The sequence below is a fragment of the Ambystoma mexicanum genome, chromosome 7q (genome assembly GCF_040938575.1).
Source record: "Ambystoma mexicanum isolate Mex_15411 chromosome 7q, UKY_AmexF1_1, whole genome shotgun sequence".
NCBI classification, from domain to species: Eukaryota; Metazoa; Chordata; class Amphibia; order Caudata; family Ambystomatidae; genus Ambystoma; species Ambystoma mexicanum.
The window spans coordinates 127,469,343-127,541,431 of record NC_090941.1 but is presented as its reverse complement, the minus strand read 5'-3'; positions in this window follow the sequence as shown (position 1 = coordinate 127,541,431).

Here is a 72,089-nt window from a genome sequence, read left to right as displayed (position 1 = left end):
TCTCCCACCACCCCCACCCCCCAGCCACCAGGGGCACCCACCACCAGGCCCCCACCCATGTCTCCCAGCACCCCCACCCCCCAGCCACCAGGGGCAGCCTCCACCAGGCCCCCACCCATGTCTCCCATCACCCCCACCCCCCAGCAGTGCAGGGCCAGCCTCCACCAGGCCCCCACCCATGTCTCCCAGCACCCCCACCCCCCAGCAGTGCAGGGGCACCCTCCACCAGGCCCCCACCCATGTCTCCCACCATCCCCACCCCCCAGCACTGTGGGGCACCTGCCAGCAGGCCCCCACCCATGTCCAACTCATGTTCCCCACCACCCCCACCCCCAGCAGTGCAGGGGCAGCCTCCAGCAGGCCCCCACCCATGTCTCCCACCACCCCCCAGCCACCAGGGGCACCCACCACCGGGCCCCCACCCATGTCTCCCACCACCCCCACCCCCCAGCCACAAGGGGCAGCCTCCACCAGGCCCCCACCCATGTCTCCCACCACCCCCACCCCCCAGCCACCAGGGGCACCCACCACCAGGCCCCCACCCGTGTCCCCCAGCACCCCCACCCACCAGCCACCAGGGACAGCCTCCACCAGGCCCCCACCCATGTCTCCCACCACCCCCACCCCCCAGTAGTTCAGGGGCAGCCTCCACCAGGCCCCCACCCATGTCTCCCAGCACCCCCAACCCCCAGCAGCACAGGGGCACCCACCACCAGGCCCCCACCCATGTCTCCCAGCACCCCCACCCCACAGCCACCAGGGGCACCCACCACCGGGCCCCCACCCATGTCTCCCACCACCCCCACCCCCCAGACACCAGGGGCAGCCTCCACCAGGCCCTCACCCATGTCTCCCACCACCCCCACCCCCCAGCCACCAGGGGCACCCACCACCAGGCCCCCACCCGTGTCTCCCAGCACCCCCACCCACCAGCCACCAGGGACAGCCTCCACCAGGCCCCCACCCATGTCTCCCACCACCCCCACCCCCCAGTAGTTCAGGGGCAGCCTCCACCAGGCCCCCACCAATGTCTCCCAGCACCCCCAACCCCCAGCAGCACAGGGGCACCCACCACCAGGCCCCCACCCATGTCTCCCAGCACCCCCACCCCACAGCAGTGCAGGGGCAGCCTCCACCAGGCCCCCACCCATGTCTACCACCACCCCCCAGCCCCCAGCCACCAGGGGCACCCACCACCAGGCCCCCACCCATGTCTCAGCACCCCCACCCCCCCAGCCACCAGGGGCAGCCTCCACCAGGCCCCCACCCATGTCTCCCAGCACCCCCACCCCCCAGCCTCCAGGAGCACCCACCACCAGGCCCCCACCCATGTCTCCCAGCACCCCCACCCCCCAGCCACCAGGGGCAGCCTCCACCAGGCCCCCACCCATGTCTCCCACCACCCCCACCCCCCAGCCACCAGGGGCAGCCTCCACCAGGCCCCCACCCATGTCTCCCACCACCCCCACCCCCCAGCCACCAGGGGAAGCCTCCACCAGGCCCCCACCCATGTCTCCCACCACCCCCACCCCCCAGCAGTGCAGGGGCAGCCTCCACCAGGTCCCCACCCATGTCTCCCACCACCCCCACCCCCCAGCACTGTGGGGCACCTGCCAGCAGGCCCCCACCCATGTCCAACTCATGTTCCCCACCACCCCCACCCCCCAGCAGTGCAGGGGCAGCCTCCAGCAGGCCCCCACCCATGTCTCCCACCACCCCCACCCCCCAGCCACCAGGGGCAGCCTCCACCAGGCCCCCACACATGTCTCCCACCACCCCCACCCCCCAGCAGCACAGGCGCACCCTCCACCAGGCCCCCACCCATGTCTCCCACCACCCCCACCCCCCAGCCACCAGGGGCAGCCTCCACCAGGCCCCCACCCATGTCTCCCACCACCCCCACCCCCCAGCCACCAGGGGCACCCACCACCAGGCCCCCACCCGTGTCTTCCAGCACCCCCACCCACCAGCCACCAGGGACAGCCTCCACCAGGCCCCCACCCATTTCTCCCACAACCCCCACCCCCCAGTAGTTCAGGGGCAGCCTCCACCAGGCCCCCACCCATGTCTCCCAGCACCCCCAACCCCCAGCAGCACAGGGGCACCCACCACCAGGCCCCCACCCATGTCTCCCAGCACCCCCACCCCACAGCAGTGCAGGGGCAGCCTCCACCAGGCCCCCACCCATGTCTACCACCACCCCCCACCCCCCAGCCACCAGGGGCACCCACCACCAGGCCCCCACCCATGTCTCAGCACCCCCACCCCCCAGCCACCAGGGGCAGCCTCCACCAGGCCCCCACCCATGTCTCCCAGCACCCCCACCCCCCAGCCTACAGGGGCACCCACCACCAGGCCCCCACCCATGTCTCCCAGCACCCCCACCCCCCAGCCACCAGGGGCAGCCTCCACCAGGCCCCCACCCATGTCTCCCACCACCCAAACCCCCCAGCCACCAGGGGCAGCCTCCACCAGGCCCCCACCCATGTCTCCCACCACCCCCACCCCCCAGCCACCAGGGGAAGCCTCCACCAAGCCCCCACCCATGTCTCCCACCACCCCACCCCCCAGCAGTGCAGGGGCAGCCTCCACCAGGCCCCCACCCATGTCTCCCACCACCCCCACCCCCCAGCACTGTGGGGCACCTGCCAGCAGGCCCCCACCCATGTCCAACTCATGTTCCCCACCATCCCCACCCCCCAGCAGTGCAGGGGCAGCCCCCAGCAGGCCCCCACCCATGTCTCCCACCACCCCCACCCCCCAGCCACCAGGGGCAGCCTCCACCAGGCCCCCACCCATGTCTCCCACCACCCCCACCCCCCAGCCACAAGGGGCAGCCTCCACCAGGTCCCCACACATGTCTCCCACCACCCCCACCCCCCAGCCACCTGGGGCAGCCTCCACCAGGCCCCCACCCATGTCTCCCACCACCCCCACCCCCCAGCCACCAGGGGCACCCACCACCAGGCCCCCACCCATGTCTCCCACCACCCCCATCCCCCAGCCACCAGGGGCAGCCTCCACCAGGCCCCCACCCATGTCTCCCACCACCCCCACCCCCCAGCCACCAGGGGCACCCACCACCAGGCCCCCACCCATGTCTCCCAGCACCCCCACCCCCCAGCCACCAGGGGCAGCCTCCACCAGGCCCCCACCCATGTCTCCCACCACCCCACCCCCCAGCAGTGCAGGGGCAGCCTCCACCAGGCCCCCACCCATGTCTCCCAGCACCCCCACCCCCCAGCAGTGCAGGGGCACCCTCCACCAGGCCCCCACCCATGTCTCCCAGCACCCCCACCCCCAGCCACCAGGGGCAGCCTCCACCAGGCCCCCACCCATGTCTTCCACCACCCCCACCCCCCAGTCACCAGGGGCAGCCTCCACCAGGCACCCACCCATGTCTCCCACCACCCCCACCCCCCAGCCACCAGGGGAAGCCTCCACCAGGCCCCACCCATGTCTCCCACCACCCCCACCTCCCAGCAGTGCAGGGGCAGTCTTCACGAGGCCCCCACCCATGTCTCACACCACCCCCACCCCCCAGAAGTGCAGGGGCAGCCTCCACAAGGCCCCCACCCATGTCTCCCACCACCCCCACCCCCCAGTCACCAGGGGCAGCCTCCACCAGGCACCCACCCATGTCTCCCACCACCCCCATCCCCCAGCACTGTGGGGCACCTGCCAGCAGGCCCCCACCCATGTCCAACTCATGTTCCCCACCACCCCCACCCCCCAGCAGTGCAGGGGCAGCCTCCAGCAGGCCCCCACCCATGTCTCCCACCACCCCCACCCCCCAGCCACCAGGGGCAGCCTCCACCAGGCCCCCAACCCATGTCTCCCACCACCCCCACCCCCCAGCCACCAGGGGCAGCCTCCACCAGGTCCCCACCCATGTCTCCCACCACCCCCACCTCCCAGCCACCAGGGGCAGCCTCCACCAGGCCCCCACCCATGTCTCCCACCACCCCCACCCCCCAGCCACCAGGGGCACCCACCACCGGGCCCCCACCCATGTCTCCCACCACCCCCACCCCCCAGCCACCAGGGGCACCCACCACCAGGCCCCCACCCATGTTTCCCAGCACCCCCACCCACCAGCCACCAGGGACAGCCTCCACCAGGCCCCCACCCATGTCTCCCACCACCCCCACCCCCCAGTAGTTCAGGGGCAGCCTCCACCAGGCCCCCACCCATGTCTCCCAGCACCCCCAACCCCCAGCTGCACAGGGGCACCCACCACCAGGCCCCCACCCATGTCTCCCAGCACCCCCACCCCACAGCAGTACAGGGGCAGCCTCCACCAGGCCCCCACCCATGTCTACCACCACCCCCACCCCCCGGCCACCAGGGGCACCCACCACCAGGCCCCCACCCATGTCTCAGCACCCCCACCCCCCAGCCACCAGGGGCAGCCTCCACCAGGCCCCCACCCATGTCTCCCAGCTCCCCCACCCCCCAGCCTCCAGGGGCACCCACCACCAGGCCCCCACCCATGTCTCCCAGCACCCCCACCCCCCACCCCCCAGCCACCAGGGGCAGCCTCCACCAGGCCCCCACCCATGGCTCCCACCACCCCCACCTCCCAGCCACCAGGGGCAGCCTCCACCAGGCCCCCACCCATGTCTCCCACCACCCCCACCCCCCAGCCACCAGGGGCAGCCTCCACCAGGCCCCCACCCATGTCTCCCACCACCCCCACCCCCCAGCCACCAGGGGCAGCCTCCACCAGGCCCCCACCCATGTCTCCCACCACCCCCACCCCCCAGCCACCAGGGGCAGCATCCACCAGGCCCCCACCCATGTCTCCCACCACCCCCACCCCCCAGCCACCAGGGGCAGCCTCCACCCGGCCCCCACCCATGTCTCCCACCACCCCCACCCCCCAGCCACCAGGGGCACCCACCACCAGGCCCCCACCCATGTATCCCACCACCCCCACCCCCAGCCACCAGGGGCAGCCTCCACCAGGCCCCCACCCATGTCTCCCACCACCCCACCCCCCAGCCACCAGGGGCACTCACCACCAGGCCCCCACCCATGTCTCCCACCACCCCCACCCCCCAGCCACCAGGGGCAGCCTCCACCAGGCCCCCACCCATGTCTCCCACACCCCACCCCCCAGCAGTGCAGGGGCAGCCTCCACCAGGCCCCCACCCATGTCTCCCAGCACCCCACCCCCCAGCAGTGCAGGGGCACCCACCACCAGGCCCCCACCCATGTCTCCCAGCACCCCCACCCCCCAGCAGTGCAGGGGCAGCCTCCACCAGGCCCCCACCCATGTCTCCCAGCACCCCCACCCCCCAGCCACCACGGGCAGCCTCCACCAGGCCCCCACACATGTCTCCCACCACCCCACCCCCCAGCTACCAGGGGCACCCACCACCAGGCCCCCACCCATGTCTCCCAGCACCCCCACACCCAGCCACCAGGGGCACCCACCACCAGGCCCCCACCCATGTCTCCCAGCAACCCCACCACCCAGCCACCAGGGGTAGCCTCCTCCAGGCCCCCACCCATGTCTCCCACCACCCCCACCCCCCAGCAGTGCAGGGGCAGCCTCCACCAGGCCCCCACCCATGTCTCACACCACCCCCACCCCCCAGCCGTGCAGGGGCACCCACCACCAGGCCCCCACCCATGTCTCCCAGCACCCCCACCACCCAGCACTGTGGGGAACCTGCCAGCAGGCCCCCACCCATGTCCAACTCATGTTCCCCACCACCCCCACCCCCCAGCAGTGCAGGGGCACCTGCCAGCAGGCCCCCACCCATGTCCAACTCATGTTCCACACCACCCCCACCCCCCAGCACTGTGGGGCACCTGCCAGCAGGCCCCCACCCATGTGCAACTCATGTTCCCCAGCCAACATGTCATCACAATCTATATCCCTGATCCCTATGGTCAGCCTCCAAATGCAAAACACCCACCCGAGTATTGCATCCACCCACTCATAATTTGCAATTACATCACAGAACACCAATTGCATGTTCCGAAAACAAACACATTTCCCTCACATACACCCAATGGGTGTCAGTGAATCTCAAAACACATATCATGAAATGCATGAAACCAATGAGATACCACACATTGAAGTTCACCAAAAAAATATGTATTAAAGGAAACATAAATAGAATCAAAAATGAAGAAACAGAAATTGTGAATGTACACAAATTAAAAGAAGCATGTCCGTGAAAAAAAGCAAAACCAAAAATAAAATTCCAAAGTAATGTTGTCCAAAGTCAATGTCCACAAAACAAAATCCAATGGGAAATAAAAAAGAAAGCCATTGCTCCATGGTTAAAATGTGAAAAAATAAATACAATCCAACTGTGAACTATGTACATGGGAACAAGCCAGGGTCCATTATCCCAACAAAAGAAAGGAAACCTATCTAACTACACTAACTAATAAAATAAACTATATAAAAAAATGTGGCCAATGTCCGAAAGGTCCAAATAAAATCAAAACAAAAATGAAACCTAACACTACCTACATAACTATGTACAAGGGCAGCGGGCTAGTTTCACGGCTCACTTGTGGATGTCCCGGGCCAGAGCATCATGGAACTCCTCCTCAATGTCCCGGAGGCGGTCCTCCTCCATGGCCCCGAGGGTCCGCAGGGCCGTCGACGTGTCCACCTCCAAACCCCTGCGGATTGCCTCGAGGCACTCGGCCCGCCTCAAGGCCCTCCGCATTGAGTTCTCCACCCTGACCATTGTGAGCCGTGCCTCTTCCGCCCGCTGCCGCTCCGCATCTATGGCGTGGCCCAACCGCTGCCACACGGAAGACACTCTCTGTCCTGGGTCCTCCTGCCCTCCGGCCGATGCCTGCCCCTCCGATGTTGAAGGCCCCGAGTCTTCATGGCTCCCACCACGTTGCTGCTGCTGCTGTGCCTCTGCCCGTGCACTGCCTCCTGCTGCCTGCACATCCTCCGCCGGCTGGGGTGCAGTCGTAGATGTGGCCACCCCTGCTGGACGTCCGACTCCCGACTGTGGCAGGGATGCCTCCTCCACCAGCCTGGCCGCACCGTCAGAGGCAGCTCCACAGGGCACCCAGGTGACTGATGGGTGGGAAGATGGCACGGAGGACGACTGGCGCGTAGGGGGTCCAGTTGAGGAGGGGGTCATAGCAAGCCCCATCAGACGGAGGAATCCGGCCTGGGTGACCTGTCCCAGCAGGCTGACGTGGTCAACGAGCCATTCGAGATGACGTGCAGTCTCCTCATGAAAAGACTGCAGGTCACCTCGCATGGCCCGTTGACGCAACGCCACACCAGCCAGGACAGGCTCAACCCGGACCCGGATAGCCACGTCCGCAGGCAGAGGAAGGCCAGTTGACGTGAGCTCATCCCCTGCCTGGAAACGGGTCTGGACATAGGCATCCCTGCTGGTGCAAGATGATGCAGGGACAGGATCAGGGACAGGATTGCACACATGCACCTCCGCGGCGGCCTGTGCTGCCTCCTGTCCCTGGTCCTGCACTGCACCACTAGCACCAGTGGGATCCCCACCTCCAGACCCCGTCTCTGGTGCTTGCACGGCCTCCTCCTCCACCAAACCCCCCACCAACCTGGATGACTCCGTGCCATCTTCCCCTGTTGGGCCCTGTGGGGTCCCAGCTGCCCCTTCTGTTGCCGAGGAGCCCAACTCCAACCTCCGCCTCTTGGACCTCCCCCCGGCAGCTGCGGCCTGGGATGCGGCACCGGACTCCTCACTCCCCGACGAGATCACAACATGGGAGGGGAGCCATGCCTTGCGTCTCTGGCTGGCGGTGGGATCCCCGCCGCTGTGCTCCACAGCACCTTCTCCGCCCTCTTCATCAGTTGACGCTGCAGACAGGGAGAAACAAAACACAGGCATCAGGGCACTGTACAATGGACACATACACACATGACAGTTGTACATGAGTGGCATTGGCAAACCTCAGACATGTCATCACAATCCCCAACACACATGTCATTTCAACTCGCACACATGAGCCATACCACATCCATATCGCAACTGCCAGCACCATCCATACACATACAACAGCACGAACAGCCAAAGGTGAGCCAGACATCACATGCAACACAGGAAGTGCACCACACATGTACACACACCACCGCACTTGCATGCATGTCTACACCTCTGCCAAGTGTCGCAGTGTTTAGACGGGCATCCATGTCACATCTGCCAATCAGGCTTCCACATACCGCTGTCACATGCATCCATGTTGCATCACTGTTGCTCCCTTGTCAAATACACACACATGCACATGTACACAGTGCTGATACATGCAGCCGAAAACAACATACATGCGTGACATCACGGACATGTCTACTTACATACACATTCATCCAAACATGTGTGCCCACACAACTGCATTTGGCATGCAAGCCTACACACACAAGCACCATCCATGTCTCACACATACCAGCCCTCGCATGTGCCCTGTACACCCCCACCCATACTCCACCCCATAAAAACAGATGTGCAACCTGCACACTACTGAATAATCACCACACGCACTGCTCACAATCAGGATGCATGTACACTCACCGCTCGACTCCAGACGGGTCTGCCTCTCAAGGACCTGGACGTGGAGCGCTGGGGATATGCATTCCAAAACCCTCATCTGTTCTTCCAACAAGTGGCCCCGGCGCCCCTTGGCATCCGCTGCCTTCAAGAGGCGCCGGGCCTTGTTCAGGGTCCTGGACCTGAAGTCCTCCCAGCGCTTCTTGACATGTTGGAAGTCGCGGACTGCCACCCGCCCTCCGCGTTGATGGCAGTCACGATGTCAGTCCAGATCCGAGTCCGTCCTTCCTTGTCGGCGCGGGAACTTCCGAAGAGGGCATCATACTGCCCCAGGACTTGCTCCACCAGGACACCAACTTCGGTGGCACTGAAGCTGGTGCCCCTCTGCCTCTCTGGCCGGGGGTTGTCAGTGGTCTCAGATGGTGTTTGCCCCGACATGACAACCCCAGAGGCAGGAGTGGGTGGGCAACTGGGTCCTGGGGCTGGGCTGTGGAGCGATGGAATCCCAGTCGGGAGTCTTCGGTTCCAGCAGGGGTGGTCACAGCAACAGCACCCCTGGCTGATGTGCAGGCAGCAAATGGCAGGGCACGTTGGCAGCAGGCAGTCAGGCAGCAGCAGATGGCAGGTGGGAGCATGCTCGGGGCTCTGGGGGGCAGTAGTTCGGCCTTCTGGGCAGGAGCATGGTCTTCCGTGTGCTGACGCGTGGCCAGCTTGATACGGAGTGATTTGGCACGTGAAAAATCTGCACGTCAGCGTGTAATTCGAGGAAAGGCCCTTAGAGCGTATGCACGGCAGCACGCATATGCAATTTCATTGGACCAAAGACCCTTACCGCGTGAGCGCGTCTGTGACGTGACGCGCGCGGGTGTTTCCCTCATTGCACGTGATGACAGACACACGTGGATTTCCACCAATCGCGTGTAAAAGTTCCCGGCACCCTGGAACACACGTACCCAGGCTAATCGCGTGTGGAACTTCCCGCACACCCCGAAACACACGTACCCAGGCCAATCGCGTGTACGCTCACTCCCCTCCGATCGCATGCGATGACACTCGGACCTACAGTCTTACCACGTATCCGAATACGGGAAACCCGCGCATGGCAAAAGACATGCACAGGCGTCAACGCGTCCGCCCACACGAAGGCAGGCGGAGGCATCCCCGCGCACAGCATAAAAGTGCGCGCAAACAACAAACGCGTATATACAGCTACGATGAATACCCCATTTGTCGCTGCACTGACCGTGGGACACCGCAGGAGGAGGAGAATAGCCAGGGAATGCATTTTCGCACCACGGACAAGCCTTTTTGGGATGCCTGATGACCAGGTCTACGGCAGGTATAGGTTTCCACCCCATATCATCCTAGACCTGGTCAGGGAGTGGGAAGATGACCTCACATCCCCCACCCTTTGCTCCCAAGCATTGAGCCCCTTGGAGAAGCTGCTCAATGTCCTGCATTTTTTGGCCACTGGGTCATTTCAGCGGACCACTGCCATAGTGGGGGGGTCTCACAGGCCACGCAGTCACGCTGCCTACACCAGGTACTGGCAATCATGACAGCGCTCCCCTCAGTCCGCAGGCACATATACATGCCCAGAACACCCGCAGAAAGGCAGGCGTTGTCCTGGATTTTTTCAGGGTGGCACACTTCCCCAAAGTGCTCGGTGCCATAGATTGCACCCATGTGGCCCTACGTCCACCTAGGGCCATTGAGCACATCTACCGAAACCGCAAGCACTGGCATTCCATCAATGTACAGGTGGTATGTGATGCAAAGGGAATCATCACTTCTGTCTATGCAAACTACCCTGGCTCCACCCATGACAGTTTCATATACAGAATGTCTGCCCTGAGCCGGGCCCTGGAAGCTGGGCAGCATGGCGACACATGGCTCCTAGGTCAGTACAAATGCTCTTGCACATGCATGCAAGTCACACACAGACAAATATCCAAACCCTAATGATCTCAACTATTATCACCTCCCCAGGGGACAGTGCCTACCGTCTAAGCAACCACATGATGACGCCAATCCGGAACCCCACCACACCACCCCAGGTAAGATACAACGCCGCCCATATTGCAACCAGGGGCATAGTGGAGCGCACATTTGGAGTGCTCAAGTCACGTTTCCGCTCCCTTGACCGCTCTGGTGGGCAACTACTCTATGCACCACCAGTAGTGTGCAGGATCATTGTGGCAGCATGTGTCCTGCACAATGTTGCAACACGGCAGGGTGTCCCGGTGGACATGGTGGTGCCCCCACATCCCCAACCACAGGCACAGGCGCTGCCCATGGGAGGGGACAGGGCACATGGCGAGGAAGCCCGGACCCAGCTTGTGGCCACATTTTTCACCTAAACTCCCACCCCTGCGGAGTGCACACAGGCCTGGCACATACCAGGTGACAATCGATGACGACAAAGAGACAGTCAACTGTCACAACCCTACCACCCTGAGATAGTTGCCATGGAAGTGCCAGATCGTCTGCATCCCCAGCTACTTAAACACAAGCTATCCTGTGTGACCAAAAGGCACACATATGTCATATGACATGATATGGGCCATACACAAGTATTTCAAGGCGCAATGAGGCAGGGAGGGGGGAACAAGGGAAGACAGACAACGGTACTACTAGGCCAGGTGTCATTGAGATTGTGCAAGTGCAGGGGTAGGGGGAAGGGAAAGTGCAAGGGGAAGGGTGGGGGGTAGTCCAGTACAGGGGAAGTAGCCCAAAAAAATAATACATAGGTCGGCTGGTGGCAACTGCAAAGGTAAGTGCAGACAAGTGCTGGGAAGGGAGGGCTGTAGGGATAGAGAGACAGTACTGCAGTGCAGGGGTTGCCAGGGAGGCAGTGCAAGTGGAGAGTGGCTGGGCCAGGGACCGAGGTCGGTGAGAGGGGCCCAGTTGCAGCTCCTGTGCAGTTCCAGTGAAGAATTCTGCAAGGGAGAGGCAGAGAGTAAGCAGAAGCAAAGAGGAAGGTCTTGAGGTGCTTCCAGAACTGGAGATGGTTCCCCTCAAGTTCAAGTCAGGCAGGAATTCTGTTCCAGGGGGAGGGCCCTGCTGTGGAGAGAAATCTACCCCCAGCTAGTTGCTCTGAGAAGCGGATGACCCGGACATGCAAGGTGTGCATCACACACACCTGCAAAACAGGCCATGGCCATCACTGTCATGTCACTCAAACCCTCCCAAACATCAACATGACATGGCAAGCAATACCCATACACCAACACAGTAACGATAAGCTACACATTGCCATGTCCTAAATGTACAGTGGCATCGGACAATGATGCCTGACCCGGAATCAGATGAAATGACAGACCAACAAAATCTCCCACCCAACATAAGTCATTTCCAAATGCATTACAACAGTCGTAGACGTAACATAACAATGAATGCCTGTCTACATGCACATTATGCATTGCAAAATCAACACTGCAGCTCATGTGTGCAGTGTCCTACTCCTGCATCACACTGCTCAGCGCACAGCACAGTGAACAGCCATTGTGTGTGATGCACACCCAGAGCATCACATCTAAGTGACAGACCACATCAAACATCAAATTAGGCATGTACTGGATCCATAATCGGTCACAGAACATGTGCTGCCGGGACACAGTGGGCACCAGAAGGCAAACAGTGTACACGTGGATATGCAAGGGTGGGAGTACATGTAGTGCATCAGAGTGCAAGTGTGTGGTTCACATGAACAGGCATTGATCAGCAGAACACAACATGTACATAGGATACCACCATTACTATGTCAGAGTTCCCATCACACTGCAGGGCAAGGCAACTATCAACAACAACCCCCCCCTCCCTCACAAATGACCATGACCCACTGAACAACTGCACCTGGGTCATGGAGCCCCCAACCCTCAATTCCACCTGGCCACAGGATCACCTTTACCCTTCGTCACCATCTCCCACCTTGTGTGTAAAAAGATGCCTGAACCCTCAGAATCCACACTCATTTCCAAAATCACAAAATCCAAGGCATAAAAACAAACCCGAACACCCTCCAGTAGATGACTTGACGTAGCAGTACCTCACAAAGGCCAAGTACTACCACAATGATGCAACAACCAAGGTAGCACAGCAAAACAATGTCACGACAGCATGTGAGACATGTGTGGTACATGACGTAGGATGATGCACCATGAATGGATGTGAACTGTCACAGGTCCCCTGTACAGGCGCGGGAGTGTCACGAAACAACCACCCCCACCATGTCCTGGGTGCCTGCAAGGTCAAACTCACACAGGCCCCTGAGACCCTGGTGGGGAAGGAGGACAGGGATATGCAGTCGGGACAGGTGTTGACACACTGGATGACTGGAATGAGTGGCAGGAGAGGGGAGGAGGAATGACACATGAAACTAGGGAATGCACGAAAATGTACAACCTGCATGAACACATACACAATCCAAACAAACTTGGACATCATTGTCATGGCCTTCTATAGTCCAGGCTCAGGAGTGGTACGAACCAAACGCCCCCTCTAGGGTTTTGGCGCCTGCAAGTTCGGGGCTTACACAGGCATCCGCAACCCCAGTGGGGAAAGAGGGTCAGGGAATGTTGCTTGGATAGGTACGGGAAGCAGGAACACCGGGTAGAGGGTACAGGTTTCAAAATTGCATAGGATCACGGGTGATTAGGGAGAAAAAACATACCAAATTGAACCACACATACATCCATGCATCAGTACACTCCCCAGCAAGCCTATGCAGAGCAGTTCGAAAGAAAAACAACAAGACACTTAGCTCTGGTTTTGAGTGCTGGCCTCCTGCCTGCGCACTCTCAGGTCCGGTTACAGGAGCACTGCAATGCTGCAAAGAGAGCCACAGTCAACAACCTGTACGTGCCAATTACACAAAAACACAACACCAAACATGCCCCATAGCAACAAACTACTCTACAAACAGACAATCTGTGGTCGATGCTTCGTACCCATATATAACATCACCCCTGTGACGGGTCATACACAGTCAATGCAGTAAGTCAGCCGCTGGTGGGTGCGTGGCAAATGGAACACCAATGTGTCACAATTCACACAACATGCAATGTTCCCTGGGTAAGCAGACAGACCCATATAGCAAGCCATGACTACAGAGCAAGTTGCGTACCACCATGACCGAAACAAAGTTGGCAGTGCATTTATCATGAAGTACGTGGAAAAGACATGCACTGCACCCGAGTATGTCCCTTGCTGTATGTCCCTGTGAGCTGCCCCTTTCCATGTCTCGGAAGGCTACATGGTTGATACAAGTGCCTCAATGGACCTTGGTGTACCGGAGGGTATGTGCCACTGCCCCTGCATGTGTCCCAGACAACCCTACTATCAACAGCCATCAGTCCACAAACACATCTGAGCTGCATTGTGTGCTGCAACACCAATATTCATCTAAGCTCACCCTCAGTGCTGTGACTAAGCCTGCATGTGCAACTCGCCTGGTGCAAGCTTTGCTGTGTCGTGGCCCCCCTGTGATGCTCACCTTGCCTGGAGTTCCTTGGAACATGTCAGCAGTTCTAGGATGTGGGTCTGCAATCACTGTGCCTCTGCTTGTCCACACATGTGCATGTGGGCACCAACAAACGGGTCCAGAATTCCGTCGTCCAATGGGCCATGTCTGCTGGCAAAGGTGCTCTGGAGGCTCATCCCCCTGCAGAAAGGGCATGAAACACATGGTTAATGCTTCAAAGTCATCTGTGTGTGTCTCATCAGGCATCTCATTACTTGACCATGTCAGAGAGTCACATTACAAATCACACCATCAGTCCGTCTTTCACCTCCAAAGTGTGGAACACTATCTACAGCATGAATTGCAACAAGCACGTGTACAGGAAAGATATGAAACATACTACACAATGCATAGCAATCAATGTACACATTAATCATGACACACCCCATATAGCAAAAGCTGAACAGTGGATAATGACACCTAAATCATCCCCACTAGGGGTGTCAACACAAGTCACACAGCACCAGACATGCCACAGATATGACAGTCCAAAGCCCTTGTGTAATATTCTGTAACACCGAACCATCCTTGCGAGCCCATAGATAAGGGAGGCAGGAGTGGCATATGTGAGTCAAGGACCCCAAGCAGCAAACACATACACAAGACAACCATGAAGGGCCCAGCTGGAACAGACAGTGGATGCCTTCAAAAGCCACAAAGCACCACACTGTCACATGAAAGCACAATAGACTAGCAATTTTAAACTAACTCAACTATTAACTAATTACACTAACAATGGAAAACCTACATTACCTATTTAAACTAAATATCAAACAGAAACTTAACTAACTAAACTAAAAGAAAAATCAAAAATGGCCACATACGACCCGGGGGGAGGGGAGGCACCCAGGAGGGGGGAGGTACAGGGTGCTTCTCAACATCCACATGCGATGATGCTGAGCCAAAAAAAAAATCCTCCATGGGCTCAACGCCTGCACAGCCCGACCTATGTGGGAGGTAGATGGTCGTCCGAGTCTGGCTCATCCTGTAAAGGAGGACGTGGCACAGTAGCCTGGCCATGCCTAGCCGCAGCTTGCCCCTCGTCGGCAGCAAGTCTGCCGGACGGGTGAGCCTGGTTCTGTGTGGCGATGTGACATAGGTCTGCATGCAGAACCTCACGTGATACACGTGCTTCCTCTTGCAAGGTAGCACGTGTAACACGGAGTTCCTCCTGCAAGGCCTGGCTGGACAACCGCTGCACCTCCCGGCAAGCCTGTAGCTCAGCCGAGATGGTACGCTCAAGCTGTGAAAACCTCTCCTCAGCCTGCTGCCTCTGGGACATCATTAGGACACCAAGAGTGGATCTGAGGGAAGCACACTCCTCCCTCAGGGCATCCATGTGCGCCTCTGCGTGAGCAGCAATTGCTTGACGCAGAGACGACATTTCAGCCTGGCGTGCCCTGTCTGAGGCCGCCATGCCCAGCCTGAGCGAGCGGGCCGTGGACCGTGCCGCCTGCTGCTGGAGAAGCACCTGCCTAGCAGGGGGGAGCACAGATCGGGCCACACGCTCCATGCTCTCAGCGATGTTCTCCATTGCTGCCCCCTGCCGTTCGGAATTGGCAGTCATGTCTTGCTCCCACTCAGTATACAGCGGTTGCGCGCGGCGACCGCGTTGCCGGGCTTGACCCCTGCGGGACCCAAGGACCAGGGGTCCTCGGTGTGTTGGCACCGCCTGCGGCTGCAGGACTACATGCCCCCGTCGACGTGATGTCCCAGGCACATCAGTGACTGGTTGGAGGGTGACCCTGCGTCCCGATCCACCACGGGCGGAGGAACCAAGACTGTCTGATCCCTCAGTGCAGGTGTCGCAGACAGAGGAGTGTCCACATCAGAATCACTCACCCCTGACACATGGACTTGATGCTCATCCAACTCAACATGGACGTCAGAGTCGTCATCTAGGCTGGACTCATAGGCAGCCAGAGACAAGATGGACTGCAGCACTTGGGGGTTTTCGTGGCCTACCACACCACGACCCCCACTAGTGCCGGGTTGATGTGGTGTTACTAACCCTGTGTCTTGCATGACAACACCATCCTCCGCCTCCATTGCATCATCACCTGAAAAATAGAGAGAAAAAGGTCACTACACATGTCAGAAGCACACGACACACACACACACCGACAGCAAAGGCATCCGGCAGACATGTGACACACAACATATGACCTGGCATGCATGCTGGGTCTACTTTGAATAGCTTCTGTGATCAGACCTGTTGAAAGGTGGCAGTTTCCATGGAAGTGGGTCTATGCAGTGCAGAAAATGTGCACGCCACTCACTACCTACATGTACAAGCACTCCATGGTGTGTGCCAGGAAATGTGAAGGCAGTGCAATGTCAAATTCAGACATCACGTGCATTGTGCATTCAATGTGTACCATGTCTAGAAGCCAAGCACCCCTCCACCCCAGTACCAAAGCAAAGCAGGGATGCCTAGCATGGTATCAAAAGGCTGACCATACACCTGTGTATTGACAGGCAGTGTTGACTGGCATCAACAGCTTAATGTGATTCAAATTACAACACTGCAAATGATGCTGGGACAGTGGTCAGGACACATGATGAAAACTCCGGCGGCCGCCCACGTGTGAAGAAGACACAACAAGAGTTGGACAGAGTCATTGGCCATTGAACAGGCTGAGGCCTGTGAGCCACAGTTGACATGGGGAGGCCGATGAGATGGCAGGCAATGTATGTAACCAAGGACTCATATTACAGTGATCATCCAGTCAAGGACACATAGGGGCATGCGTGCAATGCACATGGAGCATGAATGGGCACTCATGTCCCTGCGGGACATCTAACCCATGCACAGTACAAGTGGGATACCCTGCATCGAGTACTAAGGCTGTACCACACGGCATATGTCTGGCAGTTTCTACGCTGGAAGTTAGCATCTACACAGGACACATGAACAAGAAACTACACATTGGCAAGATTGAAGCAGACCAGTGCAAAGGTGGAACTGGGGTGCAGAGTGGCAGAGGAGGGGCAAGGGAGCATGCCCACATGGAGTCCCGCATGCAGGCAGAGGAGACATGCATGACGGTAGCATTGCATTACTTACACATCAGAACCATGTACACGTCACATGTAGCAGCAATCATGCACAACACATCCCACAAGTGAAACACACACGTCCTCAACAAACACGCATCAACACTCACTGGACTGGGCATCAAAGTCCAGCATCTCTCCCACTCCTTCGACCAATTCAGGTGGTATGAACTCCGCAACGAGAGCCTCAGGCGGAGTGAGTTCTTCCTCCTCTGGTGCAGGCCCACCGCCAGTCACCAGAGTCAAGTTGTAATTTGAGGCACGCTTAGCCTTAGTGCTGCGCTTGATGTCATTCCAACGCTTTTTGCACTCCTGCGCCGTGCGCACCTCATGGCCGAATGAACTGACATTTTCCGCAACATGCTTCCAGTGGGTGTCACGTTGGGCAGATATTTCACGTAGTCTGACTATTGGCACCCACTAGCATGTCACGGCTGTGGCCCCGCACGTAGTCCACGAGGAAGTCCAGTTCCTGCTTACAGAAAGGCTTCTTCCTCGACGTGCAGGAGGTCGTGGCTGTGTGTGGGGTCCCAGCCTGTGCTGCAGGTGCAACCTTCCTCCTCTTGGACTGTGGCGCAGACCCTGGCTGGCTAATGCCGCCCTGACCAGTATGGCCAGTGGGTTCGGTGGATTGAGCCAAGGGCGTGGCAGGTGGAGGGATGACCAAAGGCCTGACTTGTGTCAGTGGCAGCTGGGTGCCCACTAATGGACCCTGCGCAGCAACATCAGCTGTGGCAGGGCCATTGACCGCAACGGTCCTGGTTGGCAGACTCACAACCGGGGTGCTGTTGGATGCATCTGCCCCTGCACTTGCCAACACCCGGCTGTTCGGGGCAGCAGATGACATGACTGCCCCAGGGACAAGTGTCTTGGTCTGAGCAGCCCGGCGTGCCCCTATGGTTTCCCTGCTGGCCTGTTGGAGATCTACCAAGGGCTCTTCAAGTGCCAACGCAGCCTGCGCTGGCAGACCCTGAGCCTGGGTTGCGGTGTCCACAGCTGCACCTGCAGCTACCACTACCCTTGGGCCCGTGGCAGTCGATGGAACGGACTGCCGGGTCATACGGGTGCCAGTGCCAGATGCAGGAGCTGCATCCCCCGGAACCACAGAGGGTGGTGGCATGGCTGCACCGACACATGGCACAACATTGTGCTCAAGTGGTGCACCCCTGCCTCTTCCCCCTCTGTGGCTGCCCTGGACACCCTGGAGTCCCCCTACTTCCTGGTCACCACCGCCACGTCCCCGACCACGCCCGCCACGAGGAGGATGCCCAGCTGAGGCGCCCCTCACCTTTGGTGGCCTCCCAACCATGGCATAGATGTAGTAGTGCTGGCACAGATGGAGAGGTGCCAATGGGAGGTGTACACCACAATTGACCTGGGCAATTGGGGTGAAGGGGGTGGGAAGCAAGATGTTAACAGCCCCCCTGCACCTGCAAGGCTGTATGTGACCCCGGTGATGTGGTGACGGGTCACGCAACGTTCAGGCACCCCAAAACTGCAGTAAAACCGTGCACGCAACCCTGCAGCCTACGTGCGTGGATTCAACCTCCCGCAGTACGCGGTGGCACCCAGTAACACGAATAACGCGTACGCGTGGGACACGCAGGCTACTATGACATCGAAAATGGGTGCGATACACAGGGGCACCCGCAGTGGGAAAAAGAGCATGTGCGACTCACAGTTTGACTAGCGCGATGCAGAAAAACATGCGTAGCCAATACCCCTGCCAAAAGAAGAGATACGACCTTGATAGCTGTGAAGTTGTGATGGCGCGCGAAACAACAGGAAGCAGCAACACACGTCGGTCTCCACGAAAGGCACGTACAGCGAACTGCTGGGCCCGCTCACCTTTAACCCGTGCTGAGGGAAACGCACGTGCGTGTCACGTCACTTACACGCATGGGCCCTTTCCTCGTATTACACGCGGACGTGCAGTTTTCCACGCTCACTTACGCGCATGGGCCCTTTCCTCGTATTGTACGCGGATGTGCAGTTTTCCACGTGCGCTTACGCGCATGGGCCCTTTCCTCATATTACACGCGGACGTGCAGTTTTTCACGCGCGCTGAAATGCCCATGCACGTCTGTACGCGTCACGTCACAGGGGCGCTTGCGCTTGAGGGGCCTTCTGTCCAATGAAAATGCGTATGCGTGCAGACGCGCTTACGCGCTAAGGGCCTTTCCTCGAATTACACGCTGACGTGCAGATATTTCACGTGCCAAATCACTCCGTATCAAGCTAGATACGCGTAAGCACACGGAAGACCACGCTCCTGCCCAGAAGGCCGAACTACTGCCCCCCAGAGCCCCGAGCACGCTCCCACCTGCCATCTGCTGCTGCCTGACTGCCTGCTGCCCACGTGCCCTGCCATTTGCTACCTGCACATCAGCCAGGGGTGCTGTTGCTGTGACCACCCCTGCTGGAACCGAAGACTCCCGACTGGGATTCCATCGCTCCACAGCCCAGCCCCAGGACCCAGTTGCCCACCCACCCCTGCCTCTGGGGTTGTCATGTCGGGGCAAACACCATCTGAGACCACTGACAACCCCCGGCCAGAGAGGCAGAGGGGCACCAGCTTCAGTGCCACCGAAGTTGGTGTCCTGGTGGAGCAAGTCCTGGGGCAGTATGATGCCCTCTTCGGAAGTTCCCACGCCGACAAGGAAGGACGGACTCGGATCTGGGGCCACTTGTCGGAAGAACAGATGAGGGTCCTGGAACGCATATCCCCAGCGCTCCACGTCCAGGTCCTTGAGAGGCAGACCCGTCTGGAGTCGTGCGGTAAGTGTACATGCATCCTGTTAGTGAGCAGTGCGTGTGGTGATTATTCAGTAGTGTGCAGGTTGCACATCTGTTTGTATGGGGTGGAGTATGGGTGGGGGTGTACAAGGCCGTGGGGCTAACACATGCGAAGGCTGGAATGTGTGAGACATGGATGGTGCTTGTGTGTGTAGGCTTGCATGCCAAATGCAGTTGTGTGGGCACACATGTTTGGATGAATGTGTATGTAAGTAGACATGTCCGTGATGTCACGCATGTATGTTGTTTTCGGCTGCATGTATGAGCACTGTGTACATGTGCATGTGTGTGTATTTGACAAGGGTGCAACAGTGATGCAACATGGATGCGTGTGACAGCGGTATGTGGAAGCCTGATTGGCAGATGTGACATGGATGCCCGTCTGAACACTGCAACACTTGGCAGAGGTGTACACATGCATGCAAGTGTGGTGGTGTGTGTACATGTGTGGTGCACTTCCTGTGTTGCATGTGATGTCTGGCTCACCTCTGGCTGCTCATGCTGTTGTATGTGTATGGATGGTGCTGGCAGTTGCGATATGGCTGTGGTATGGCTCATGTGTGCGAGTTGAAATGACATGTGTGTTGGGGATTGTGATGACATGTCTGAGGTTTGCCAATGCCACTCATGTACAACTGTCATGTGTGTTTGTGTCCATTGTACAGTGCCCTGATGCCTGTGTTTTGTTTCTCCCTGTCTGTAGCGTCAACTGATGAAGAGGGCGGAGAAGGTGCTGTGGAGCACAGCGGCGGGGATCCCACCGCCAGCCGGAGACGCAAGGCCCGGCTCCCCTCCCATGTTGTGATCTCGTCGGGGAGTGAGGAGTCCGGTGCCGCGTCCCAGGCCGCAGCTGCCGGGGGGAGGTCCAAGAGGCGGAGGTTGGAGTTGGACTCCTCGGCAGCAGAAGGGGCAGCTGGGACCCCACAGGGCCCAACAGGGGAAGATGGCATGGAGTCATCCAGATTGGTGGGGGGTTTGGTGGAGGAGGAGGCCGTGCAAGCACCAGAGACGGGGTCTGGAGGTGGGGATCCCACTGGTGCTAGTGGTGCAGTGCACAACCAGGGACAGGAGGCAGCACAGGCAGCCGCGGAGGTCCCTGTGTGCAATCCTGTCCCATATCCTGTCCCTGCATCATCTTGCACCAGCAGGGATGCCTACGTCCAGACCCGTTTCCAGGCAGGGGATGAGCTCACGTCAACTGGCCTTCCTCTGCCTGCGGACGTGGCTATCCGGTCCGGGTTGAGCCTGTCCTGGCTGGTGTGGCGTTGCGTCAACGGGCCATGCGAGGTGACCTGCAGTCTTTTCATGAGGAGACTGCACGTCATCTCGAATGGCTCGTTGACCACGTCAGCCTGCTGGGACAGGTCACCCAGGCCGGATTCCTCCGTCTGATGGGGCTTGCTACGACCCCCTCCTCAACTGGACCCCCTACGCGCCAGTCGTCCTCCGTGCCATCTTCCCACCCATCAGTCACCTGGGTGCCCTGTGGAGCTGCCTCTGACGTTGCGGCCAGGCTGGTGGAGGAGGCATCCCTGCCACAGTCGGGAGTCGGACGTCCAGCAGGGGTGGCCACATCTACGACTGCACCCCAGCCGGCGGAGGATGTGCAGGCAGCAGGAGGCAGTGCACGGGTAGAGGCACAGCAGCAGCAGCAACGTGGTGGGAGCCATGAAGGCTCGGGGCCTTCAACATCGGAGGGGCAGGCATCGGCCGGAGGGCAGGAGGACCCAGGACAGAGAGTGTCTTCCGTGTGGCAGTGGTTGGGTCACGCCATAGATGCGGAGCGGCAGCGGGCGGAAGAGGCACGGCTCACAATGGTCAGGGCGGAGAACTCCATGCGGAGGGCCCTGAGGCGGGCGGAGTGCCTCGAGGCAATCCGCAGGGGTTTGGAGGTGGACACGTCGACGGCCCTGTGGACCCTTGGGGCCATGGAGGAGGACCGCCTCCGGGACATTGAGGAGGAGTTCGATGATGCCCTGGCCCGGGACATCCACAAGTGAGCCGTGAAACTAGCCCGCTGCCCTTGTACATAGTTATGTAGGTAGTGTTAGGTTTCATTTTTGTTTTGATTTTATTTGGACCTTTCAGACATTGGCCATATTTTTGTATATAGTTTTTTTTATTAGTTAGTGTAGTTAGATAGGTTTCCTTTCTTTTGTTGGGATAATGGACCCTGGCTTGTTCCCATGTACATAGTTCACTGTTGGATTGTATTTTTTTTCACATTTTAACCATGGAGCAATGGCTTTCATTTTTATTTCCCATTGGATTTTGTTTTGTGTACATTGACTTTGGACAACATTACTTTGGAATTTTATTTTTGGTTTTGCTTTTTTTCACGGAGATGCTTCTTTTAATTTTTGCACATTCACATTTCTGTTTCTTCATTTTTGATTCTATTTATGTTTACTTTAATACATATTTCTTTTTGGTGAACTTCAATGTGTGGTATCTCATTGGTTTCATGCATTTCATGATATGGGTTTTGAGATTCACTGACACCCATTGGGTGTATGTGAGGGAAATGTGTTTGTTTCGGAACTTGCAATTGGTGTTCTGTGATGTAATAGCAAATTATGAGTGGGTGGATGCAATACTCGGGTGGGTGTTTTGCATTTGGAGGCTGACCATAGGGACCAGGGATCTAGATTGTGATGACATGTTGGCTGGGGAACATGAGTTGCACATGGGTGGGGGCCTGCTGGCAGGTGCCCCACAGTGCTGGGGGGTGGGGGTGGTGGGGAACATGATTTGGACATGGGTGGGGGCCTGCTGGCAGGTGCCCCACAGTGCTGGGGGGTGGGGGTGGTGGGGAACATGAGTTGGACATGGGTGGGGGCCTGCTGGCAGGTGGCCCACAGTGCTGGGGGGTGGGGGTGGTGGGGTACATGAGTTGGACATGGGTGGGGGCCTGCTGGCAGGTTCCCCACAGTGCTGGGGGGTGGGGGTGGTGGGAGACATGGGTGGGGGCCTGGTGGAGGCTGCCCCTGGTGGCTGGGTGGTGGGGGTGCTGGGAGACATGGGTGGGGGCCTGGTGGAGGCTGCCCCTGGTGGCTGGGGGGTGGGGGTGGTGGGAGACATGGGTGGGGGCCTGGTGGAGGCTGCCCCTGCACTGCTGGGGGGGTGGGGGTGGTGGGAGACATGGGTGGGGTCCTGGTGGAGGCTGCCCCTGGTGGCTGGGGGGTCGGGGTGCTCGGAGACATGGGTGGGGGCCTGGTGGAGGCTGCCCCTGGTGGCTGGGGGGTGGGGGTGCTGAGAGACATGGGTGGGGGCCTGGTGGAGGCTGCCCCTTGTGGCTGGTGGGTGGGGGTGCTGGGAGACATGGGTGGGGGCCTGGAGGAGGCTGCCCCTGGTGGCTGGGGGGTGGGGGTGCTTGGAGACATGGGTGGGGGCCTGGTGGAGGCTGCCCCTGGTGGCTGGGGGGTGGGGGTGCTGGGAGACATGGGTGGGGGCCTGGTGGTGGGTGCCCCTGCACTGCTGTGGGGTGGGGGGTGGTAGACATGGGTGGGGGCCTGGTGGAGGCTGCCCCTGGTGGCTGGGGGGAGGGGGTGGTGGGAGACATGGGTGGGGGCCTGGTGGAGGCTGCCCCTGGTGGCTGGGGGTGGGGGTGCTGGGAGACATGGATGGGGGCCTGGTGGTGGGTGCCCCTGCACTGCTGGGGGGTGGGGGTGGTGGGAGACATGGGTGGGGGCCTGGTGGAGGCTGCCCCTGGTGGCTGGGGGGTGGGGGTGGTGGGAGACATGGGTGGGGGCCTGGTGGAGGGTGCCCCTGGTGGCTGGGGGTGGAGGTGCTGGGAGACATGGGTGGGGGCCTGGTGGTGGGTACCCCACAGTGCTGGGGGGTGGGGTGCTGGGAGACATGGGTGGGGGCCTGGTGGAGGCTGCCCCTGGTGGCTGGGGGGTGGGGGTGGTGGGGAACATGAGTTGGACATGGGTGGGGGCCTGCTGGCAGGTGCCCCACAGTGCTGGGGGGTGGGGGCGGTGGGAGACATGGGTGGGGGCCTGGTGGAGGCTGCCCCTGGTGGCTGGGGGGTGGGGGTGCTGGGAGACATGGGTGGGGGCCTGGTGGAGGCTGCCCGTGGTGGCTGGGGGGTGGGGATGGTGGGAGATATGGGTGGGGGGCTGGTGGAGGCTGCCCCTGGTGGCTGGGGGGTGGGGGTGCTGGGAGACATGGGTGGGGGCCTGGTGGTGGGTGCCTCTGCACTGCTGGGGGGTGGGGGTGCTGGGAGACATGGGTGGGGGCCTGGTGGTGGGTGCCCCTGCACTACTGGGGGGTGGGAGAATGGGTGGGGGCCTGGTGGAGGCTGCCCCTGGTGGCTGGGGGGTGGGGGTGGTGGGGAACATGATTCGGACATGGGTGGGGGCCTGCTGGCAGGTGCCCCACAGTGCTGGGGGGTGGGGGTGGTGGGAGACATGGTTGGGGGCCTGGTGGAGGCTGCCCCTGGTGGATGGGGGGTGGGGGTGGTGGGGAACATGAGTTGGACATGGGTGGGGGCCTGCTGGCCGGTGCCCCACAGTGCTGGGGGCGTGGGGGTGCTGGGAGACATGGGTGGGGGCCTGGTGGTGGGTGCCCCACAGTGCTGGGGGGGTGGGGGTGCTGGGAGACAAGGGTGGGGGCCTGGTGGAGGCTGCTCCTGGTGGCTGGGGGGTGGGGGTGGTGGGGAACATGAGTTGGACATGGGTGGGGGCCTGCTGGCAGGTGCCCCACAGTGCTGGGGGTGGGGGTGGTGGGAGACATGGGTGGGGGCCTGGTGGAGGCTGCCCATGGTGGCTGGGGGGTGGGGGTGCTGGGAGATATGGGTGGGGGCCTGGTGGAGGCTGCCCCTGCACTGCTGGGGGGTGGGGGTGGTGGGAGACATGGGTGGGGGCCTGGTGGAGGCTGCCCCTGGTGGCTGGGGGGTGGGGGTGCTGGGAGACATGGGTGGGGGCCTGGTGGTGGGTGCCCCACAGTGCTGGGGGGTGGGGGTGGTGGGAGACATGGGTGGGGGCCTGGTGGAGGCTGCCCCTGGTGACTGGGGGGTGGGGGTGGTGGGAGACATGGGTGGGGGCCTGGTGGAGGCTGCCCCTGGTGGCTGGGGTGTGGGGGTGCTGGGAGACATGGGTGGGGGCCTGGTGGAGGGTGCCCCTTCACTGCTGGGGGGGTGGGGGTGGTGGGAAACATGGGTGGGGGCCTGGTGGAGGCTGCCCCTGGTGGCTGGGGGGTGGGGGTGCTGGGAGACATGGGTGGGGGCCTGGTGGAGGCTGCCCCTGCACTGCTGGGGGTGGTGGGAGACATGAGTGGTGGCTTGGTGGAGGCTGCCCCTGGTGGCTGGGGGGTGGGGGTGCTGGGAGACATGGGTGGGGGCCTGGTGGAGGCTGCCCCTGGTGGCTGGGGGGTGGGGGTGCTGGGAGACATGGGTGGGGGCCTGGTGGAGGGTGCCCCTGGTGGCTGGGGGTGCAGGGGGACATGCGTTGGTGGGCAGTAGTGCAAGTTGACATGTGGGTTGGCTGGGGGTCATGGCCATGGTGGATGGTGTGCCTGCAGGACATGTGCAGGGTAGGCTCCTGTGGTGTGAGCCACCTGCAGGGGCCGTGGACGGTGTAGAGGGAACACCTGGGAGGACCCACACGTGCAATTCACGTGTGGTGCTCCCCGCGCACCCCTGTAATACACGTACCCTGATGGAATCGCGTGTGGAACTTCCCGCGCTCCCCTGAAATGCGCGTACCCTGCTCGCACGGGCCCAATCGCGTGTGGTACTTCCAGCGCACCCCTGGAATACACGTACCCTGATGGAATCGCGTGTGGAACTTCCCGCGCACCCCTGGAATACACATACCCTGCTCATGTCGCGTGTGAAACTTCCCCCGCACCACGAAATACACGTACCCTGATGAGATCGCGTGTGGAACATCCCACGCACCCCTGAAATACACGTGCCCTGCTGATGTCGCGTGTGAAACTTCCCCCGCACCCCAAAATACACGTACCATGATGAAATCGCGTGTGGAAATTTCCGTGCACCCCTGAAATACACGTACCCTGCTGCAATCGCGTGTGGCACTTCCCGCACACCCCTGAGATATGCGTACCGTGCTCGCACGGACCCAATCATGTGTGGAATTTCCCACGCACCCCTGAAATACACGTACCCTGCTGAAATCGCGTGTGGCACTTCCCGCGCACCCCTGAGATACGCGTACCCTGCTCGCACGGGCCCAATCGTGTGTGGAAATTCCCGCGCACCCCTGAAACACACGTACCCTGCTGAGATTGCGTGTGAAACTTGCCCCGCACCCCAAAATACACGTACCCTGCTGAAATCGCGTGTGGCACTTCCCGCGCACCCCTGAAATACACGTACCCTGCTGCAATCGCGTGTGGCACTTCCCGCGCACCCCTGAGATACGCGTACCCTGCTCGCACGGGCCCAATCGTGTGTGGAAATTCCCGCGCACCCCTGAAATACACGTACCCTGCTGAGATCGCGTGTGAAACTTGCCCCGCACCCCGAAATACACGTACCCTGCTGAAATCGCGTGTGGCACTTCCCGCGCACCCCTGAAATACACGTACCCTGCTGCAATCGCTTGTGGCACTTCCTGCGCACCCCTGAGATACGTGTACCGTGCTCGCAAGGGCCCAATCGCGTGTGGAATTTCCCGCGCACCCCTGAAATACACGTACCCTGCTGAAATCGCGTGTGGCACTTCCCGCGCACCCATGAGATACGCGTACCCTGCTCGCACGGGCCCAATCGCGTGTAGAAATTCCCACGCACCCCTGAAATACACGTACCCTGCTGAGATTGCGTGTGAAACTTGCCCCGCACCCCGAAATACACATACCCTGCTGAAATCACGTGTGGCACTTCCCGCGCACTCCTGAGATACGCCTACCCTGCAGAAATCGCGTGTGGAACTTCCCGCGCACCCCTGAAATACGCGTACCCTGCTCGCACGGGGCCAATCGCGTGAGGTACTTCCCGCGCACCCCAGTGATACACGTAGCCCGCTTGCCGTGCTGGTACAGGGTTAGCGCAGCCCTTTGCGCTGGATTGGGTATATTGATGTCTTTTCCCTGCGCGAGAGGCGTTCTTGGGGGCGTAACTGGCGCTGCTGCAGGGTCGCTGCGCCACTGTGCGCCACGGCTGGTTTTGGTGGCTGGAGTCCATGAATACGCTGTGCGCGGAAATGGATTTTAGCGCACGCGGCTGGCGCAGGGATTCGCACGCGCACACTGTGCGCCAGCCGCGTGCGCCACTTGTGCGCTGAATTCTATGAATTACCCCCTAAATGTATCATCCTCCAAAATGTGATCAGGATTCAACACCCAAGGCAGAGGCAGTCACAACCAATGTATACTCCCCTGCTTGCTAGCCTTGGACAGTGAAGTGAACATAATGCTGGAAAAAAGGATACTATGAGAATGGAGATACCCGATAGCTGATAGAATAAATCTATAGACAAGCAGCTGTACTACAAGACTAGGTTAATTCATGAGAGGACACCAGTAAGGGGTTCCTTTGATTTCAAGTCATTGCAGACCTCCTTTATTGCATGATGCCACTGCATTAAGGCCCTTCATGCCCATGTTTTGATGTCGTCCAATGCAACCATCAGGAGACCATGACGAGTATATCCACTACATCAGAATGTCTGGAGTGCACCCAGAATCATTGAGCATCATCGTAAATGCCCATCGTCTGCACACATTGCAGGAGACCTCTGTTGACTCCACTCTGATTTGAACATTCAAGGAACCTGATTATGACAAAGGCTAATGCCAGCAGATCCATTAGTGCTTATACAAATCTGACTTATAAAATAACTAATCTTGCTAAATGTATGCTCCATTGATCAAAAACCAACAGCTGCCAAAAGAAATCAACTTCAAGGTATTATCTGGAATTTACAAACTAAGACTCGGTTCTTCATGGGAATCATGCATGACTTTCCAATGAGAGAAAGACAGCTAAAGGGCCACAAGGTCTCTGACGCTGATACAAACCTGAAAAATGATCACCACATTGAAATAGCTCAGCTCCAGAATCAGTCACTGTGCCTCTGGTTGAGTTCAACTAAGAAACCAATGCTATCTAGCCAGATATCGAGAATTTACAATTTTGATGTTGGCAAACCATCTGTTGACCCTCATTATTAGGTACTTTTGAATGCTTTGCCATAAACGGGGTAATTCATGGAATAAATGTGCGCCGAAAAGGGGAGTGCAAGCATGAAAATCGCAGCGCACGCGTGCCAAAGCCGCGCACGCAGCCGTTGATCGATTCATGGAATGTGCTGCGCTAGTAAAAGCTGGGATATGCGCCAAATATGTGGGTGGCACACGCGGGTGCACACGTCACTAAACAGCATGCGCTACGCGCACAGGGAAAGCGCACATAGTGTAGCACACACAAGAAAAGTGGGCGGAACACAGGGCATTATTACGCAGGATGGGGAACAACGAGTGAAAATGTGGGCGTTACAGGGGAAGTACAGGAGGTAACACGCACGCTAACAACACGTATTCATGGAATCGAACAGGGGAAAGGCGTCCGCCAAAAAAGACGCGCTAATCCGGAAACATGTATGCCAGCAGGAAGCAGGCATAAGCGGCCCCGCACAGCATAAAAGTGCGCGCAAACAACCAACATGCTCAGACGCTACGATGAATATACCGTTACTCGCAGCAATAGTCGTGGGACACCGCAAGAGGAGCAGGACAGCCAGGCCCTGCATTTATTTACCCAGGACCAGCCTTTTTGGGATGCCTGATGACCAGGTGTATGGGAGGTACAGGTTTCCACCACACATAATCCTAGACCTGGTGAGGGAGTGGGAGGATGACCTCACATCACCCACCCTGTGCTCGCAAGCACTGAGCCCCTTGGAAAAGGTGCTCAATGTACTGCACTTCTTGGCTACAGGTTCATTTCAGTGGACAAGTGCCATAGTGGGGGGGATGTCACAGGCCACGCAGTAACACTGCCTACACCAGGTGTTGGGCACCATGACTGGACTCCCCTCAGGCCCCATTCTCATATGCATGCCCAGAACACCTGCAGAAAGGCAGGCTGTTGTCCAGCAATTTTACATGGTAGCACACTTCCCCAAAGTCCTAGGTGCCATTGATTGCTTCATATTCAGAATGTCACCCCTAAACCGGGACCTGGAAGCTGGCCGGCATGGCGGCACATGGCTAATTGGTGAGTATAAATGCCTCTGCACATGCATGCATGTCAGAAACGGAGAAATGGGAAAACCTGACTATTGACAACCATTATCACCTCCCCAGGGGACAGTGCCTACCCTCTGAGCACCTACATGATGACGCCAATTCGGAACCCCACAACATCACCCGAGGTAAGATACAACACAGCCCATATTGCAACCCGGGGCATAGTGGAGCGCACATTCGGAGTGCTCAAGTCACGCTTTTGCTCCCTTGACCGCTCTGGTGGGTAGCTGCTATATGCGCCCCCAGTAGTGTGCAGGATCATAGTGGCAGCATGTGTCCTGCACAACGTTCCAACCCGGCGGGGCATGCCAGTGGACATGGTGGTGCCCCCACATCCCCAACCACATGCACGGCCGCTGCACAAGGGAGGTCAAAGGGCATGTGGTCAGGCAGCTCGGAACAAGCTTGTGGTAAATTACTTCACCTAAAATCCCACCCCTGTGGAGTGCACACAGGCCTGGTACATACCAGCTCACAATCAATGATGATGACAAAAGGGACAGTCAACTGTCACAACCATACCATCCTGAGATTGTTCACCTGGAAGTGCTACGTTGTGTGCATCCCTAGCTACTCAAAGACACCCAATGCTGTGTCACAAAAAGGTACAAATTCATGCAGCATGAAGGACTACCTCCTTGCAAAATACCACATCAAAATAGTGGCATGTCACCGAACACCTCCACAACACATCATGGCATGGCAGGCAATGTGAAAGCAACCAAATGAATGCACAACACATGACACAAGTGTCACCAAGTGCACTGTCCCAAATGGAAACAGGCCACAGACAATTTGCTCCCAATAATGAATAAAAAAACAACACACATGAACAAATACTTACCAGCAAGAGAAAATATCAGTACATGGTCAAACAGTGGCAATATATGAGAATTAAAAATCAAAGTAGTGCAAGTGTCGCAACCTCACTAAGGCAGCACATCGACCCCTTCCAACTGCAGAGTGTTGGTGGTAGGCAAATGTTTCAGTGTACTGCATACAACATGAACTGCATCTGCAAAGTAGACAGGCTTGTTAAGACATGATGACGGTACATGTATATAAGGAAAAAGTCATGGATGTAGAACCATACATAAATCTACCATGCAGTGGAGATTTCTACAACAATACCTACTAGGGATGTGTACACAGTTTTGACTACAGACTGTCCACACAACTTATGGGAGCCCAATGTCACTGTGTAAGTTACTGTCACTTGGTCACACCCTTTGGAAGCCCATGGAAAGGGGAAGCAGGAGGGGTGCGTGTGTCAGGAACCCAAACATCTAACCCAAAGACAGGACAAGCCTGTATGTTCCCAGCTGGAATACACAGTGGATGCCTACGGGAGCCACACAAAGCACCACACTGTTTAAAAAAAAAATGGCCATGTGTGGACCGAGGGGAGGGGCACCCAGGAGGTACGAGGTACAGGGTGCACCCCAACACCCACATGCGTGGATGTTGAGAAAAAACAAAAATACCTCCATGGGCTCATGGCCTGCACGGCTATGCTACAGTGGGAGAACTGCCGTCGCTGTCATCACCCTGTGGTGGTACATCAGAAGATGGCTGTGGTATGGGAGGCAGACCACGCAAAGCCCTGGCATGCTCCTCCATGGCAGCAAGCATGCAGGTCTGAAAGGTTTGGTTCTGCAGGATGATGGTATGGAGATCCCCATGCAGCACCTCACTGGTAGCACGCATTTCTGCCTGCATGGCCTTGCATGATGCCCGGATCTCCTGATGGGTTGCCTGGAACTCAGCTGAAAGTGTACGTGTCAGCTGCTCCAGCTGCTGCTCTGCCCTTGTACTCCGGGACACCTGAAGTACACCCAGAGAATCTCTGAGGGACCTGTGTTCTAACCTGAGGGCTTCCCTGTGGGCCTGTGACTCTACAGATATGGCTGTGTACGCAAAGTCTCCAGTCCAGCCCATTGGTCCCTGTCGGACGCCAACATGTCCTCCCTGTGTGAGTGGCAAATGGAGTCAGTTGCCTGATGCTGGAGCTCCACATGCCTTTCAGGGGGGAGAGTGGCAGTGGCCACCCTATCTATTGCCTGAGCCATCATTTCATACGATGCCCATGCCCCTTGTTGTGGTGCTATAGTATAGATGGAGTTCTCCCACAGAGTATTGCCTGGTGGCGCACGGCCACGACGTTGGCCGGCACCACACCGGGTTGGGGAAAGGTGAAGTGCACCTTGCTGTGCTGGCACTGCCTGAGGCTGCAGGACTGCATTCCACCTTTGATCTGCTGGCCCAGGAAAAGGAGCAAATATTGTGGAGTGTGACCCTGCATCCGTAACCGCCACAGGCAGACTTTCCAACACTGAAATCCCCATAGAGGAGTCTACCCCCGGTGCAGGTGGGTTGGACAGAACAGCATCCCTGCCAGAAACACTCACCTGCGACGACACATATGTCTCAATGTCCGATTCAGCACCGGATTCATAGAGGTCTCCGGAGGTTTACCCAGAGACACCCGTGGACAGTATGGTCTGTAGGAGTAATGGGTTTTCACCCACCACCACCCTACGTCCTCCACTGGTGCCCGGTTGTGGCTGTGAGTCCTCCTGGGTCTGCCCCATCTCCTCCTCCTCATCAGCATCAAGTGCCTCATCATCTGCAAAAACATGAAAGATAACAAATGGAAACAGGCATGAGCACCATAGCACACACACATAGGCATGACGAGGCAGAGATCCAGTACATAAATGACACATGTCCCACATGACACTAACTCTGGCATGCATGCACTGTCAATGAGTTGGAAGGGGAGGCAAAAAGCACACACTGATGACTGCAAGATGGAAAACCAACACATCTGCTGCATGCTGGATAGCACTGGAATCAAACATTAGCCTGTAAGTGGCATGGACAATCCACATACATGACACATGCCAGCACACAGACAGCACGTACCATAGCCATGCCAGATTTGACAAAGACACCCAGATGGTAGCAAATCCGTACTGTCACCCATCCATGTGAGATGGACATCATGAAATAAAACATGTAAAAAAGAGTGAGAAAACACCCATGTGCCACACGCTGCAACAAAGCCAGTGTTCACTGATGAATGATGGCAGGCACATGGATACATCAATGGTTGGTCACTTCGACATGAGAGGATACAATTGTCATGTTCAACATTCAAACAGGGCCCCAAAATGATAGCGTACAGGCCATGTATAGGTGCACATTACTCAATCAGCCTGATTGTAGAAATCTTTCCCCTAATAAGTCAAGAAATGTGGGCCATTGTGTGGTGTAATCTATGACAGAAGTATGTCACATTTGGGACAGTAGGCCACAAAAATGTCTGGTAAAAATAATCAGGCTGAATGAAGAGGAAAACAGTATGTACAATGTTGTGGCAAGAGGACAGCTGAAGGCCAAGTGGATTAATCATGTGCACAAAGTGAACTGTGGTCAGAACGGATACTGTGAAACGGAAACACAAGGCAGGGGAATGGTTTTGAGGGACCACATGGGTGACCCATAGCAGTCATGACTAGACAGCCTCAGCTGGCACTCAATCAGAACACATCACCCAAGCAACATACACATGATTGCACACACATGCATGGTCACTCACCCGACATTGCTTCAAGATCTGGTACTCTCCCACGCCTTTGATCTGATCCTCTGTGATGAATGCTCCAGCTACAGACTCATGTTCATTGAGTTGTTCCTCCTCTGGTGGAGACCCACTGCCAGTCACCAGAGTAGAGGCATGATTTGAAGCCAGCTTGTTCTTTGCTCTGTGTTTCAGGTCATTCCAGCGCTTAGAGCAATCATCAGCTGTGCGCTTCACAAATCCAAGGGAACTAATGTGGTCCGCGATGGTCTGCCAGTGGGCCCTACGTTGAGCAGTCGTAGTCTTGCACCCTGCAGTCACCACCATTTCGCAGCCATGGGCCGACACATAGGCCACAAGTGCATCTAGTTCTGCATCATTGAAACTAGGCTTCCTTGACGTGCCGGAGTGGGTAGCTGTGTCCGGGGTCCCAGCCTGTACTGCAAGAGCACCCTTCTTCCTCTTGGATGGTGGTGTGGAACCTGAGTGGCTTACGCCGCTTTGGTTGGTAGGGGCAGAAGCGCAGGTGGACTGGGCACTGGAAGTTGCCAAAGGCACGATGACCAAAGGTCTCACTGCAGGCATTGGCTGCTGGGTGATGTTGGCAGGACCAACCTCGGTGTGATGGACTTGGACCGACACTGTCCCGGCTGGGACACTCGGAGCTGGGGTGGATTGAGCTGCAGCTGCCCCTGCAGCCTCCTCACCCTGGCTACTTGAGGCAGCAGATGACATTGTGGCCCCAGATCCACGTGGCCTGGTGACAGCAACTTTCACCGCCACACGTGGCTTAGAATTGGTGACACAGAAGTCAGCCTGGGAGTCATCCTGTGCCTGTTCTGTTGAGAATATGGGCCGGTTTAACAAGGGCTGAGCTGGGATGGTGTCAGCTACATCTCCCTGAACCATTGGGGGCATAGGTGTCCCTGATTGGTCCTCCACACACTGGCCTCTTGGGCCACCCTGCACATCCTGGCCACGTCCCCTACCGCGCCCACCTCTTTGAGGTCAGCCACCTTTGCCTCCCTTACTGCTTGGTCGCCTCCCAACCATGGCACTGAAGTCGTTGTGTGTATGGGAGTTGCAGTAAACAATTGTCCTGGGCAATTGGGATGAAAGGGGTAGGGTACTAGATGGAATTTGTACCCTAGTGCTCTAGCAAGGCTGTCTGTGACCCCTGGGGGAAGATGACGGGTCACGCAACGCACAGGCACCCCAAAAACAATATTTAACATGCACACAACCTCTGGTAGACCACGTGCGTTTAAAAATGAACCCGCACTACGCTGTGGCAGCCAGAAACACAAAAATAAGCGTACGCGTGGTACACACAGCCTACAATGACCTCTGAATGGGTACGCAATACATAGGGGCAACCACAGTTGGAAAATATGTGCGTGACTCACCGTCTTCCTGGAAAAAGAACATGAAAAAGACGTGCATGTGCACGTTGTCAACACCCCCACCAAAAAAAGATTTGAACGCTGTCTGAGTAAATAAGGAGTACGAACTGGAACCGTTGTGAAGTTATCACGTGTGAACCGACAAGAAGTACAAGAATCACCCGCTCGCTCACCACAAAAAGCACGTACAAGAAAATGGCGTCCTACAAGTACCTTTTAAGCCAGTCCACACATGCAAGGTCACTTACACACGTACGCGCTAAGGCCCTTTCCTCCAATTGCACGCAGTGACACCCGGACGTGCAGTTTTTTGCACGTGTATAATCAACATGCACCCGTGTTGAGGGAAACACCCTTGCGCATCACGTCACAGACGCGCATACGCGCTAAGGACCTTTCCTCGAATTACACACAGACGTGCAGTTTTTTCACATGCCAAATCACTCCGTATCAAGCTGGCCACCAATAACACACGGAAGACCACACTCCTGCCCAGAAGGCCATTTTCCTGCCCCGCAGAGCCCCGAGCACGCTCCCACCTGCCATCTGCTGCTGCCTGCCTGCCTGCTGCCCACGTGCCCTGCTGTTTGGTGCCTGCACGTCAGCCATCTGCAGGGGTGCAGTTGCTGTGACCACCACTGCTGGAACAGAAGACTCCCGACTGGTATACCATTGCTCCACAGCCCAGCCCCAGGACTCAGTTGCCCATCCACACCTGCATATGGGGTTGCCATGTTGGACACAACACCATCTGGCACCACTGGCAACCCCCAGCCAGAGAGGCAGAGGGCAACCAACTTCAGTGCCAGTGAAGTTGGTATCCTGGTGGAGCAAGTCCTGGGGCAGTATGATGCCCTCTTTGGAAGTTTGCGCGCCGACAATGAAGGATGGAAGAGGATCTGGATGGACAATGTGACTGCTATCAACGTGGAGGGGGTGACAGTCCATGACATTCAACATGTCCGGAAGCGCTGGGAGGACTTCAGGTTCAGGACTTTCAACAAGGCCCGGTGCCTCTTGAAGGCAGCGGATGCCAAGGGGTGCTGGGTCAGCCTAACCAACAACCAGATGAGGATCCTGGAACATATACGCCCAGCGCTCCACCTCCAGGTCCTTGAGAGGCAGACCCGTCTGGAGTCGAGTGGTAAGTGTACATGCATACTGATTGGACGCTGTGCATGTTGAGGTGTGGCAGGAGTGTGCAGGTTGTACATATGTCTGTGTAGGGCCATGTATGCATGTGTATATAGAGGTAAATGAACCTGCCGCATGTGAGTCGTCTCATGTGTGAGTCACATCGATGGTATATGTGTTGGTAAGCATGCTGGCCAAATGCAGTTGTGGGTGCACACATTTTTACATTTTTGGGAGACGGTGCTGTGGTGCAAAGCGGCAGGGATCGCACCGCCAGCCGGAGACACAAGGCCCGGCCCTCCTCCCATTTCATCTCGTCAGGGAGTGAGGAGACTGGTGCTGTGTCCGTGGCCGCAGCTGCTGAGGGTAAGTCCAAGAGGCGGAGGTTGGAGGTGGACTCCTTGGCAGCAGAAGGGGCAGCTGAGACCCCACAGGATCTGATGGAGGAAGATGGCACGGCGTCATCCAGGTTGGTGGTGGGTTTGGTTGAGGAGGAGGCCATGGAAGGGACACACACAGGGTCTGGAGGGGGGATTCCACTGGTGCTGGTGGTGCAGTCCAGGGGCAGGGACAGGAGGAAGCACAGCCTGCCATGGAGGTGCCTGTGTGGAATCCTGTCCCCGATCCTGTGACTGCATCATCCCGCACCAGCAGGGATGCCTACGTCCAGACCCGTTCTCAGGGAAGGGATGAGCGCACAACAACTGGCCTTCCTCTTCCTGCGGATGTGGCATTCCGGAACCGGGTTGAGCCTGTCCTGGCTGGGGTGGTGTTGCGTCAACGGGTCATGCGAATGACCTGCAGTGTTTTCGTGAAGACACTGCACGTTATCTCGGATGCCTATTTGACCGCGTCAACCTACTAGGACGGGTCACCAGTGCTGGATTCCTCTGTGTGCTGGACCTTGTACCGACCCCCTCCTCACCTTAACCCCCTAGGCACCAGTCGTCCTCCGTGCCATCTTCCGGCCCATGTGTCACCTGGGCACCCTGTGGAGCTGCCTCTGACCCAGCGGCCAGGCTGATGGAGGACACATCCCTGCCACAGTCGGGAGTCGGAGGTCCAGCAGGGGAGGCCACACCAACAACTGCACCCCGGCAGGAGCAGGATATGCAGGCATCAAGGGGCAGGGCACAGGCACAGCAGCAGCAGGCTCAAGGTGGGAGCGATGATGGCTCGGGGCCATCAACATCCGAGTGGCAGGCAATGGCCAGAGGGTAGGAGGACCCTGGATTGGGAGTGTCTTCCGAGTGTCAGCGGTTGGGCCAGCACATAGATGCGGAGCGGCAGCGGGCAGAAGAGAAACGGCTCACTATGGTCAGGGCAGACAACTCCATGTGCAGGGCACTGAGTCGGGCCAAGTGCCTCGAGGCAATTCGCAGGGAGTTGGAGTTGGACATGGCGTTATCCCTGCGAAACCTCGGAGGACATAGAACAGGAGTTCGATGATGGCCTGGCCCGGGAAATTGGCAAGTGAGCCGTAGGACTTGCCCGTCGCCATTGTATATAGTTAGTTAGTGTTAGGTTTCATTTATGTTTTTCTTTCATTTGGGGCGTTTGGACTATGCCCCACCTTTTTGTAGACAGTACTTTATTAGGTAGTTTTTTTTGTAGGTTTCATTTCAATGGTTGGGCTCATGGACCCTGGATTTGTTATTTGTATATAGTTGAACAGTGGATTTATCATCATTTTATTTTCATCATGGAGCAATGGATTTTACTTATTTGTTTCCCTTTGGATTTGCTTTGTTGGATGGAGACTTTGGAGACATTTTCATTTGGATATATTTGGATTCTGATTTCATATTTTTTTTCATTTTGGGACAAGCTGCATTTTATTTCTTATTTCCATTATTGTGTGTTTTCATTTGATTCCCTTCATTTTGTGTTGAATACATGTTTGTTTCATACTTCAATGTGTGGTATTCGCTCATTGGTTTCATGCATGTCACGATGTGGGTTTTCACATTCACTGGCACCCATTGTGTGTGTGTGTGACGGACATGTGTTGATGTACATACATGCCATTTGGGTTGTATCATGTAATGGGCATTTCAATGTGGGATGGATGTAATACTTGGTTCTGTGGGCAGGGGTGACGTGCGGTGGGATTTGGGTGGCCATGAGGGCCATGATTGTGGATCATGATGACGTGTTGGTGGTTGGACATGAGTCGGGGCCTGCTGGCAGGTGCCCCTCACTTCTGGGGGGGTGGGGGTGCAGGGGGACATGAGTCGAGGCCTGCTGGCAGGTGCCCATCACTGCCGGGTGGGTGGGGGTGCAGAGGGACATGAGTTGGGGCCTGCTGGCAGGTGCCCCTCACTGCCGGGTGGGTGGGGGACATGAGTCAGGGCCTGCTGGCAGGTGCCCTCACTGCCGGGTGGGTGGGGGTCCAGGGGGACATGAGTCGGGGCCTGCTGGTAGGTGCCCCTCACTGCCGAGTGGATGGGGGTGCAGGGGCACATGAGTGGGTGCTCACTGGTGCATGGTGACATGTGGGCTGGCTGGGGGGCATGCCCAGTGTGGATGGGCTATCTGCGGGGCATGGCCTAGGTGTATGAGCTGCCTGCGGGGCTTGAGGAAGGGGGAGAGGGCACACCTGGGAGGACCCACACTGCCAATTCGCGTGTGAAACTCCCCGCGCACCCCGAGAAATACACGTACCCCACGCTTGCCCAATGAAATTGCGTGTGCAACTCCTGGTGCACCCCCGGAAATACATGTACCCCACTCGCACAAGGCCTATCGCGTGTGAAACTTCCCACGCACCCCTCAGTATACACGTACCCCCTTGCACAAGGCCTGTCGCGTGTATTACTTCCCGCACACGTCTCAGAATACACGTACCCCGCTCTCACAAGACCTATCGCGTGTTAAACTTCCCGCGCAACCCCGTTATACACGTACCCCACTTGCCCAAGGCCTATAACATGTATTTCTTCCCGCGCACCCCCAAAATACACGTACCCCGCTCGCCCAAGCCCTATCGCGTGTGAAACTTCCTGTGCACCCCTCAGAATACAGTACCCCCCTCGCACAAGGCCTATTGCGTGTTGAACTTCCCACGCACCCCCGTTATACACGTACCCTGCTCGCCCAAGGCCTATCGTATGTATTACTTCCCGTGCACCCCCAAAATACACATACCCCGCTCGCCCAAGCCCTATCACATGTGAAACTTCGCGCGCACCCCTCAGAATACACGTACCCCACTCGCATAAGGCCTATCGCGTGGTGAACTTCCCGCGCACCCCCGTTATACACGTACCCCGCTCGCCCAAGGCCTATCACATGTATTACTTCCTGCGCACACCCAAAATAAACGTGCCCCGCTTGCCCAAGCCCTATCACGTGTGAAACTTCCCACGCACCCCTCAGAATACACGTACCCCACTCGCACAAGGCCTATCACGTGTTAAACTTCCCGCGCTCCCCCATTATATATGTACCCTGCTCGCCCAAGGCCTATCGCGTTTATTACTTCCCACGCACCCCCAAAATACACGTACCCCACTCGCCCAAGGCCTATCACATGTATTACTTCCTGCGCACACCCAAAATAAACGTGCCCCGCTTGCCCAAGCCCTATCACATGTGAAACTTCCCACGCACCCCTCAGAATACACGTACCCCACTCGCACAAGGCCTATCATGTGTTAAACTTCCTGCGCTCCCCCATTATATATGTACCCTGCTCGCCCAAGGCCTATCGCGTTTATTACTTCCCACGCACCCCCAAAATACACGTACCCCACTCGCACAAGGCCTATCGCATGCATAACTTCCCGCGCACTACTCAGAATACACGTACCCCGCTCACACAAGGCCTATCGCGTGTATAACTTCCCGCGCACCCCCCAAATGCTCTGTGAACTGGTGCAGGGTTAGCGCAGCCCTTTGCACTGCATTGTGGATTTCAATGCCTTATCCTTGCGCAAGGGGCGTTTTTGGGGGCGTAACTGGCGCTGTAGGATGTTCTCTGCACCAGCGCTCAAAATGGCCTTGATATTCCATGAATACGCGGTGCGCCAGAATGCTATTTAGCGAGCACGGCTGACGCACTCTGGCGCACGCTACCTCTCTGTGCTGCTCGCGTGTGCTGCCGCTGCGCTGAAATCTATGAATTACCCTGAAAGACTTTGACATATTATAAAATATCATTGCTTTCAGCTGTATAGAAAATCTAAAGAGAACCAAGGCAGTTAAGTCAACTTCTTCCTGGCCAATAGTGTATTCAATGTACTACCACTTAGACACCTATCTCAAAACCTACTTTCCAGCTAAAATGTTACTAAGGCACTGTCTATGACAAGCTCCAGTTTCACATTGTGGATGGTTCTTTTATTGCGTCCCAAAAACAGGTTTTAGACTTGCAAGAGGCACCACCTCAAAACCAGAAGTTGTGCTACAAAAATTTTAAAAAAGGCAACCGTCACTGGAGGGAGCCTCTCTGGTGGTCTGCCCGTCTACATGCCCACCCATTATTGTTTAGATTGAGCGTGTTTTAAAGTTGTGATTTTTCTATGATTACTTCTATCTGTGCTTAATGTTCCTACCATCTTACTGTCTGTAACCACTTACTGTTGGGACTATGTCTGATGTAACATATCAATGAAATTAAACTTTTAGAATAGAACTTTCCATTAACAGGGGCCTTTCCCTCAAGACCCAAGCAACCATCATGATCAGTCCCTGTGTTTTCAAATTAAAATGCTCATCAAATATTCCCATTGTTCTACTACAGAGCAAGGCACAGCTGTGAATGCTCTAATATTCTCTCAACTTCACTATGAAAAGAAGCTTGTCTAGGTCTTACAGTCTGGTCATTCAGTTATTAAATCTTCTAAATGCCAGTGCAACACGACTTCAGCATCCAAAATAGACGGTATCACATTTGTTCAGCTGCCCTTCCCCTCCGTTGGCTGTCTTTGGTTAAGAGATCTTAATTGAAAGCATTCTGTAGCATTTGTAAACCTCTTGCTGGTCAGGAGCTTGGGGTTAACAACTTTACTCTCTCCTCATTATCCAGAACCCTATGTTGCACTCATGCCAGTCTCATCTGTATTTCAAATTTCAAACAGAAAGCCAAATGAGATAAAACGGTCTAATGTGTTGCTGCTAAGTTGTGGAACTCTCTCTCTCATTCTCCAAAACGAATAGCCTCTCCTTAAGTGCATAATAGAAGTTGACTCACCTATTGCCCACTACAAGCTCTACAGCCATTTGTGTCAGGAAACATGTTAGAATAGAAATGTAATCATATACATAAATATTTGAGAAGTTGAGAATACATTTGCTTTTTTCGAAACAGCTAAAGATCAATCCTTTTCATTAATGTAACAAGTGAATCACACATGTATTTTGTCACTTGTGTAAGCTATTATCTGCTATATTGGTCAAGCACACCACATCAGTAGACCACATCCATAATTTGTATTAGAATCCGGTGAGGTACAATCTGATTGCAACAATCAATCGGATTGGCCCTCGCTGGGTCTTTACCAGCCTGACAATGCCTTACCTGCTTGCGTGTCCGTCAATATTCCTTCCCTTTCACCTACTGGCAACCATGGAAAGGGATAAGGGACTATATGTAGTCCCTTCTCCCTGTTCCCTGGTGGCCATTTTCTTTCTTTACTTTTTTTTGTAACCCTTTTTAATGGCCGCTGTTGAAAGGGAGAAGGGACTACGTGTAACCCCTTATCCCCGTTATATGGTGGCCATCCTCTTTGATTACTTTTTCTCAATTTTACAATGGCTGCCATAGACAGAGAGAAGGGACTACATATAGTCCATTCTCCCCGTTCAATGGTGGCCATTCTTTTTTCTTTTTTCATTTGCTAGACATCTCTCAACTTAAACAATACACTATTAATTACCTGGTCTTAAGGGCTGGGTTACTAATAGCAATAAGACCCTGAATGGGGGGCAGTACCACATCAGGCAATACCCCGGGGCTTCACTCAGGCCTGTAACTATAGGCTGTTGGGTATTTTGTGTAGATATGGGGCCTAGCAGTATTTTCTTACCGCCAAAAATAAAAGTAATTCAACAATAATCACTCCTTGCATTCAGATTGGGTTTGGTATTATAGTAATATAGTGGATATGCATTATTTCAGTACACAGGTATATTTAGCTGGTATACATTTGGTTGATAGTATTTTTTTTGGTGAGCATAATTCCTTTGTTTTATTTGTGGCCCCAATATCCAGAACCCCTTATTTTTGTTTAGATTGTTCGTGTGATCACTAGAGAGACTTCAGGCCTACATTTCAGAAACACCACATTTTCATATGGAGTGCCACCTAGGGCTGTTATCACTGATTTATCTACAACAGCGAACTAACATGTGGTATTATCACTAATTTATTTACATTAGTGAAGCTATTCCAGAGGCCTCTCTCTCTGCTGACTCATTTACATCCAGCAGGCTATTTCATTATGTCCCATTCAGAAGCCACACGCACATATACGATGAGTGGAACAGTGCACACAGCTATTTTACTGCCACGTCTTATTTTTAGCTACCTTATTCTTTCTGTTGTTTTATCTATATGAAAAATGACAAATGCACTGCCTAAAAATCTTCCCCAGATTACCAGTGCTATAATGGTAGATGCACTAAGAAAAGAGAAAAAACAAAAACACACTACATGTCTGCTTTCATATATTTCTGTGTATTATAAACAATTGCATTTCAACACCATCTTACCCCTTTTACAGAAATAAATAGAAATTGCACAGCAGCAGAGATATTCACTTTACATTATCTGTAACAAAATGAAAAGAAATACGGCAAGAGAACATTCTATTTGCAACATTACAGTATGTTAATTAAACACAGGAATTCCCTCTTCTACTCTACCAGAATAGATTTCTCACACACACACACACCGCCCCCTCACTCTGCAAGATAATTACCGGCAAATTGTAGCTTGTTCAGCACGCGAAGTCTCCGGGCTGGTCGCTTTCTTGAAATGGCTCAGGGCTCCCTCTTAAAGAACCCCAGCAAGGACATGCAGTTCTGATCTGCAATCTCTGAAGCCGGTGCTTATTGACTGGAATCTCCAGTCTGTGCAGCAGTGCACTGGGACATGCTTCTCAATCAGGAAACTCCCCAGCCACTCCAGCCAAGTCTTCACCCAAGCTATGCAAAATGTCCACTAACTCTCTCCTTCCCCGAGATTCTACAGGAAAGCTCTGTTACAACCCCTAGGGTGACGTGTAGCCAATAAGATTCTATCATGTCATATCCTCCTTCTCTAAACAATGGCTTACTTTTACAGTAAGAAACTGTAACAAAACTGATTTCCTGCTTATTCGAGTTTTGTTTCCTGAGCAATGACCGTGAAAAGCACAGAGAAAATAGAGAAAAATCTGGATGCACATTTAAAATGAGCCTGTCTTTTCTTCCTCATTTTGCACTGAAGAACACATTAATATGTTATTTATTATTATTAGTGATTTGTATTTGTTAGGTGTATTAGCTCATTAATTATCTAATGTGTCTCCTCCAACAGAGGCATTTCAGGCGAGAAAAGAGAAAACAAAATTGTGCTTTTAAATGAGAAAATTGTTTGTTTTTGACCTGTGTATTCTGTCTCCATTTACATGTCCATATGTTACACTGGCAACACATGGCTTGAAACAATTGCATCATAGCAATACCTTGATCCCATGCAGTGGCGCTGCACTCCAAAAACACGCTAAATAATCCTACACATCCCCTCCTTTTTCTGAGAATTTTGGCCCTTGTCCAAGCCACAATTGGAAGAAATTAAACTTGTTCCCTTCCTTTTTTTAAAATGCATGCATGTTGGGATATCTTTCTCTCCCCGTTGTATCCACCAACATGAGCAACATCTTCATTTTTACTGATAAAACAATCAACCATCCTCCCATTATTATCACCAGGACAGCCAAACCCACTATGGAGCGTTCCCCCACAGGTTCCCCAATTAAATCTTTCCACTTCTATTATACCCAGATTACTAACCATAATATTGTTCTTTCTTAGATTCATTGTCACTACATGTTTCTCTTTATGATTCAATAAGAATTCTAGGTCAGGATCTATTGGAAATGCATCCCTTTGAAAAAATTAAATATTTTAAACTTGGCTTTTCTAAATGTCATTTGTCACGTGAAATAATGTTAACCCTCCAATTGACACAATTGTATCCTTTAGAACCTGTAAGTAAAAGACATTATATTTCACCTGTTTAACCACATATGTTCCATGATTTAAGTGTACTACTGTCAGGTTTTTCTAACATGTGCTGACCAACCATTTACCTTTGACCATCTTAGCCTGTGCCAATTCTTCACTCCCCATATTGCTAATGATTACTTCACATCCTACTGATATACTTGGGTTAGATTTCAAACCACAAATGGCGTCTGTAGCATCAGGAACAGTTTACCTGCACATATAATTTTGTTCTTTAAATTTGACACACGTTTCCAAGTTTGGCATCAAGTAAACCTCAGGCTCCCATGACTGAATTGCCACCACCGCTGGAGTCTTAATCTTAATAAATTTGTCCTCTTGCCAAAATCCCTCATTGTGTACCCACTTGGTTTGATGAATAAGTTCAGGAGGTACATATGGGGTGCATAGTAAAAATCCAATTTCCAACCTCTCCAAGTCCACATACAATGGCATTGCATTACCCATTTTAAATGCAATTTTTACCTGTACCACATCAATCTCCCTCCTGGTCAACCTTTCTATCATTTGATGAATAATATCCTGTGAAACAAAATACAATGGTATACGTCCTTGAATCAATTGTGAAATTGCAGTTTGAACTTCTCTCATATAATTCGTTACTAGTCTATCCACAGGACTCATTATATTCAAAATCTCACTAAGTGTTCTGTCATGCTTAATTATTAGCTTAGTCGCCCGTTCCATCACATCCGCTTGTTCATTCAATATGATCACAGTTTCATTTATGAACCTTACTTGTTCATGTAATCCTCCTCTAATTCCATCTAATGTTTTTTCTATTATTTCTAGGTCAACACTCAGTTGTTGTGCTTTAGTACTCAGCGTCCCTACTGAAATGGCATTGGCTGTTGATATCGTGCTACCTATTATGGCTCCAACTATAGACATTACCAATGAGATTGCAAGCATCACTGCTCCTCTCTTTCCTCTCCTCTTCTTAATGTCTGCTGAATTCACAAATGTTTTCTCCAACTGCATCAATATATCTCTTAATGACTGTTTAGCGTCCTCTTTTCTTATTTCCAGCCACTCTTTAGTTTGCTCAGCTTTAATTCCAGTATTGTTAAAATATTTTTCTACCAACATATCAGGATTCAATGATATATAAATGTTCTGGAAAATCATCCTTCTATCACTCATGATGAATCCTGGTGCTTCTTCTCCCGCAATACCAGATGCTGGTCCAGGTTCAATGATAACCTGTGCTTCTGATTTTTTGAAGTTCCCTCCGAATAACATCATAATCATCCATATTGTTGGCGTCATCTTCAATGCTGATCACTTTGCAGCCTTGGTCTTCGCCCCCTTCCGGGGCTTCTGCGGAATCCGTCCACGTGGGCTCCAGGATTCCAACATCTCCCGTGGCTTCCGGTCCCGGAACCTCTGACTAAATTATGTTAATATTCTAAATCAAATAGAAAAGAAACAAATTAAGTACATAGCACAATACTAACTTCACCATTTTGCCAAAAATAAAACATGCTTTGTAAAACATTTCGCCTTTATTTTTTTTGCCTTCTGAATTTAAGCACAGGTTAAAGAGAAAACAACATACATAAAACAGCATCCAATATTTAATACATTTTCATTTTGTACACCAACTCCATAAACTTCAGCTTGCACTTTTTTTTATATATATAATATATATCATTACATATATTACAGTGTTTATGTGCCACTATAATAATCAACCATTTTTATTTAACTTCTCTGCCACTGCCTCCTGACTAGACCCATTTACTTTACCTTTTGTATGTTCAAGGGACTCTATCTGTTTCTACATGCTCAAGCTGTTTGATTTCGTGTCTGGGATGGCATGGCTTGATCTGATTCACATGGACAAACTGTTCTGTTGCTGTTTCACCTTCAGTCTTCAAAATTTTATAAACTACAGGAGAGACCTTATCTATAATTCGAAATGGCCCCTGCCAGGCTGCTAGAAATTTGGAATTTTTCTGTTTACCTTTTCCAAAATGAAATTTATACACCTGATCCCCCACACAATACTCTTTCACTGATGTATTTTTATCATAGTATGATTTTGCACTGTCAGCAGCTCTTTCTAGATTTTGCTGTACAAAAGCAAATGCATGTTGTACATTCTTCCTCAGTTCATCAATGTACTCATGAACTGTGGATGAACTCACACGTGTCTGCTCATGTGTTCTGTTTAGCAGGTGTTGTGGTAACACCATTTTCCTACCTGTCAAGACCTCATGGGGCTAATACCTGTTGCTTTGGCAGGAGTTGATCTGATTGCCATCAAAACCAAAGGTAAACGTAAATCCCAGCTGGAACCTGCTTCTGCCATGAATTTCTTTAATATGCTCAATGGTCACCCTGGTCCTCACATGGGTCCTGTTATATGCCATTTCCAGTGACGTCTGGGGATTTCTCAGAGGGGTCATCAGCCACAGAAGCAGTTGGTATCCAGTGTCACCTACAAAGGGGAAATACACAGTTATAAATCATGTTGCTATCAGTGGTATTGTCTGTCATGCTCCATCTCAATGGTCAATCAGTGCTTGCATGTCCCATTTCACACTGCCCCACACTGTTTGATGTTCCAGCCATTGAAAATATAATATAATTAAATACCAAGGTGGTCGTCCAGTCTGAAATGATAATACTTACACACAGCGGAAGCCAACACACATTTCAATTTGGTGTCTGGCTGTGAGGGTGTGTTGCCATGGGGTTGTGGGCTAGGCCTGTGCATTGCACTGATAAACTGAATTTAGAAATGTTCCCAATAGCCTCTGTATGGAAAATTGTACTTAGAAGTTCGCCCGGTAGCCTCTCTGGGAAAGTGATTTTAGAAGTTTGCACATTGAAAGAGCATATAACCATTCTTACCACACCCCACGCTTACTCTCTCCTTTACATCACCACTCAACTAGAACACAGAGATACTATGACACCATTCGGTATAACTGTTCCCATACGAACATCCACCGCTTACTCCACATCATTCTATGTAAACACTGCTGGTCTCACACCCCCAGCCAGGCGTTTTCCTCAGGCCTAACGCAGCCACACCCGTTCCGGATAAATCCTGCCAGAACGAACACATTCTCCTGATCTCTCAACCACCACACCTACCAATAAGAATCAGCTATTACATGTGTACCGCACGAGCTGCACACATATCCGGTGCACACACGCACCTTTTGACTCTCCCTACTCTCTCTACTGATCTGAACTTCGGTTCCCAAGGGCGTTCAACCTACCAGCGCCTTCAGACCATACCAATGGTATATAAGGCGCTATATAAGTGCAAAATAACAATAACAATAACAATGTCCACAACAGGCCTATTGCTACGTTCAACTCCACCTGAAAAAGCCGCCCGATATGCAATATGTAATTTTCTTTTCACACCCAGTATTTGCCATACCTTACTCATTAGAGCACTTGTGAAATTACTTCCTCTGTCTGATTCTATTCTTTGTGGCAACCCAAACCTTGAAAACACATGATTCACCAGTAATGTGGCTGCCGTTTACGCACTACAATCTGGTGCAGGAATATACTCAATCCATTTCGACATCAAAAACACCACACTTAAAATATAACGGTTCCCTCTGCTCGACTTCTTTACAGGCCCTACATAGTCTATTTGCAAATCTGACCATGGAAGAGTCAGGCCTCTTTTCATCAGTGGAGCTCTATGCATTGGTGAAGCAGGTTTAAATTGGGCGCATACTAGACATCCTCTAGTATATAATTCTACATCTTGGTACATATGTGGCCAGTATGCATAATCTTTCAGTATTTCCAATGTTTTCTGTGAACCTCTGTGGCCTGCAGTTATTGCATCATGTGCATGGTGTAGCATTAACCCTCTGAATGAAAGGGGTACCACCCACTGTATCTGTCCTGTTATGGACTCTCTAATCATGAGTCCATCCTGTAGTTTAATTTGTTTTTTATTCTTTAATAGCACCCTCAACTCTTCTTTTCCCATACAATCATTTTCTGTTACAGGGTTTTGTTCAGGATCTATCAAATGATTATAATAGATTCCCAAAATTCGATCATTCATGTGTGCCTCAATCAGATCTTGGTCTGGTGTATCATAACTCCACTGTCCCACTGGTTGCTCTGTCTCCTTTGGTGCTTTAGAACGTGTTACTGCATCAATTTGTATTTCACCCAGTAAATGTTCAATAGGTAGCAATTCTCCCATCACAGCCCCAATTTTAGCCAGGTGGTCTGCCTTATCATTTCCTTCTTTATCTTCTCCTGTTGTTTTTAAATGCCCACACATTTTTCTCCAGTATATTGTTAAATCATTCTCTGACACCAATTTGTCTATGGCTTGTATCATTTTTCCATGTTTAAGTGGCTTTTTGTTGTATGTATTCATGCCTCTCACTTTCCAGCCAGGTAAATATTCCACAAAGTTATTCCGTGCATAGTCAGAATCAGTCACCGGAACAATTTCACTGAATTTATTATCAACTGCAGTAGCAATTGCTTTATAAATGGCTGCCAATTCCGCTACTTGACTGCTACTAGCTCCAATCCTCATCCCTATGCTGGGGACGCCTTCACATTTCAACCAGATATTTCCTATTCCTGACACTAATTGTTTATTACTGTCATTTTCAATGTGAAAAGCACAACCATCAACATATACAGTTGGCAAGTCCTTGCATGTTTTCTCATCAAAAGCTTTGTGTGGTGATTGTTCAAATTCCTGTAAATTAGGTTTCACTTCCATTTCGTTTGATACTTGTTCAGCTGCACAGTCATGTAAATCTGCTAAACCTTGAGCAATTGGGCTCTTTTTATTTTGTCCATATCTCACTTCTACAGGAAAACCCTGTAATGCCAGCGTCCATGAAGTGATTCTGGACTGCGCTAGATTACCTGACCTAATTCTTTTACTCTCTAAAAACTGCAAAGGTTGATGATTTGTTTCAATAATCACCTTTTTTCCCTGAACAATGGGGCGGAAATGTTGTAGCGCCCACACAGTGGTTAATGGGGCCTTTTCACATTCATTGAATTTCATTTCAACTTGGGAAAACGCCTTACTTGCATAGGCAATGGTTTTGTGATTCAAATCATGTTTTTGTGATAACAATGCTGACATACATTGTTCAGAGAAACCTATTTCTATAAAGAAATCCCTGTCCTTTATGGGATATGCTAAACATGGTGCCTTTACAAGACCATTCCTTTAATTTAGCCACTGCCTCAGACTGCTCTTTTTCCCATTTGTAGGGCGTATTTAGTTTTAGCAGTTTAGTCAATGGTTGAGTGATTTCAGCATAATTTTCAATGAACTTTCTGTTATAGCCTGTCATTCCTAATAAACTTTTCACCCCTTTCACATTTTTAGGGTCCTTTAGTTTTTGTATGGCCTCTATTTTCTTCTTTTGTCGATTTAGTCCATGTTCAGTCACTTCATGGCCTAGGAAATTCACCTTTTTCTTGCACCATTGTGCTTTTTGTAAAGAACTTTGGCGCCTGCTTTCTGCAATTGGCCAAGCACATGTCTTATTTCATCAAAATGGTTTTTCAAGCTTTCATTTTTTATCAGGACATCATCCACATAAACTATGGTTCCTCTTTCCGCTGCATCACGCATGGCCTTCCTCAAAAATATGCCAAATTCACTCCCACTATTGACGTACCCGAATGGAGTTCTAACCCATGCGTATTGAGTCTTATCAAATGAAAAGGAAAATAAATTCTCTATCTCCTCTGCCAATGGCACGCACCAATATCCAGAGGTGAGATCTAATGTGGTAAACACTTTTGAACCATGTACCTGAGCTAGGCCCTGATCAATGAATGGCAGTGGCCATCTGGATACTGGTACTCTTTTATTTAACTCCCTCAAGTCTGCACATAGCCGCCATTGACCATTTTGCTTTAACACACCTAAAATGGGCGTGTTGGATGTGCTATGGATAGGCCTGATGATTCCCCAAGACCCAAATTTTTTTATAATCTCTGCCAATGACTCTATACACGCCAATGGTAATCTATACTGGCGTACAAATACTGGACTTCTACTACACCCTTCTGGTAGCGTGGCCACATGTAAATCAGTTAGACTGCAATCATATGCATATTTTGCAAATACATCTTTAAACTCCATAAATATCTTCCTCAGTTTGTTTCTATCCTCATCGTTGTCACATGCATCCGCTGATAAAATCTGCTCTTCTACCATTTTGGAAAATTCTGGAAAATCTTCTGGTAGGGGAATCTCGGCGCTTTCCTCTAACTGTGTGGCTGTGTCTCTCTGTAAAGCTGACACTTTTAAATATTTTGGCATATCAGCTTCCACTTCAATTGGCTGATTTTCTGTTTCATTTTCATTTAAATTAAATATTATGCAATCCTCTTGATGGCAGCACACTGTCTCATTTGAATTATAAGGGTACACACAATGAATTTTAAATATTCGTTTGGGCTGAGAATTCAGGTATTCTGGCAAATCACCCTTGGCATCTAAATACTTTTCAGGTATATTCCCAATCACCATGTTATTTAGATCTGCAGCATAATGTGATTTTTGTATAGCCATTCCTAATGGGGAGTTTTCCTCTAAGGCAATATCTTGACAACCTTTATTATTCAACATAATTTTTACAGACCCTTCACCAATTTCCACCAATGGATTGCATTCATAATCCAGGCCTTGCTGTTTTATGGATTCATTCAGGCACACAAATGCATCAGAATCATTCATCTGCTGTCCATTTTTGCACTTCAGTGTTATTGCAACCTGTTTGGTGAATGCAGCGATAATAGTATCCTTCCTCATCTGTAATTCAACTGCATATGGGACCAGCTGCGTGCAATGATAAGCCCTTCTTGTGTCTTCAAATTCGGGTGCAGGCCCACCTAGGTGTGACCATATTTTTTGATTAAGGAAGTCTAACACCATACACATTCTGTGCATGATGTCATTGCCCATGTAAAAGTCATTTTGGGTCCCACTCACAATCCAAACATTATGGTGAATTGCTTTTTGTCCAATTCTAATTTTCAGCATGCATCTGCCTGCAATTCGGTTTTCAAAGCCTGGACTGTCCAAACCAGAGATATATTGGTTTTTAAACCTAAATTTCGGGATCTCCTCCCTCTCCATTATTTTTTGCAACAATTTCTCATTAATGAAACTCCTCTCCTGTTCAAGCGCTAAAGTGGCTTTTATTGTTTTAAAACAGTCATTTATACCAACATGAACCCATGGTTGCTCATCTTCCATGTGTATTTCAGCAAGAGTGGTAATGTGTTTTTCTGAATCTGTTTTAGGAGAAATATTCTGTTTGCATGTTTTCTCTTTTAGATAAAAACATAATGTGTGCTCATCTATGGCGGTTTTCCATTTTTTCCTTGGGTCCAAGTATATTTGTACAGGTAGTTTTTCATTTTCGCTCTGCATTTTGTCTTGACACATTAATATAACAGTGACACTAGGTATGTAACTATTCTGGAGATATACCTCCACTGCATCATTTGTTTTGGCAACAATGTGACATTCATTTATATTGCTGTTTTGTGATTTTAGATTCTTAGGTCTCAATGGTTTTTTGGTTAAGGACCACAGTACTCCATTTACCCCATCTATGAGAGGAGACAATCTTTTCAGGCAATCTGTCCCCATCAGAAATGGAATTTCACAAATAGATGTGATCAATACCTCTTGTTTCATTTTGTGCTTTCCTATTTTTATGTCAACCTCAGTGACACCTATAATGGGCACCTCCTCCCCATTAAAATTATGCAGTGGACCTTGATTTTCCTTCACTGTGATCTGATTTTGTGGGGATCTCCCTTCACTGATACTCTTTACCAATTCTTTAGACATGATTGTGGCCTGTGCGCCAGTGTCAATCATTGCAAATGTTTGGCTTTTTTCTTCTACAGTGATGGGAGCATAATACCTGTCTTCAACTTCCTCTAACACACATAAGAAATGTGAATTCTTACTGATTTCAGGGCTCACCTTTCTCAGGCCTTTTTCACCTTTGGCTAAGCACATTGGTAAATGGAAAGACATTTTTCCCTCCTTTTTGACTATTTCTGCGCAAGAGAGTTCATTAATTTCTCCATGTTCAGAGGTTTTTTGGAGTGTGGCCACTGTTTGCCTATCCATCCAGGTATCCTCAGGGACCACATTACAACCTTCCAACTGAACATGTGTAACAACATCATTCAGCAATTTGTCATTGTTTAATTCTGTGCATTTGTGATCATTTAGTGTGGTACCAGCCCTTTCAGCCTCTTCAAAAATATGTGGCTCAAAGAATTCTTCAGGTGATTGACCTGTACCCTCCTTTTGAGTATTTCCTTTTTCTGCCTGTGTTTGGTCATTGTTTTGACTGTCCAGGGAAGTAATTATAGCATCTCCACGTACTCCCTGTTCACTGGTATTCCCCATGCATGAGTCATTTTTCTTAAATCTGTCTCTTTGTTCTTTTGGAATTTCAGGTGTTTCTTTTTCCTTTGTACAAATCTTCAATGTTTGATTTAGCTCTAGGTTAAACCGTACCTCTCTTTTAGAAGTATTTGCACTTTCTGTTACATGTTCATTTACTGGTACTTTCACTTTTAAATCATTAGGCATCTCAGAGTCGTTATGCAAAATTACATCAGAGCAATCTGTCTTTTCGGCACTGCAGGTATCATGAGTACTTTTCAGAAGCCCCTGGTCATTGCTATGGCCATCAGCCCCCTCTTTGGATGGTTGTTTTTGCGCTGTATAGAGCTTTCCTATTTGCTTAGCTAACAATTTCACTTGGGCCTCGAGACACTGGAACCTTTCCATCTCTCTAGTATCCTCTTTCCGTGGCCTAGATCGATATTGGTTCTTTTCCCCCTGATTGGATCTATTCTGGTACCTCTCAGGTGAGTGATTTCTATTGGGATGGTTCCTGAACTCTTGATTAATTCGTGGAGGGGAGTGGGGTGTGCCCATCCTTTGATTATAGTCCTCTGGTGGGGAATCATTGTACTGACATGGAGTGTAGTTCATGTTCTGCCTCATGTTCTGTCTCTCAGGTTGTGAGTACTTTCTGCCCCTATGTTGATTCCCATTATCAGCAAATCGATCCACATATCGGGATCTATCCTGATTACCATATATCATGGTATTGGGGTCGAATCTGCTCTGTGTCCCCAATGTCTGGTAGGGTCCATCATTTCTTTGATCTTGATTTGGTCTCTGGTTATTGTTCATATTGGACATATCAGGCCGATAGCCTGCCCGGGGCCTGTCTCCATAGTACCTAGGGCTAATGTAACTCTCCCTATTACTAGGATCATGTGATTGAAACATTGGTGCAGAATGTGATGACCTTTGTTGATTACCCCTTTGTTCAGGTGTCACATTATTTTTACCTGGACTCTGAGCAGACTCAAGGGACATTTTGGCTGGCCTGATTTCCATCACTGTTGCTGAGGGTTCTTTAGATTTAGGTCTAGTATCTTTCATTTTATCACTTTCTCTACCCTGACAATAGAGTACCTCATTTAGTTTTGTGCTTTGATGTACAATCCATTCAAGGGACTTGTCACGGTCAAATTCACGGACCAATTGTGATATAATGTCTTTCTGTAGCCCATATAAGTAGGCAGTTTTAAACTCATTGGAATTGGGGTCAAAAGATACATCAAAGCGAGAAAATGCTCTTTTTAAGTCTTGTAAAAACTAGCGAGGGGATGTATTAGGCCCAGCAGTGATTGTGTAAGCGACTTTCTTTGCCTCCTGCAATGACTGAAAGGAGAAAAATGATGCCTAATCTCTTTTTCAAACTCTGCCCATGTCATATTTTGCTGTTCATTCAATCCTCTTATGATACTAGCCGTCAGAGCATCTAAAGTTAAATGAAAATACTGCCTATCCTGTTCCTTAGGTATCTGGAGGGCTTTAAAAATATCATGCACCGCTTCTAAGTGATCCTCTATGCAGCATTCACCTCCCTTTTTAAATGGTTTGATCAGGGCTTTAATGGATTTCATTATCTTTATGGGGCTACTTGTTGCAATGCATGGAATTGCACCACTTTGTGATTCAATCCTGGTTTCAGGTGTATGGGATTGGTGGCGGCCCCCACTGGGTGTGTCAAATCCCCCAAGGGTGCTGCAACCAAATTCAGTCACCGGCCAAGTCTCTGGGGCACTAGCTTTTTGGGTAGAAATAGAATTCACCTCAACTCCATTGAATGTAGTGCCTTGCCATTTATCCTGGGACCTGGGAAGGCACATTTGCTGTTCTAAGTCCTTAAATTTTTTAAGGAGCCTGTTTGCTTCGTTTTGCAAATAGTTGTTTTCATCACTCATTTTATTAATTACCTCCTGCATGTCGCACATTTGCATTTGGCATTCATTGAATTCTTTGTTCCTCTTGTCTCTTTCTTGAATCATTTTAACCATTTTTTGTTCTGCGCTTTGGAGATCACTTTCTTTTCCACAATGTTCTTTTTGTAAAATCTGCATTTCTGAAACAATTTCATCTTTATCTTGTCTAATGTGGTCCACCAAGGCTTTTAATTGTATCAATTCTTGTTCACTGTCTTCAAACTGTTTCTTGCTTTTGGACAATTGAATATCAAAATCTCTGTATTTTAATTGCTTGTCTTTCTGACAACCTTCTAATTCTGTTCTTAACATCTCCTCCTTTTTACTTGCCCCATGTAGGTCGGCTTTTAACCTGTTAATCAGCTTGGTATCATTTTCTTGAATTCGCAGGGACCTGTTCAAAATAAACCAGATCTTGGCACATAGCCGTATCAGACAATCTTTCTCTGCATGTTTATCAGCTGCATTTAATAATCTCAGAAGGCAGACCTGAATTATGCTGCCTTCTGTAAAAATATTGTCTAGTTTTTCTTTCTGCACTTCACCATGAATGCGTGTGTGCCATTCTGTGGCATTGTTCGATGACCACGTCCCATGTGCATATAATTTTGCCTCTTAATATTGCACTAGCTCTGGGAATGTGGCTTCCATTTGAGACATTCTGAAATTCGTTTTTAGTGACACACTGCTATTATGAAATGGGTTACCTTTAATGTACAGATGGCAGCATGAGATGCACTTGCCACCCCCAGTAGGTACTCTATGATCACTTTCCCGGCCTCCAACGCACCATAAATATGTTGGGTATTTTGTGTAGATTTGGGGCCTAGCAGTATTTTCTTACCGCCAAAAATAAAAGTAATTCAGCAATAATCACTCCTTGCATTCAGATTGGGTTTGGTATTATAGTAATATAGTGGATATGCATTATTTCAGTACACAGGTATATTTAGCTTGTATACATTTGGTTGATGGCATTTTTTTTTGGTGAGCATAATTCCTTTGTTTTATTTGTGACCCCAATATCCAGAACCCCTTATTTTTGTTTAGATTGTTCGTGTGATCACTAGCGAGACCTCAGGCCTACATTTCAGAAACACCACATTTTCATATGGAGTGCCACCTAGGGCTGTTATCACTGATTTATCTACAACAGCGAACTAACATGTGGTATTATCACTAATGTATTTACATTAGTGAAGCTATTCCAGAGGCCTCTCTCTCTGCTGACTCATGTACCTCCAGCAGGCTATTTCATTATGTCCCATTCAGAACCAACTCGCACATATACGCTGAATGGAACCGTGCACACAGCTATTTTACTGACAAGTCTTATTTTTAGCTACCTTATTCTTTCTGTTGTTTTATCTACATGAAAAATGACAATTGCACTGCCTAAAAATCTTCCCCAGATTACCAGTGCTATAATGGTAGATGCACTAAGAAAAGAGAAAAAACAAAAACACACTACACGTCTGCTTTCATATATCTTGAAATGGCTCAGGGCTCCCTCTTAAAGCACCCCAGCGAGGACATGCAGTTCTGATCTGCAATCTCTCAAGCCGGTACTTATTGACTGGAATCTCCAGTCTGTGCAGCAGTGCACTGGGACCTGCTTTTCAATCAGGAAACTCCCCAGCCACTCCAGCCAAGTCTTCACCCAAGCTATGCAAAATGTCCACTAACTCTCTCCTTCCCCGAGATTCTACAGGAAAGCTTTGTTACAACCCCTAGGGTGACGTGCACCCAATAAGATTCTATCATGTCATATCCTCCTTCTCTAAACAATAGCTTACTTTTACAGTAAGCAACTGTAACAAAACTGATTTCCTGCTTATTCGAGTTTGGTTTCCTGAGCAAGGACCGTGAAAAGCACACAGAAAATAGAGAAAAATCTGGATGCACATTTAAAATGAGCCTGTCTTTTCTACCTCATTTTGCACTGAAGAACACATTATGATGTTATTGGATTATTATTAGTGATTAGTATTTGTTAGGTGTATTAGTTCATTAATTATCTAATGTGTCTCCTGCAACAGAGGCATTTCAGGCGAGAAAAGAGAAATAAAAATGTGCTTTTAAATGAGAAAATGGTTTGTTTTTGACCTGTGTATTCTGTCTCCATTTACATGTCCATATGTTACACTGGCAACACATGGCTTGAAACAATTGCATCATAGCAATACCTTGATCCCATGCAGTGGCGCTGCACTCCAAGAACACGCTAAATAATCCTACAGGCCATGGGGCATTACCTGAAGTGGTAATGCGCTCCCAGCTCGGGGCTTATTGCATAAGTAACTGACCAAACGTAACTACATTTTAAAAGAGACTGCTAAGTACCAAGCAATACCCCAAACATACCACTCTACATGGAAATGGGTTTTACATCCATAAATGACCAGAGAGCATTTAGACCTCACCTTTTGTGGGTGTATGCTTGGTCATCAGCTTCACTGGAAAAGAATATAGAAACCCCTAAAGATCTCTTAGGCTACCAGAGTGCCCTTCGTCATCCATGGTTCAATCACATACACCAGTACCTGATATTAATAAACCTAGAAGAACGTTGAGTTAATCCCAAAAATATAAATATAACCACTAATCAGGTACTAATGGATGGATGTGCTCTAGCACCTTGAAACGTCTCTTGCACTGGATGGAATTATCAATGAAGATCTCAGACAAAATAACTGGAAAGAAAATATGGCAAAGTATTACTTAGTTCAATAACGCAGGGCAAATTGGCAAACAACGGACTGATGCTCAAACAGTCACACTCAAACTTGAATCCACATGGGTTATATACCCCAATATGTGTCATTTATGATGTCATCCTATGTGGCAAACTACAAAACCAATTGAAGGGAAGGATTGGTCACGAGAGCATATGTACTTTATGGCATGCATGGGGGTTAGTACATCATTGGCTGCCCCTTATCAGTAGGGCATGCCTCGATCTACCTCTCAATAAGTATAATACTGATTATAGCAAAGAAAATGGCATCAGATTGGTCTATGCAACATTGTATAGCATGTTGCCCCATAGACCCTCTGATTGGTTGGCATGCTCACTCAGCCTTTAACTTTCAGTTTACTAGCATAACACAAGCAAAATGAAACCCAGGTGCTCGAGTAACGTCAGATTACTCACTTTCCGAATTAGTCCTTCATCTCTCATCAGTCCAACCACACACCAATGTTTCCTGGCTGTAAATGAGCTAGCTCTCTGTTCTAGGACTTTGGAGGGAGTCTAAGGATAGCACTATCTTCATCCGAAGCTTAATAAATACCCCTGGTTTTCGACTTCTGAATCACATCTCATTTACTGTTATTTGAATTAATTATGCTGGGTGTTCTTGCACCTCTTGGCCTCTAAAGACTTGCTAACTCCGTCTTGTATCAACTTTATTTACTGTTAAGTGTCCAATAATTGCCTCTTGCAAATGTTTTCTTCTTCTTTAATCTAAGAGAAATATGTCTTATGTACATGGCTTAATACGTCTGCTTCCCTGTTTGCTTTGCAATTATTCATTAAAATAGCACCCTTGATTTCAGGCCAACATAGACTCCTCTTTTTTCTACACACAACACTGTTTCTCCAGTGTCCATTTTCCTATCATGGCCGTCCTAGCCACGTTATATTTACATCTATAGCAGGCTTCTATATTACTCATATACCTTTCGTTACTAAGCATTTATGCTTATTGGTCAGCAAGTTACTTTATCTTCTTTGTATATATAATAACTTTATAATTTCGTACATGTTTGTCTTTTCACTGCAGTTACATCATCACTCTTAAGTATTTTCATATCGCTTCTGTATATCCCCTTATCTTTTTCATGACATCACTCTTCCCTTGTCAGATTTCACTCAGCACTACATGATGTCCAATGGTGCATGCTGACATCCTTCCACTCTTTCAGAACGAGGGTGCATTTAGTTGGGTTGCCTGAGTGCATATCGTCTCTCATATCTCATACACTCGATGCACTATACGGGCAACACATGGGGTCCCATGAACAGCTCTTCTCCTGCTGTTCCAATATGACGGTGGTGAGGGGACGGTGGGTGCTAGGGAAATGTGTCTACCTACTCCTCTACACGGATAGGCAGATTTCATTATGAGACATTACATAACCAAGGGCCTCTCTCTGTCTATGGACTATAAATACATGTTTGAGAGACCAATACTCAGAGCACTGTACTTAAAATATGAATAGACATTCTGCCCTTAGCAACTGTTTCAGCCCGATGAAAGGATGGAAGAGTAGATTCTTGCACAGTCTGCCAGGATAGGCCAGAGTCCATACCGCATTTCCTATTTCGGTGTGCCCTGTATGAAGACATTCGAAGGAGAAACCTGAAACCATATCTTCAAAATAGACGCATTCATTTGATGATAGTAACTGAAAAAATCTGTAAGCTGGCTAATTCAATTGATATAATTTATTCAGTATGTACTTATGTAGACAAGGCCCATTGAAGGAGAGAGAAATACATAAATAATGTCTGAAAAGTCAGCCTCTAACATGAGAACAATCCAGCATATGTTAATTTTCCGGTAAACAGTGTGTACCTAAGAAATGTAGTTGAAGAAGCTTTTTCTAATTCTTCTGCATAGAGTACAAATTCTTTTGAATTTGTATCTGTATCATTGGAACAAAATAACACAACAGCCACTATCTCTTCTCTATGTCTGTGCTCAGAAGGGTCACTCAGTGCCATTGAGTGAGTAACATCCCTCCGCCCTAACCGTGCTAAATGAATCCCTGACTGCACTTCTTTGCAATATGTAAAGAGCCCCATCAGGGAGAACTGCCATTGCCCAATGTTTTGAAACTGGGCATAGTGCATTTATGTTACAATGCCTCACTTAAAAAATCAGTCCACAGCTTGTAACTTCACCATCTGTCATAGTCCTTGGTTGTGGCAGTAAATTGGTTGGGTATCCAGTGATGTTCCCGAATATAAAACAGCGAATAACTTCTTTAACGAAATGGAAATAACAACAAAATATTGAATGTTTAATTAATGTATATGGGGGTAAAATGGGGTGGGGCGGGGTTTAGGGAGGATTTAGAATCTCAGACAAACAGGCAGTTTTGGGGGGACTCCCAAATAAAACATGTTAAAAAGAAATCTTTGTAAAAAAGGTCTGGTAAAAAAAGTAGTCTCTGAAATGTCATTCGGTAACATCACATAGATCCAAACAGTTGCTGTCCTAGTATATTTTGAGTGTCTAAGCTGAAGTGCAAGGATAATTATCTCTGCCTCATCAGTTGTGGAAGACCTTTTACCCAGTTTCCTATGGGCACCCATTAACAGTGGAGAAATATACTTATCGGATAAAGTTATAATATCCTTCTCTGTTCTTATTCTTCCATAATGATTTCCCAAGGTTGGAATATATAAACTTGATACAATATCCTATAGCAATTGCAATCTTAATGATAACACCACCAGGTGCACATGGGGGCTGATATGTGTTTCATGACAAAGACACATCTTCACAAATCCACATAGGAAGTAAAAGAAGCACAGGCACTGACAGCAAAAGGAATACTTGAGAACGGTGCATAACTGAGCTACAATACGCGGAATGCTGCAATAGCTATATAAAAGCTGAGAAATAATGTTCTTATTAAAGGTTAATACATTACAAGTGACCCGGAATAAAAAAAATGCCACCACAACTGCTTTGTAATCAGTTATGACCCTCCATTTGTGATATCACAATGTGTGATGCTCGAGCCAGCTCAGAGAAGAATTCCAGCTGTCACTTGTGGGATATATTGACCCACTCAACGGCATTCACCACATCACCAAGCTTCATTTGCACAAGAAACAGCAACCTGACTGTGCTGGCTCCTGTGCGCACCAGGACCTCAAAACTACATTTTGGCGAAACAAAAAGATGGCTGCACCATCCTGCCTACCACACTTCAGGCAAAATGGAACAAGGGGACACACTGAAAAAGTATGCCAGTGTGTTCTGAAACCTATAAATGGAATCAAGTGAAAAGAAAAGCCTGCCATTGCTGCAAAAGCAAAAAATCCCCTTCAGAATGAAACATTTTCACCCTTTAAAAATGCTGCTTTGGTGCTAATTCCATCTGTTCATTCTGAAACCACAGTGAGTAAAAAGGCCCCGTCATGGCCAGGATATTTCACTGTGCTTCACCAAAACCAGGCATAATTCCTGAGTGACAGGCCCAGTCAAACCAGCACTGAGAGAATTCAAAAAGCATCTTCACTTTCACTCGCATGGGAACACGCATTTATTTCCTTCCAAATGTATCCAGGCTCAGCAGTTCAAAGAGACTTTAACTCTCTCAGCCAGGTCAGTGGCAAATGTATCTATGCTTTAGATAAAATTCCTGCATTCAAGGAAATGACTACAGGTGCAAAGACAGTGTGAGGGAGCTGCCAAACCAAATTTAAAGAAAGAAATGCTAGCAGTTTTTAATACATGTGGAAAAATGGGCTTTGCTGATTGAAGAGAATAAATTGGCCTGTTTAAACATAAATTCTGAATGAAAGCGTGCTTACTTAGCAATATAAAGTGATTATGTTAGTGCTGATAATACACACATAGGCTATCTTCTTTCACAGGTTTGTTTTAATTCAGGACCCAAAATAATAAATTAAAGAGTTTAAAACACATGGGCTGGATTTTCAAGTTCTCAGAAAAACCAGTCATTCCTGTTGCCTGCCATGAAACTTCCTCAAGGAAGGGAGACACACCATAAATCCAGGACACGTAAGTGAAACTTGCCAGCTTGAACAGCTTTGAATGGGCCAGGAGAAAGAAAGTTCACATGCTCCTCAGGCATTCGTCTGTGCTCCAGGCTGGGACAAGAGAAGTTCTGGGACACTAACCTGCGAAGTGTGAAGGGGCAATAAAACCTTAAATTAAGATGAAAAACCCCCACTTTGCCATGAAGGAAATGACAGTTGGTTGCAGTAGGAGGAAGGAAAACAATGATATAGTGGCAATGAACTGCCTTTTGGTGCCAAAGACTATTTTATAAAGAAACTTTAAAGACTTTTTTAGCTCTGCAGCAAGAATTAGTAAACATTAAAAAAGTTAGCACTTTCAAATATAATTTTGTGGGCTTTCTTTTAAAACTTGGTAGAACTCATTACCGCATGGGGTACAGAAGTTACAAAATATGACAGATTCCACAGAAAGTATTAATGATGCAAACATAACATGTTTTCATACATCCCTGGGATAATTTGCATCTGTGTATAAAATTGTGGAATTTTATGCCAACTCTTTCATGTTTAAAAATACCAAAGTGTATCAGAAAGGCAAAACAAGATTGCACCGTCTTGAGGATTGGACTGATTTGTGCTACACATAATATGTAACATGTGTGTATAATTTGCCAAGAGATATCAATTTTAAAAATGTATGTTTTTGGCAAAATCGGATTTTCAGTAAAGTAAATGTGGGAGTTTCTGGACATTGTAAAACTCACCTCTTAAACCCGAAATCACTCCCTTTGAAATCCAACCAGTTGAGAGCAAGGTGAAGACTAGCACTCCTGCCCAATTTAAGTAGTTTAGGGGCATGTGTAGTTAACCCTGCACGCCCTCTACCTTGATGATGTCATTTTGCACTATAAATAAGGGTCCCTGACAAGACCCTAGATGCACACTCTTCCAGATTTTCCTGCGCCGCGTCCTGTTCCCGTCATCTATCCAGACGCCAGATCCCAACTACAAGCCCAAGCATTGCTGATCCTGCTCCAGCAAGGCCTCAAATTCTGAAAGCCACTAAATTTGCCATTAACAAGGAGACAACTGTGGTACTTTTTACATACTGATCCAGATTGGCTTGCTGCCACTCACTGCATGCTGGTGCCATCCTGCTACCCTGATGACCTATATTATCCAGTAACCAGAATTGACAGTCCAGAAGTGCTATCCAGTATCCAGTCCCTGCCCAGCTGCTCCTGTCCCACTGATTTTGTCCAGCTGTCCTTTGTTAGACCAGATCTGTGTGGTGACCAGAACGCTGACTGTCCAAAATCCAAAAACCAAAAAGTGGACTGTGAGTATCAATAGGAACCATAGCAAACCATAGTATACCTTGCCTTGTCCTTAGTTCCCCTCTTTAAGTCTTCCTATCCTCATCCTGATAACTTGTAATATTGACAGAAGTATACTTGAAACCCTGCCTTTGATTTCTAGTGCTCGCGCCATCTCTTAGTAATTTTGTCTTGTGAAATCCTAAACTATTAATCCTATTTCGAGTGATCGGACTTGTTCCGCCAGGGCGGGTGCTGGGGAACTGGGTTGAATTCACAAATCAACCCTGGAGCTTACTGTTTCCCTCTTTGTTATCCTAGCCTGAATGCTCTAGTGTAGAGTAAAACTGTTCTTGTCAAAACTGATTTCCTTTCCTTTTTCACTGCACCATTTTACTCAAACGCACCTTTCTAGATCTTGCATAACTCACTCAATTTACCAGCTAGAGACTTAATTTCACTTCCATATTGTACCTATGATCTGTAGATACACCCCACCACAAAAACTGCATTGCGATTTACAATATTTCACCAGTTTTTATTTAAAAAACGTTTTGGTAATTTCAGGCGGGAATTGCAAAGTTTGCAAAATTCCCAACGTGTTATTTGCTGCAACTGCATGCTCTTGCTCATCCATTGTTTGTGATTGTTTGCACCTTTACATTGTTGCTTTAGTGAAGAATTGTATTTGTTTCAAGGTTTTTGCACACATTCATTGATTTATTCATCCATTTCCAAGTATCATTTTTAGCATTGCCAGGGTTTAAAATCCGTTTTTATCTCTTGTTTGGGGAGGGAAGGTCCAATTTCAATTCTGTTTTCCATTTGTCATTCCTGTTTACCCGCTGTTTCCGTTTATCCATTTAGAATTGATTATTTGTGGGTTGAGGGAACATTGCAGGGGGAAACTCTAACTCAAGTGCTCTCTTCCCTAAAGTCAAAAAGTGCTCCTATTCTCAGGTGTTTTGTAGATGGGTCAATAGAAGGTTAACTAAGTGCATTGCTTACATTCCTATTGTTCTTATCACCCCATTGGTGATTGCTGCCCCATATTAAAAATTGTATGATTTCTTTTAATTCTCAAATAAATAAATAAATATTATATTGTACCATCCAGCCTGGTTCATGGTCCATTGTGACCCGGGGTATTTGGAAAGGGTGTTTCATATGAGTGGTGTACCATCTTAATGTTGAATCTTACATAAAAACATAAGCATTTCAATTGCACGCTGCATACTGGCCCAAGACTAAGTTGTGCGTTGCCTGATTGGAATCCTTAACACAATGCAGCACTTAATTAAAGCCGTGACAACTATTGCAAATTCCTTGCTTGCAGAATCGTTTTCTGTGTCACTTTACAGCCATTAATTGACAAGGAAATGTTTATGTTAGAATGTGTAATGTGTGCACTGCTGGAGGTTAACACATGTGAGTAAGAATCTGCATGTTGTTACTCATTTTAAAGGACACAAATAAAACCTTATTTTTCCTGGTACATTTTGTTAAACTGCTTGAACTATTTTTCTGCAACCAACAGATTAGCAGCTGCATTTTTGCTTTTTCAAATCCAAGCAGATTCTATATTGAGTATATGGATCAGCAAATGGGAGATCTCCTACATTACATTATGCAAGGTACACGGTAGAAAATGGGATGGCAATGAGTGGCCATGTATTATAAGCAATAAAATACCCCCTACCATATATAAAAAGCATATTGAAAGTCACCTAGGAGTTCTGTGAGCTTAAAAGGAACCCATGCTTAGACCTCATTCCTCTATTTAGTCACAAAACCCGTAATTAACTTGGAATGTCCTTAGAACGTATGGTAGTGGTTACTCTATCATATATATATAACGCCCCAAAAATGTTCAGGCTGAAACCAAGAAAAGATTGTCAAAGAGTTCACCTTTTAATATAAAGTGGTGGTGTGCCTACGCCTTGTGACTGCTGGAGTGCAATGAGACATAGAGAATGATGGAAGCTAAGAATAGGAGAGGAGAACGATGGATGATAAGGATAGGAGTTTGATAGAAATCGAAAAATACTCCAGTAGGTCATGTGCAATGAACGTCAAGTAGGCTTGCAATTGTTATGTTTATATTATTATGCAATGAAACGCAGCTTGTGTGGCCTTGATATGGCTTATAACGTGGTTTGATCGTCAAAGATAAACAAAAAGGGTACACATTCCTTAATTTAATTGGATTTGATCTGCTGCCTTCATATGAAATGGCCCTAATAAGGCCATTGTTTGTCCGGTTTATTCATCATATGTGATGTGTAACGTCACGTATCAGGGTGTTGCTAACATAAACCAAAGGACCCTCAAACGTACCTAATATGGTCAGAAATACCCTCACATGTAAAGGTGGTATACCCATATGCAAAGTATAGCCTCACATGGACCAATATGCCAACATTTGCCTGGTATAGTCAAGACATAGTTTTATATAAAAGCATGTTTACAGGTACCAGTGTCATATGCCAAGTGTTGTCCCCAGTGCCAGAACAATGCCTTTCTATTCCTGAACATGTTTCACAATCTATGTTTTAGCATCAGTTGATTTGCCATCACATGATTAGTTCAGCCTCAGATGCCTCAATAATACTGCCATATGCTAAGGCACCCTATGTTAGCTGAAGCCGAAAGGGTGCTGCCATCTCAATGCATTGCCAAATGCCACATGTAACACCAATTGTATTGCCTTGTAAGTATGTGACATCATATGCTCAGTGGAGCCTCACTACCACATAGTAGCAGCAGCACAGCTTCCATCACAGAGCACTGTCACCAGCAACGGCAGTCCAGGTGGTGCATGGTGAGATGGCCATCAGGTTACATAAATGTACATTTCAGTTGAAGGTCCTGCAAGGAAAGGAAGGCCCCACAAAGCTTTCAGCATTTGCTTTAATATTTGTATTTCAAATTACGTTTACAGTGGTTTTTTAATAATTCGCGGGGCCCTGCAGAGCCTACTATCATGAGCTTCCAATAATTTCGTTTTACTTTTTATTTAACCCGAAGGATTTTAAAAGATTTTGTGTTAAATTCTCTTGTCTATCGAATCCTCAGTCTGTTTGGCTAATTTTCTTTGTCTATCGTTAAGAGAATTAAATCAAATATTTTCGCTGTGCCGTAACCCAGGTTGTTCGTTCACCCCCAATTAGCCTCGACCACCAGGTCTCCTCATCAAAAATGTGAGCAGTAGCTAGAACAGGCTTCAGATACGGTCTTCTGATGGACTCGACTCCTGGACATGATAGGAGAAGATGTCTCGTTGTTTCAACTACTGACGGGTCTTTGCAGAATCTGCATTTATTTGACAGTGCCCTGCCTCGAATCTTCAGAATTTCGTTGGTGTGTAACAAGTTAAGGTGCTCCTCAACTTACTTTAGCTTCTTGTTCTTCGTACCATTGCTTTAAGACCGTACATCGGCCTCCCTCTGACTCGTTGTTTATAGCTCCAAGTAACTCTGGGCGATTTTGCAACAGTAGCTTCCTTAACAACATCATGGTGTTTCTTTCCACTATAGATAGTAGAGAAAGCTGGCTCATTTCTCGTCTTATTAAGACCATTGGCGTAGAACTGGGTAAGTTCAAAACTTCCCTCCAATAGTGGCTTTCTAGTTTAAGCCAGGTTTTTTTAGGTAGCCCTGGCATAGCTTCGGCACCATAGACAAGTGTGGGGACGACCTTAGCTTTATAATAGTCCACGATGGGTTTTAGAGATAAGCGACCAAATTTCCTATCTATTGCTTTCGCCTGTGAAGTTAGGCTCTTTATTTTCGTCAGCAGGTGTTTTTGCATTGCATTTTCATGTTGTGAGTTGTCCACCATAATGCCTAGACATTTGAATTCGCCAACCTTCTCAAAGCGTTCTCACTCCATGGACCATGCAAAAGTATCACTTTTTTCTCTCCCCTTTCCAAAGAATAGAATTTTGGTTTTTGGCTTGTTAATTTTGAGGCTGTTTTCAGAGATGTATTCGGCAAAGTTGGTAAACTGTCTCTGCAGCCCTACAGCTGTCTGGTCGACAAGGATAATATCATCCGCATACAGAATTCTCGAAATGTTTATGTTCCCAATTTGGGGGGGGAAAGATCTAACCTTGTGCTCTGTTTCCTTATAGTCACCTATGAAGCTCAGGAAAAGCGCAGGGGCCAGTGGACAGCCTTGCTTGACCCCCCGATTTGTCATGATCTCTTCAGATAGGGTCCCTTGGTGGTCGAGCCGCACTTGCATTCGGAGTGCTATGAGAGGATGTAATATCGCTGCTGGACACTTCCAAGACCTAAGCTTCTCAGATAGTCTTGTTCTGTTAACTTGGTCAAAAGCTTGGCTTAAATCGATGAAAGCCATATAGGTTCGAGGTCCTCCAGCTAGGGACTTGCCTTTTAGGATGCTCACTGTTAGGATGTTGGTGGATATCCCCACGTTCTTTTTGAAGCTGGTTTGAAACAAGCCATTGCAGGGTGCCCCACTTGCCCAACTTTGAAAGTGTCGAAGCAGCAGTGATCCATAAACTTTGCCGATCACATTTAGGAGGGCAATGGGCCGGAAGTTCGTCATCTCGCTTCCCTCTTTTGTAGAAAGGTACCACTACAGCACTAGTCCAGGATTCGGGTAGTACCTTTGCTGTTTTTGCTCTTTGAAATACTTCTCAAATGTACCCTGCCCAAGCCTCAGGGTGCTCTTTCAAATGCATATTTGTCAGGAAATCTGGGCCAGGAGCCCTTGAGTTTTTCATTTTTTTCAGGATTTCCACGATGTCTTCGTAATCGTTGAGCTCAGCCCAGGGTGATGTGCTTAAGTCCTGTATGGTTGTGGGCGATACAGAGGGATCGTAAAAGAGGCTTTTGAAATGCGATATCCAGGTATCTTCGCCAATGCCATTGATTAGAGAGTCAGTAGTGGTTTGTTCAGTTGAGTTGATCAGGGCCCAGAATTCACAGGGGTTTTTGCCACACACACACCTCAACATTTCCTCTCAGTCTCTTTGATACAGGGAGTGGCAGTGTTCTTTTAGGCACGACTTGTAATTCCTTGTCTCGAGGATCAGCGCTTGTTTGTTAACCACAGAACTATCTCTCACAACTCTTCTCTTTAATTTTCTGAGTAGACGTCTTCTAGTAACCAGAATTTGGTCGTACTTATGAGCTGGTTTGTTGATGTATGTTACACCTTTCGATCTTGGTTTTTTGAAGGTCTTAAGCAGTGCGCCATAGTCAGGTAGAATACAGGTGTCTTCCGGTGACCCTAACTGGGCGTATTTATTTGTCAGAGAGATGACGTTGTTTAGGCTCAGTGAAAGACCTTTCGAGTTAACTCCACATTTGGTATGAACGTTGCTTTTTCGCAGGAGGTGGCTGGCCATAATATGCATAGCAGGTTGTGGTCACTTGCCTTGGTTTTAACAATATCAAAGGATGCAATGATCGCCATCAGGGCAGATGAAATGTAGATATAATCCATAGTGGACAATGTGCTGCGACCTTCCCATGTTGGGACGTATTTTGTGCTAGTGAATATAATGTCCAAGTTGACAAGATCTTTAGAATTCATCAGCAGAGTCCATTTTTTTCCACGCCATTCGGTCTCAGTTCCAGACGCCCCTGGTGACGTCTTTACGCACACTGCGTTCAAGTCTCCACAGATGTACAGGTGAGGTTCAGAGTGTTCGATGTAGGCACTGTTAATTTCTTTTTCCATCATGTCCAGGAATTTTTGATTTGAGATTGCGTCAGGATTCCAATAGACGTTTAAAATTATCGCTGATATCAACACTATTTTGTTAAAACTTTCATTCCAGTAGTTCCATTTCACTTGGACTGATAATATGAAGAGAGAAACTGTCAGAATTTTGATCAGTTTCATCCCCTTCCCACTTCTAATCGCAGTTGCCAGACCCGAAGATAGTCTCCCTCTCAGGCCTTTTTCCAACAATGATAAACATACATTTTACATTTTTTCTTCTGTGCATAGAAATAGAAAAAACAATCCATAGTTTTCCAAACTTGTAAAATTATTCTGAGGGTTTTGCAGGGCAAGTTGAACCCAAACAGGTTTCTAGCATTTTGTTGTACTTTGTGTTATTGTGAGATTTTTTTTTGCTTTTTTTGTTTAATTGCTTGGTCAGTTTAATACAAAAACATTTAGCAAAGACCCAGCAGAGATCCATCCGAAAGAGGTCCTATATCTCTTTAAGAAGAAAAAGAAACATATTAGATGTTATCACCTAGTCCTTATTATTGCCTAAGCTACGTGATCAGTCGTCGGTCGCAGGCAATCTTTCAGGAATTTTTCTGCTGCAATAGTCAGTGTGGTTTTTTCACCTCTCAGTAGTATTACCCACCAATCTTCTGCTGAGAGGGAGAGGGCACTTTCCAAGAATTTAGCAAAATAATATGTTCTTAGTTCAGTTAAGGCTGGGCATCTAGTGAAGAGGTGGAAACGATTTTCCAGGATGCCCAGTTCCCTGCAGAACCCACAGGATGGGGTTTCTGAACTCAGACGCCATCTTGCCGGGTTGATCTCCATTGTGGGGTACAGATTCAATCTAATCCTCATGATCTGGGTTCAGAGGTAACGATCTGGGAATGTCTTTATGTAGCTTGCGTTGTCTCCTATGGACCTTACCTCGTTTGCTAGGTGTCATCATACATATGTTTTCCTTGTCTACTGAAACAAACATAACAAATATCATTACGACTCTGCAGGGGATTTCCCCCCCCCTGTAGGAGACTCAAACTGATTCTATGAATGTACATGAAAATGTACTTTGGACAGTTCATCATTGTTTTAAGCATCCTGTTGGGGAGGGGAGTTCCTACAGGCAGTGATCTTGGACATTTACTATTGCTTGTTTGTGCTATCACTATTTGTGGGAATATGCCTGTTGCAATTGCTTGCCATGAAACAATGCCAGCAGAAACGATCAATGTTAAATGACCATGCAATGACATGCGTTCACACTTTGAAGCAGAAGAGAGCAAACCTGTCTATTTGGCATTTGGTATTAAAGAAAAGGAGTTTGCTGTGCGTTTTGTGGAACATGCAGTTTGCTAGAATGTGTGGCTAAAATTGTTGGTATGCATTTTTTATTTTTTTATTTTATCTGTTACCGATTAGACCATAAGGAAATGATGGCCATAGGCCGGATTTTCAAATACAAAATGATGTTTTCCGAGGTACAGGCTGGCATTTGTTCAATCACTAATTTAATATAATTCTATGTACAGTGGTTCTTAATCTCAGAAACAATTTGTGACAAATTCAAGTTGGTAATAGCAGGTCAGAGAGGCAGAGAGACTCTTCCAAAACGACAGCCGCCACAGAGAAGCATTGCATGAACCTAAAGAGATAGTGATTTCCCAGAAGTCCTGCCCTCCTGGCTTCATCTGTTTGATTGGCTCTGCTGTCGGCAGTAAGCAGGAGGGGACAATGTGTATGAATGGGGAATTCGCAACTCGAAGCAGATTACAATTTTATGCCTATTTTTAAAACATAATGAACAGGTTATGTCGTGTTACTGCCATTACCCCTCTGTTCCTTACAATATATTAAATCCATGTTTTATGCATTTTACGGATGAAACAGGAGCACATACTTTACTGGAATGGAGAAATGACACATAGAGTGCATTAGCTTTTAATGACATCAAATACAAACATTAAAAATGCATTTTACAAATGATTTAATGGCAGCCCAGCTTTGAGCAAGGGTTTAGCAGCACTGTGCTATCCCTGCAGCACCTCGCACTCGGTTTTGAAAGGGTGCCAGCCGAATAATGATGCACAACGTGGTCTTCAGACACTCAGCCTCCGAAGGCCTGATATTCCTTAAGAAATGCAAAACGCTTTTGATATTTCGATGATGTATTATTTTTTGATGCATCAAACCATGCGTGTCACTTCCAGTAGAATTCCCTTGCGTTCTTTCAGAACGTTCCTGGAATTCAGCCGGTTCCTGCATGCTCTGCGATTTCTCGTTCTTGCTCAGAAGTATAAACATTTTGATTATGCATTTCTGAAGCTCGGGTTTCTCACAAATAACAGCCTGATCCTTGCTCTTTATTGTTGATGTCTCTCACTGACACACTTAGGGTCCGATTCATGGAACTTTAAGCGCGGTGCAAAGTCACTTTGCATTGCTGCAAAGTCACTTTACACTGCCAACAAACACCCTGATTCACAGAGCGGTGCAAAGTGTATTTTTGCAATGCAAAGTCACTCCCTGATTCACAGAGCGTGCAAAGTGTATTTTTGCAATGCAAAGTCACACCCCGATTCACAGAGTGGTGCAACGTGTATTTTTGCAGTAGAAAGTCATGCACCACTTTTGCACCAGTTTAAAGTCACTTTGCACCGCGAAAATACATTTTGCACCGCGAAAATACATTTTGCAACGCCCTGTGTATCAGGGTGTTTGTTAGTAGTGCCAAGTCACTTTGCACTGCGCTAGCAACTCCATGAATTAGGCCCATATACCATTGGGCAGTTAGACAGTAGATGGTCGAGTTAGGCCGTTTGTGGCTTCTTTAAAGCAAACGATGATCTAGCGCTGACAGTTGATTTCAGGAGGCTTTTGCAGTAAGGATTGGCATGTAAAAATATAGTGCCTTGTAAAACCCGGTCAACACATATTTAGGCACTTTCCGCAAAGAAAGAACCCATTGACTTTTTATTTTATTTGGTAGTTGTGTAAGTGCAACATTAGGCCAAGCGCTAAACACATCACTCAGGGAAAGAGGAGGAAAGGGGAAAAGGTAAAAGGAGAAGGGGAAAACGACAATACCTGGTATTCATTTCAAGAATGTAGGGTACAGGGTATGTCCATTCTTGGGTACTAGATAACCTAGATAAGTGCAGACCTGTGTGGGCCCTGATGTACTTACAAGTCATGACAAGGACATTGCCAAGGTGAACGGTGGTCAACACACTATGGCAATGGTGAGTGTTAAAGGCTAGACAGCCATAATTTGCAAGAGCTAGAAACGTAGATTAAAAGTTGATGGACTGTGTGCGGAGCTAAGACTTAACGTTCTCTTTGAAGCTGGCAATGGAAGGTTCGAATGCTAAGTCAATATGAATTGCATTCCAATGCTTAGACCTGTAGAATGTCAGCATTCCTCCTGCAAATGTCTGGCTTTTGTAGCGAGCTACAACTGCAACCTGTGTATTGCCACAAATGGGTCTTGCTGTGGATGGTGGTTGATGAGGCTAGTGTTGCGGTAAGAAGGGACTGGGGATGATTGAATCTGGTGGATGGTGCGCACCTATTTGAAGAGGATACAGAGTCAAATCGGGAGCCTCTGAAGAGCTTTCGGAGGCATGCATATCAGTTGCGACACAGATATCGAGGATCTCAATGTTGTCGGGCATTCAAGCAGTAATTGTCATCAATTGTCCAATATTGAATTAGTTGCATGCAGGAAGTAAGACTGACCACCAACACGAGTGGCTTCAGAGCATTACATCAAAAGTAGGTTATGGGCACACCAAGTTAGCAAAATGTGTTGTGTTCAGGAGCATCAAATTAAAAGAGTAGATTCGACTCTGGTGTTCAATGTGAGTGGACACCTGAGGTATAAATACCATATTATTCAAGGGGTGAACTTCAGATGGTATTGCCTCCAAGGAGAACGATTGTATTTGCTTTGTCTTGCATGATGACCAACCACATCAATCTTACAGAGAGAATACATTGGTTGACAATCATTTTAAAGGAGATGGTAGGCCTACAACTAACCTTGGTGACATCCACTTGTTAGGATATATAAGAGCTGTACATCCACATGTTTTATCAACTCTGTTGCATGAGGCATAAGGGTGTAAGCAATCATAGTGACATTGGCAGTAAGCCACATCTCAGTAAAAGTAATTGAAATTCCATTCATCCAAGTTTTGCAGGATATTAACCACTTTCATAAAGGCTGAACTGCAGGTAAGGGTTCCAAAGCTGACTTTATGCAGTATGTATGTGTTTAAGTAAAGTTGTGGGAGGACAGTGATTGGTGAGCCAATGAGGGGTGAGGCAGGGGGCTGGCAGGTGTCTTGAACATGTTATATTTGAAGAATGAGGGCATCTGCGATAAAGGGATTGCACTTTTGCATTCACAATATTCAAGTAAAGGCAGGGCAACACATGTTGCAAAAAGCAAAATAAAAAGGTAGAACTTCCAATGCCTTTTAAAGTGTAAACAGTAGAATGGTTTGTTCCTTCGTCTGCGAGGTTGCCCCTTTTATTTGTCCCTCTTA